Below are 72,089 nucleotides of genomic sequence, written 5' to 3' on the forward strand. Positions count from 1 at the left end.
AAAGGATCGCACCCAGTGATTCGGGGGAGGGATTCTGATAGCATTGAGTAAATATTGGTTTTTAGTTGGTAATTTTTTTATGACAATAAGGGCGGAGACGAGCAGGACGTTGAGTTGATATTAATTGAATCGCCCTGTCCATTTCAATGCAGTACCGCTTAGGTTTCTTGAAAAATTCAAAAATTCTGAGCGGCACTACATTTGCGCCCGTCACCTTAAGACATAAGATGTCAAGTATCATTTGCCCAGTAATTTCACTAGCTATGGCGCCCTTCAGACCGAAACACAATAACACATTACTGCTTCACGGCAGAAATAGACGCCATTGTTAATATGTGGTCAATGTACTATGATCACATTCCTATGCATTTATTTAAAAACAGTGTTGAGTTAAATTTTATCTATATCTATGTACAGATAATGTTATCAACACTTTTAAACCATTAATTCAAATATAGTTGACATATCGCAGAAAAAGCACAAGGCAAATATTGTGAATAAATACTTACCACAGTACGACTTTACTGTCGGTAATGGCAAAAAAATTCGTCAGCAAATTTAAGATTAATAATCTTGCCAATAATTAAAAGTATTATTATTATTCAATATTATTATTGCTCTGCTTCTTACTATTTCAAACAAAACCAATCTTTTTACTATATTAAAAATACTATGATTACATAAAATTAAAACTAGGCTGATCCGATGACCGTCCAGTAGCCCTATGGTGTCGCGAGAACTGACTTTGTACATTATCAGCGCCAAATTTACTTCTTTCTTACTCTTTACATTTATTCGTAATAAATTTGTAATTTATATAAAAAAAATTACAAGGGTTATATAAAAATATTGCTGCTATTCAACCACACTATAATTTAGTTTATATTCGACTAACAAGCTTGTTTATTATTAGAATAATATGTTAACGATTGGTAATACTGATTTTGGATGATGATAACTTTGCCCTCATTCGGATTAAAATTAAAAAAAAAACTGATTCGCAAGCAAAAACTGTATAAAATTAATATTTAGGAACATCATTAACAACATATTAGTTTGAGGTCAACATTTTTATAATGTGTTATTCAAGAGAACTTAAATCAATTAAAATATTTGCATATGATTATGTTTTTCCAGCGTAATCAAGTAGCGGAACATTTTACTATGGGTGAAACGGTAATCACCATTTTAAATTCCTTCGCCCCCAAAAACATATTAACAAAAATTAACGTCTACATTGTCATTTAGCTTTTATGGCGCCCAATGGCCCATGAAATTCGTTTGGGTCGTTGCACCTCAATTTGCAGTAAAGTTTCGGCTTATTAATTTATCCTTTTCCGTTATTGTCGTAAAGAGATCAGAGGATCCCGGCGGGATAATAAGCGGCTGGACCTATTTGGCAGATGCGTAAATTTATTTGTTGCCTTTCGAATATTGGAATAGGATGCGCAGTGCAGCATCTAAGTGTGATCGCACTGCGTCGAGGGGGTCGGCGCCGACTACTTGGCAATGTTTTCGGTCAACGTACTCCATGTCTGTAAAAGCCTCCTAAAGCTGGAGCCAAAGCAATTTTCGCAAGATTCTTGCCAGTATCCTTTATGTACATGATTTTACGACATGGACTCGTTTTATTTCGTATATTAAATTTCTATCGCAAGATTAAATCTGATACTTGTTATAAAGTCAGTTTTTTCATCTTTGGTGAAAATTATTTCGTTCAAAGTACTTAATTCTTAAAAGTATCAAAATTTTAGAATGCATTTTAAGCCCTTTGCATAATAATTGTTTATCATCGATACTTCACTTACAGACTTTAATGTTTGCCGTCGGATTTAAGCATTCAGATGTTTTTTATTCATAAACAGGTAATTTTGTTTGCATTAGGTTTATACGATGCATTTAATGTAGATGATTTAAAATACGGTTATTGTGTCGTTAATAATAAAAACTTATTAAGTATTTTAAGGAAATAAAAAATATATTAAGTAAATATAAATTTATTATCACATTTCTTAAATAAGCATCTTAATTCAAAACATCTAAGTTCTTACATCAAAATAAATTATGTTAATCTAAGCAGACACAAAACTTTCCTAGATTCCATAAATTTGCACTAGTGTCGAAATTTATTACTAAATTGCAGTCATCTTCATGAGTAAATCCAGGAGTATCTCTTGCCAAAATTCATGTCAATCAACTCAAATCAAACAGAGAGGTCTACTTAATAGTAAATACTGATTAGCACGAGGAAAGTATTAAATTAATTTTGATCCTTTATGGTTTTAGTTGACCTTCTCTAACACCCATTTCCCGGAGTATTGTGTTTCTAGCCTCTTAACTTTAGGGCGGAATCCGTTTTCGTCAGCGGTGTAGTCAACCCTGTACATAAAACCATCAGGACCAATGTATTCGTAGAATCCCTTCGAAGCGATTCCTTCGTCGATTGAGTTCGGATTCTTCAAGACTGCGTTTTCCTTGGCGCGAATCTTGTTTTCAGTTTCGAAACTGTAAAGAGAAGTAAAATTTTCTTATAGTTGCTTAACTTCAAATTTAATTCTACTAACATCAGCTTTAGATAATATTTGGGCATCTACTCATTACAGAACTAGTTTCGCCTATTGATCTACTCAATGCTCATATTTCATACTTAATATCTCTATAATGGCAAATATATCAATATTTATTAAGATGTTAGCGTTTTTCGATCAAACACCAAATAAAACAACTTATGTTTGGCGCTTAAAGAATAACGCATAATAAATGATACCTCAAACTGGTTTCGCTATTAACATATATGATATTCGGCATTTCACATGATAACCTGAATAAAGATAATAATAGCGAACTTATTATAATTAAAAGCAAGAGTAATCTGTAAATTAGATATTTTTAATTTCTCATAGTGAAAACCCAAATAAATTTACATATTTTTGGGCGCTGATCGATTTCAGATTATAAACTAATGTACATATAATATTCATGATCTATAACTTGATAACAATAAATGATCGATGATTATTTAAATGTCAATAAGAGTGTCGCTAATGAATTTAAATGATTTTGAACTCTGACACGTATGGCATTATCATTGAACAGAATTTGAAGACGAACATAATGTAAGCGCCGAATAATGCGCTCGGTCAAGGCCGTTGCTATGGAAGACTTTATATTATTATTTTGTTTTGTTTTTTATCTCTATTGAAAACATAATAAGTTTCCAAATGGAGGCTTTGGTTCATTCACCTTAAATAGGAACTTTAATAAACTATAAATATATATCATTGTAATTACTTTCCAAAACATTCATAGTTAATGATGTTTAATGATATAGAAGGTTGATTAATTGCGCAATATTCTGCTGACACAGTTAATTAAGCGTTTATTCACTCATAAGAAATTCCGTTTAGATAAATCCATGAAATCAAATACAATTCATATGTAATTCTCAAAACCTTTAGAGATAAGCCCAATATGACATTGACTTTAAAATCGAATTAATTCTTGACTTTTCTGAATGCCAGCGGTATTTGAACTATGTGACCGATTTGTGACATTTTTTATTAGAAGCTACAAGGATGTTAAAACTCAATCCAGTTTCAGTAATTAAGAATAATTTAAAGTGGCGTCCATCAATATGCGGAAACAGAGTTATGGGTCTGGTATAAATATGATTTTTATTCATGTTTGGTCTGATTAAGTATTTTAAAATTCTAATGTGATGGCTACAGCGTCATATTAAAGTAAATTAAATTATAATAATGATTTGAATGCTATTGAGAAGGAGAGTAAAAAAGCTTTCATATATTGAAGTTGTTAATAAAATCCTCATAGCAAGCACTTTCCTGACACTTCAAGAGGTTGCAGTCAATATTTGATACATTTACCTTAATTTTTTACCTTAATTTGTATTATAAAGAGGAGATTGATGTTAGAAAGAACTTTATGCACTCATTCCATTTATTGTTGGCACAAATATATTCATTATGCAATTACAACTAGCATTCGTGTAATATATATTGTTTATATTATAGTTATATAGTTTGGCGTAACGTGGAAGGACGTTCGTTGAATAGCTCACTGTAGAGGAATGCCAGACAACTAGATGGTGGGGATGATATCTGGGTTTGTGGCGTGTTGTGCGAAGGTTTTGTCGGCAGGAATCAGGTCAAACAGGTCTCAAATCAGATAAAGACTCAAATACTATCGTCAACTTTCGCATGGGTAGTTCTTATATATCCTCATGTCATATGGTACCTATATCCAAGGGCATGAACACATCACACACTAGTGTGGGTACCACAACGGCGCCTCTTACTGCCGGGAAGTAGTAATATGTAAGCATTACTATGTTTCGGTCTAAAGGGCGTCGTAGCTAGTGAAATTACTGGGCAAATGAGACAACATCTTATGTCTCAAGGTGACGAGCACAACTGTAGTGCCACTCAGAATTTTTGGGTTTTCAAAAATCCTGATCGGCACAGCATTGTAATGGGCAGGGCGAATCAATAACCATCAACTGAACGTCCTGCTCGTCTTGTCTCTTATTGTCATAAAAAACGTCATAAAATACTTACGCGAAGTCGTATTTGTCCTCTTTGTAATTGTGTTTCTGCTTAATGATTTTGATTCCATTGTTCCTGTAGTAACCGTCTCTGTAGTATGGGTTTGCATCTTGTGGTGGTGTAAGAACCAGTCTGTAGGTATCTTGGGTTGCTTCACTTACATATGGGTCATATTTATGTGAGTACGGCCCGTAACCGCCGTCATATGGATTATCTATGTGGATGTATGGGTTTGGTATGTGAACATATTTTCCCTCGTTTGTAGGTATGTATCTGAAACAATACAATTTCTTATTTTATTTCAACTTCTCCTTACTTATTTTAATATGCTTTATTTATAGAATTTGATGTATATGAGTTTAAATATTTGAGAAATATGCCATGAAAACATTTATGCATATAAGAATATTTTCGAAAATGAAAAATTGAAAATACAACATATTTTCTTATTTGATGAATAACTTACATGGAATAATAAGCAATTATGTATTTAAATTTAATTATCATTTATGCAAATACAACAATTTTTTGTCATTTAATGAAACTGAATCTATATTTTTATAATTTTAATAAATCATAATTAAATTAAAATTTACTTTGCTCTATTTGGATAAGTGCCTTATAATTTTACAGCCCAAAGCTTTTTGTCTAAAGTTTTGACTACTCAACTTAGTCAAGATTACTTAGTATTAACTTGAATTCTTAATTATTTGAAATATTCAAAGTCTTATGTAGAGCATGCCATCAGTGAAAAATAGAGAAAATTGTTTTCACATTGAATCCTCAAAATATATTGAATGAGTTAAATAAAGACTTCTGATACTCCTAAGATATAAAAATTAAGTGTAATAGCAAAATACTGTTTATTCAAGATCTTATTTATACTTTTTTTTTTAGTTTATTGGCCAGTTTAGAATAAATACGTAAATAACCTTACGGGTTCACTTTGAAATTAATTTTAATTATCATTTTTTTTTTCAAAACCTATTCTTTTTTCAGGATGTATATTTTAAAGCGTTTTTTGATTTTCGTGGTATTTATGTACATTTCTTGCAGCTCTTTGAGTAGTTCGTAATGTAATTATATTATAAAGTACTTGCAATAAACTCAATATTAATTCCTTGGTTGTATCACATACAGCACACTAACATTTAAAGGCAACTTCCAACGTTAGAATGTAATAGTTATTGCAAATATTATGGCTTGACATTTACTTACTTGCCAGGATTTCCATATTTATAAGGGTTCCATCTGCCGTCTTCTAAAGGTGATGCAAGGGCTGCCACGCAGAAAGAAACTATGCACTGGAAAACATTTAATACAAAATTAGTACTTTATATAAATACAACAATTCAATGAGTGATAAATAAGTTTGCGTTAAAGTTATTATTAAATAAAAAAATTGTGATGAATAATCTATTAAAATTTTGAATTTATTATTTTGAATTATGTTTATATTTTTGTTTTTTTTTTTATTCAATAAATAAATTCTTACCACTAAGGTTATCATCCTGTGGGCACTATATTTCTGTTAATCACAAAACGTAATGCTGAACACTGGCACTCCAATAAGGACCACAATGCAGGAACACGGAACCGATGTTCACTCTTTCGAGAATTTCAAATGTTTGTGTTGATTTCGAAATCGACGCTTCGCTTTTATACATTTGCAACATCAACTCATATCTTCTGCGGCAACTTGAACACACTCAGCCGCGTACGTCATACGAACACACACACAAGCAAACGGCCTACGTATTTTTTATCACACATACCATTCTATTACTGTATCGGGGCATCCGTGATGCGGTTCAATACTTACTTAATCCCTTCACCACGACCGCCTTTATTTCCTCGAATAAATTGTGTTTTCCCAAATATTGGTTATTGTCGGAATTAGAATAACTAGAGATTAACATTATTTAATATTATGAATATCGACTTTGCGGTTTACTTTTAAGAATCCGTCGTTTATGAAGTGATTTGAAAAATATAATTTTCATTTTTACGGATTGGCCTCCATACATATTTATTATATAATAGTTAATTGTGAAAATTTATTATTGGTCTACAATGTTGTAATGTTTGTTTGTTATTTTATATGTTTTTAACAGTGCTATATGTCTTCCAAATAAAAAAATAATAATTCGTGGCTTTGTTCATGTTTGGTATACAGCAATTTATTAGTTAGTAGCAAGTATACAGTTTTTCAACAATAAACCTCTGGTATCGCTGGGCTGGGCTTTTCATGGGCTGGTCATTTCTATTACTTTCCATCAGTGAAGTCCGTTTGCCCCATTTGATTATCATCAGCCGGAAAACGTCCAAGACGTCCATAATGGATGTTCTGGACAAAGCCTTCCATAAAGATCTCCACGACGATCGTTCCTGCAACCAACGTATTCCGGTGATCTTCTTGTGGGGGGCCTACCAACAATGCGTCTTCCGTTACGTGGTTGCCTTTCGAAGACTTTTATGCTCCACTGGCCATCTGCCCGTCGACTTTACATCTCCTAGGGATCTCCTCATTTCTGACGCGATCCCGCAGGGAAACTCTGAGCATAGCCCTCTCTGTTGCCCTCTGGGCGACCATGAGCTTTCTCAGTCTTGCTGCGTTAACTTAAAAAACAAAAACAATCATTTGCTGAAGTACAAATGAATCAGAGAAGCTCATATTGTCCCTGAGTCTACTCTTGTATATGTGTTGCATCAAATAGTGGGAGGTTCCTTTGCACAGGATGCCGTCTAGATTACGGGTACCACAACGGCGCCTATTTCTGCCGTGAATCAGTAATGTGTAAGCATTACTGTGTTTCGGTCTGAAGGGCGCCGTAGCTAGCGAAATTACTGGGCAAATGAGACTTAACATCTTATGTCTCAAGGTGACGAGCGCAGTTGTAGTGCCGCTCAGAATTTTTGGGGTTTTTCAAAGAATCTTAAGCGGCACTGCATTGTAATGAGCAGGACGCATCAATTACCATCAAATGACCGTCCTGCTCGTCTCGTTATTTAAAAAATTTCATAAAAAAAAATCAAATTCGAATATTTTTACTCACAATAGGATATGATATTACTTATTGGTAGTTAAATCTACCACCCATGCGAAAAAGTATGCCTGACCTGAGAAGAATGGGTACATCAGACTCAGCGGCCTTTTTTTTTTTAAATATCATTACAATGTAATATCATACAATAAAATTTATTATTTTTAAACCTCGAAGGCGGTCGCTCCATTCCCAATCTATGTTGTCAACAAGAAAGTCATTTATGAATATGTTTATTTAGTAACCGTAGCGCACAAATACCCGGTAATAATCCTGGTAGGTATTTACAAAATGACAATGTTGCTTTTTTCCGAGTCATCGATGTATATGCTATGTACCTTCATTTTAATGTTATTGTTATTTCAAACCAATATAAATTGATTTACGCAAACACTGGTACCCATAACACAAGTTAGATCTTATCATGGGTATCATAGTTTCAATTCAACACTGTATTTTATTTAAGATAAGTTAATTTTTAAAACGTAGTTGATATAATATATTTAAGTGTTGTGAACGTCTATTTTTGTGAAATAAAGTTCATTATTATTAGTATTATTATCTATGTATGTGAAAATGAATATTTTTTTTGTTATCTTGCACCCATTGACTTTTCCTAGAATGGGTAAGCAATTTGTGTAAGTGTGTCAATATAATATTTAAAAAAATTGTGATGGAAAAGTGACATCTTGTTGATCCGATCGTTAGCCGGAATTTAAACATAAAAACTCCTTCATTATGTGCCATAGGCGTAGTAAGGCTTTTTGGAGTTGTCATGACGAAGTATAATACCAGTGGGAGGCTCCTTTGCACAGGATGTAGGCTAGATTATAGGTACAACGGTGCCTATTTCTGCCGTGAAGCAGTAATGTGTAAGCTTTATTGTATTTTGGTCTGAAGGACGCCGTACCTAGTGAAATTACTGGGCAAATGAGACTTAACATGGCACCTTATGACTCAAGGTGCAAGCGCAATTGTGGTGCCGCTCCGATTTTTTTGTGTTTTTCAAGAATCCTGAGCGGTACTTCACTGTAAAGGGCAGGGCGTTTCAATTACTATCAGCTAAACAACCTACTCGTCTCGTACCTTATTGTCATAAAAAAAACTTCACGCTATATTTTAATTATATTATAAATAAATATAATAATAATTTTAGCGTACGGGTCCTCTGCTGTTAAGTGATCACCGCCGCCCACAATCTCTTGTAACAACAGAGGAATCACAGGAGCATTGCCGGCCTTTAAGGAATGCGTATGCGCTTTTTTTGAAGGTACCCATGTCGTATCGTCGCGGAAACACCGCATAAGGAAGCTCATTCCACAGCTTTGTAGTACGTGGAAGAAAGCTCCTTGAAAACCGCACAAAACCAAATTATTTAATATAAAGTCATTAATTGTTTGTTATTTGCCACACGTCATTCATTTACATTTGACAGGCTTACAGCCTACTTGTCTATTGATCGTTACCAATAAAATTAATTTTATATTTATAACAATGAACGAACATAGTTTCCACTAACAATGACACGGTTCAACATATAAAAGCTTATGATTGATTGATATTTCATTACCTAAGGTGATAAATTATCGCTGATAAATAATAATCACGTTGTTAATCTGTCATACAATGTTAAAACCTCTGTGTTAACGTAAAATCAAATTTTCACAAAGGGTTTATAATATAAATAGTATTTGATACATAAATATTCGTGCGTGTGTTTGTCACTGAACTCCTCCTAAACGACTGGACCGATTTTAATGAAGTTTTCTGTGTGTCTTCAGTTTAAGTATATTCACAATTGAACTACTTTCTAAGAGACTGGTCCGATTTTGATGAATTTAAGACGTGTGTTCAGGACACCGGCTGTTCGGTCCGCTAGTAAAATATAAAAATAAAGATATTTTGATGAAAGTAATGTTATGTTTTTTACTTAAAAAAATACTTTCATAAATATTTAAAATGTTAAAATACAAATTATAAGTTAGTAAAAATACCGTTGTGGTTCCCATCATGTGCAAAGGAGCCTCCCACTGGCACAATACTAAAATAGTAAATGGTTCACCATAAAAGAAGAATTTTAGCGATTCCAACTACGGTAGAATCGCACTTTCTTCGCACTCCCTTATTTAATTCGAGATGAATTTACTCGAGCGTTACATAGCCGAACGTAACAGGTCATTCTATACTCACAAAATAAAATATGACCACCTAAAGAAGCTTTCATTTCAAAGCACTGTTAACAGTGTCTGTGACAGTAAAATAGTAGACAAAATATAACAGAATTCTTAGCTTCATCTGATGAATCATTAAGTTGTATTAAATCTCGCTATATCTCCAGTAGAAACACTTAACCTTTAAGGTCACGATATTGTATATTGTACACCACGATCTTGTATTTTTATCATCTTGACGTTTTGCCGGAAAGTACAGCTGTTTATAATGCATTGTGTCAATTGTTAGAGAAAAATTGCCTATTTGACCTCATTAGCTACAGCTGAATAGAACTCATTTATTATAATTTGAAATCGATGAAAGGCTTCGATGATTTGTTTAGTAAATGTTTTGTTACTGAATTTAAAGCTAAGAAGGAGTTAACGTGTTTATTGAATAAACTGTTGCATTCATTTAGAACAGACTCATGTGAGATAGTAAAAATTTAAAATTGAACTCTGTACACTCAGATTTTTTTATGGAAAAAGGAAGACAAACGAGCGTACGGGTCACCTGGTGTTTAGTGATCACCGCCGCCCACATTCTCTTGCAACACCAGACGAATCTCAGTAGCGTTTACGGCCTTTAAGTAAGTAGGTGTACGCGCTTTTTTTGAAGGTACCCATGTCGTATCATCCCGGAAACGGATTAAGGATTGGTCTCCATTGCGCTCCAACTAGATACCGCACTACATACGAACAATAGCTTTTTGTTACTGCAACTATTAGAAGCTTGTGTGCGTGGCATTTTGACACTCAATGGCATCTATCAAATTTTGTTACATATATACGCTTTGTGTTATTTTACATTGAAATTAATAACATACAAAATACTTACTGATGATATGTGATCCCAGTGTCTTTCTTATTTCTTGTAGTATTTTTCAAAGTTCTACTACACAACGCAACATTTTAGTTTCAATTATTTAATATAGCAAATTTTAACAGAACATAGGGCACGTCAACGTCACACATTGTTCGAGACTGGCTCGGGAACGCCCACTTGGGCGTAGTACCTATTAGTTGCCGTACTACTATCTATTTGGAGCGCAGCGGAGACCAATCCTTAATCTAATTCTGAACATAAAGATGTTCAGAGTTCATTTATACTCAGACAAATTCTCGAAGACGAAAAGCATGTCATTAAACCATCACTAAGATATTTTAGAACTTCAGAAATTTACAGTAAAGTTTACAGTAAGAAAACTACAGTAGTATCACATGTACCCTTATAAAATAATATATAACTACATAAATGTAGAAAAAATATATGTTTATATAAGGTTAATAAAACTTTATTATTTCTAAAACATTAGAGCGTGTCCATTGAATTTAAAATCAATTGACTGTCACCTAGTGCTAGCATGAGATGTGATTAATTACCGTTTATTTTAATTATCATATAAATCTGACAGATAATAATAGTTTTTTCTTATTTTAGCTACGAATGTAGCACGACCTTGTAAACTTTTATATTATTGATAACTGTTATTAGTAAGAGATACAAAATAAATAGTTTTGGGTTTACCCGTGAAAGAAGTTATTTGCACATTCTTTTTGCGAGGCTTTTAGCATTTATAAACTTTTGCTATTATTGATTCGTGACCTAGAGAAATACATAGCTATTCTTTTGATTAGTAGGTGTAGGTGAGTTTGAGACGTGAGATTATTAATTGAACCTTACATCGTGTGCTACATTGTTGAGCTTACAGTGATTTTTTTGCTTACTATCGGAAGTACAGTTAAAAATGATTATGTAAGATTGTCTATATTGTTGTTTAAAGCCATTGCTGTAGCTTATGTTCTAGTGTGAATTGCATTCACATACGTCATACCATTGTACAAAATGTACTTTATAACGCTTTGGTAAGAAAATCATATTTTTTATGTCAGAAATTTTATCTTTTTTTATTTATGTACTGCCATATTCCACACGCTGGTACATGTTACAATGTCGGCGTATACAGTACTAATATTGTAGTATTTATTTATAATATGATAAGCATTTGATCGCGTGCCATGCAGAGCTGCTCGAATCGTCGGGGACCCAGTGCTCTTTGAATGGCTCCATCACCTGACGTTGCGTAGAGACGTCGCTTCAATGTGCTTCTATCGCATATATCACGGGAAGTATTCCGCAGAGGTGGTTCACCTGATTCTTGCCGCCGAATTAAGCCTTCGCACAACACGCCACAAATTACGATATCATCCCCACCATTTGGATGTGTGGCATTCTTTCTCTGCAGGTTTCAAGAAACTTTCTTCCACAGACGTCAAAGCTGTGGAATGAGCTTCCTTGTTTCAGGGACGATACGACATGGATACCATCAGAAAACGTGTACACCTTCCTTAAAGGCTGGCAACGCTCCTGTGAATCCTCCTGTGTTGCAAAAGACTCTTTCGTCCTCCTCTTCCAATCTAAAAACACAAATGTGTCACGAAGAAGAGTAAGCTATGCTTCCAGTGAAAATAGAATGTATACAAACCATGAAGTTCAGAAGTTAATCTGCAAAGTAAATAATAACGGAACTTATGCAGAGGAGTAAAAATAATTTATAGCAGATTTAAATCTTATTCTCACCTGCCAGCAGGTTGCGATAAGTTATTCTACTTCCGTGGTTTTTCATATTTTGAAAGATAGCTTGGCGACGCTGTAATAGTTTGTAATATTTCTTTTTTATTTTTATAACTTCACGTAAAAATACAGACATACAAATAGTGTATGTACGCACGCACGACGTTATTCTTCTTTGGCGTAAAACGCTAAGGATACAAAAAAAAATATTAGAAGGATAATTCAATTGATGTTCTGTTCTTCTAGGAGGCCTACACCTTAGAGGTTGAGAACGGCTAAAGAAGAAGAAGAAAGAAGAAGGTATTTCTTATTGATCTAAAATTCATCAGATCATGAATTTTGAGTATTCGAGTAAAAAAGTCATATAACATAATTTGCCCAGTAGGTACTCCAAATGGAATGGCCATTTAAGATTTAGTTGTGTGGAGTCACCAACTTAACAAAGTATGTCCCATTTCTTTTAACAAGATACAGAAAAAGTATCATTATTAATATTATAATTGCTAGTTGAAGTTTGTTTTATACTTGGTGTAGTGTATTGACATCTAGTCTGAACTGAGTATGTGTTAACTATCATATTCACTGTCATGACATCGACAGTGACATTAACCGTGTGACGTTGAGTGCTACATAACGAATGCACAGTAGAGAACAGCGGAAGGCAGTTCTACTCGGCTAACGGTTGCGTGCGGACGTCCCCGGGTGTAGTGCTATATGGTAAAGATAAGTAGTTACCTTTGAACGCCTATTTTCAATCGATCATCATGAAAATAATTTTGTATTCGTGTCGCCTGGGACCGATAAAATTATATAGATATATAAAGAAAGAGTCAAAGTATTAGGCTTAAACTGAGCGCTTATGAATCATAATAAAAAATATTCAAGTAATTTGAATTACTAACTCTACTATATGTCCGTAAATAGTAGAGCTCATTAAAAGAACATACAACAAAATATATTTTATCCCAAAATTTTAACATCATCCTGCGAGATCGCGTTTTAACCAAATTACATGTTCTAATCTACGGTTAACAATTAAAACAATCGACCAAAAGCAAAGAAGTTATTATATTTACGAAACAATAAAGTATAATAAGTGTTAGGTTAGATTATCTGACTTCATACCTATAGGTCAATAAAAGCATAGTTTATTTCATCGTTTTGTGGAGTATTGTGGAGGCGCCAAAAGTATTGTGCTATATACTTTATAGCCATTCTCAATATGGCCGACTCAGTTTAAAGGTCCGAACCCGTTATTTCGTTTAGTTGATTGCAAATCGCTTTGGGTAATTCGCAGGGCGTAATAAATATGATGGTTATGATAAAATCAGCGTTTTCGTTTAACTTCCTGGAGTTATACATACATACATACATAGCCGGTATGTAAATGAAAATTTATGTGTCATCAACGGTATGAGGGTGTATCTAAGCTGTTATTCTGCTAAAAATTAACTGGGAAATAATATCAGGGTAATTGATAGTAGAAAAATTTGGATACATTCGACACATAAAATGGAGTAGTACTTCGATCCTTGGGTCTGATGATTTCAGTCTCAGTAAGAACCATTTGATCGCGTACAACGCAGAGCTGTTCGAATTGTCGGGGGTCCTGTGCACACTCTATGAACGGCTAGAGCACTTGGCGTTGCGTAGAGACGAGGCGTCTTTGTGTGTCTTCTACCGCATAATGATGTTGATTCCTGCCACCGAACTCCATCTTTACAAGACGCGCAGAAAAACTGGACATCATCTCCACCATGTGTTTGTGTGGATTTCATCTACAGTGCAGTTTTAAAACTATGGAATGAGCTTTCTTGCAAGGTTTTCCCAAGACTATACGACATGGGTAACCTCAACCTCAAACACACGTTTACTTTTATAAACCTTCCGTTTAGGCTCCTATGATTCCTCTGGTATTTCAGGAGAATGTGGGTGATCACTTAACATCACGTGACCCGTATGCTCATTTGCCTCCTCTCGTATTAAAATGTAATATTAGGGAAAAAAAGTTTTTTTTTTTAGATAATATTCATTTCATATCAAAATAATTACCGTTATTATTTGTACATTGCCCCCATCTAACAGGATGATCAATTATGCCTTTACGATAGATCTGTGGTGATCTAGATTCGACAAACTGTGTTAAAGCATTTTGTACTGCCTCCATTTTCTAAGTAAACTTTTTATCACGAATAAAATTTTCCAAATCGTGAAAAAAAAATTGTCCATTGAAGCAAGGTCTGGCGAATACGAAGGTTTCTAATTGCAGTTCCTGTACAGTTAAAACGGTTTCTCGTGCTGTATGAGGTCTCGCGTTATAATGGAGCAATAATGGTGTAGATCGGTTCATGAGTTGGGGCTGTTTGCTATCATTGTTCGGAGTTCGGCACAGTAAACATCTGCCGTTATTGCTTGACCAGATCGGAGGACATCTTAAGCCATGAAGGTTTAATGTCAATTTGAAGTACCTATTACAATAAAACGGCAAATTCATACCTTAACCCTTATTTACTATTGAAAATATGGAAAAAAACCTTAAATCCTTATATGAATTCAGAGGGCTAATACAGATTGCATCCGACTGTCTGCAAATTGCAAATAGATCATTCAATGTTTTTGCATGATGTGATTGAGTTATTGAATTTAAATGGTTGATTAATATAATCTATAACAGCTATGAATAATTTGTCTTGATCAATAATTAATTTTAAATATTCTTTAAATAATTATATGTATTTTTTCGAGGTTTTGTAATTTTTTTACGATTGTACATGAGAGTTTTGATTCAAATTCAAAAATTTATTAAAAATGGAATATGATATCACTTATTGGAAGTCAAAAACTACCACCCATTCGAAAAAGTATGCCTCAGACCTGAGAAGAACGCACGCAAGAAACACACAGGCTTTTCTTTTCACACAATATATGGTTTCAATATAATGTCTTACAGTAAAACTAAATATTGAATTGCCTGAGGGCAGTGGCTTCATTTCCAATCTGTGGTATCATTCAGAAAGTCATTTATTATAACATAAATATATGAGTATATATACCACACAAACGTTTGTTAGCAATTCTTTTGAATTTCGTAATACAGTTTTGAACATTTTCTTGAAGTTCTTAACAAAACTAACATAAGACTATTTTATGTTATCTATATCAGCCATAATACTCAAGGTATTTCGATTGCGAACTGTAACAGATAAACAGGCATCTTAAGATTAATAAAAGCATTCCTTTGAATCATTAACCCTAAATTTTATTTTAATAATGACAACAAGAAATACTATTCTGCGCCACCAAATATTTATGCTACACATAATTAATGCGATGAATTATAATAATGTCCGGTTAGATTATACATATGAATTTCCATTGAAATTAATTTGTCACAAAATATATGTGGAATTTCATAGAAAATTCCACTCGGATTGCGATGCTGTATGACGCAGTGGTATGCGCTGGCGCCGACTGTCCGCCCCGAGTAATAAACAATATATGTTACTGTTTTATAAAATGCTGGTGAAGGTAATTATGCGATGAATCCTGCATTATAATATCATCTACATTATATGCGCTGATAGTAGATTATGAGACCTATACATATTAGTAGATCCGGTCTTAGGTATGTCATACCTTTAAGTTTATTATTAGCCTCGAGAGGGTTATTTTTAATTCTCTCTAAGGGGTTTATTTCACCGGGACATGTCGTTGGCGCAACCAGTCGCCGCTACCAACAAAATGAATACAGCTCTTTAATAGAGAGTTACTTACCTGGTCGCTAATACTGGTGGCTCGGAAGACGAAATGAAACGGCGAATTGCTTTTACCAGATCTGCAATCCAAAAGTTGACGAGGTTATGGCGCGACAGGAATATCACCAAAGCAACTAAAGTCCAGTTAGTGAGATCTCTAGTGTTTCTCATACTACTAAATGGTGCCGAAATATAGACAGTCAAAGAACAAGAGAGACAAAGGATTGATGCACTAGAAATGTGGTGTTGGAGACGAATGCTACGAGTATCTTGGACACAACGCTGCAGAAACGTCTCGATACTTGAACAACTCAAGGTGAAAGAAAGGCTTTCATCTATAGTCAGAGCGCGTATCCTCAGATACTTCGGACATATCACGCGACGTGGAGAGCATGCCATAGAGAGACTTGTTGTTCAGGGAAGTCAGTAGGTCAACAGGACGCTTATGCGCTGGACAGACCAGATCAAAGCCCTAACCAACACTCCCCTCAACACATGTGTCAGAGAAGCAACAGCCAGGGATAACTGGCTTAGAATCGTTCGTCATTCGACGTGACCACGACTGCTCTGTTAAGAGTAGTCCAACGAAGAAGAAGAAGAAACTTACCTGGGGTCCGTTTGGTTTCGCGACCAGCTCTGATGTCTGTATGGTGTCTAGTTTGGTAGTGTACGGACACCTTGGTGGCGCGACTGATTGCGCCACCATGGTGTCTCGGTGAAATATAGCCCTTAATGATCAATAATATTCTTTTATTGCACAGCATTTTGTCTCATAATGTATAAGAAATCTAAACTATTTCATAAAAAGTAATAAAGAATTAACTGTATAAATATATATTATCGTATATTGGATGCATCAAGCTTTCGAGCTTGAAATCACTGTTTGTGTAAGGATGCTTTGAGAATATGATGGTCGTGATTACTGTTACTAATTGTATTCATTGCATCATACAATTACATTGATTTATTAACTATAACAGGTCGACCTGGCACCACAAGCAGCACCCATTCACGAGTTAACGCATGATTAATAATCAAAGATCGGGACATCATAGATTACATTTTATCACGCCAGATGGAGTATTTTTCTTGTTTATAGTGTCCAAGCGGATGACGTCACGGGAAGCAGCTAGTGTGATGTAATAATCTGATCAAAATAACAAAACATGAATAAAACAGTTCGACCTCTGCATAAAATTGGACGATTCAATTTGGGTATACAATATCGCTTACTCATTTCTTTGGAACGAGCCTTGAAAGCTAAGTTTATACTGTAAGTGAATATATTTTCCTACATACTTACTAATACACATTTCATTACTAACCATTATTAAAAAAACATCCTATATAAATTATGTGACCATATTTTTTACTTTGTCGTAGGCTTTCACCAGTGGGAGGCTCATTTGCACAGGATGCTGGCTAGATTATGGGTACCACAACGGCGCCTATTTCTGCCGTGAAGCAGTAGTGTGTAAGCATTATTGTGTGTCGGTCTGAAGGGCGCCGTAGCTAGTAAAATTACTGGGCAAATAAGACTTAACCTCTTATGTCTCAAAGTGACGATCACAGCTGTTTCTGCCGCTCAGAATGTTTGGATCTCTTAAGAATCCTGAACGGCACTGCATTGTTATAGGCAGGGCGTATCAATTACCATCAGCTGATTCTGCTCGTTTTTTCCCTTGTTTTCATTAACAAAAAAAAGCTTGATAAAATACAACATTCCCTCTCGTCAAATTCTCCATGTTATAAAGTCACTGTATAAATTAAGATATTGCTGTTATCATTGGGCCAATGTTTCAATTGAGTGCCATAATATTCCGAATATATTTACGATAACCGTGCTGGCTCCGAAGCTTTGCTTCATAAACATTCTTATCACTTCATGTTATTGTCAAATTATAATAATACTCCGAAATAACAATCTTCATATTTTCCTGTAAAATTTAAACTCAATTGAAGAACCACAATATAAGTGGAATTAGCAGTGACAAATACTATTGATGTAAACAAATGTAATTTAGCTGTAAATTTCATAGCTCAAATGTTAACTTTGTGTTTTTAACGACACAAGGAATGATACAATAATTCAGGGATTATAGATCAACAATATTTTGAAATGAATATTATAATATTTTGAGTGTATGATAACGAACGAATAGATAGTATCATATTGTACTACGCTTATATTTGGTGTTAAATTGACACACTTTTATTATGACTTAATAGTCATTGTTATTGGCATATAGTGCCGTTTATCACATAACTCAAAATCAGACGAATACACACCTCTTTTTGCAAGTAATTCAATTTTTTTTTATGGAATAGGAGGACAAACGAGCGTACGGGTCACCTGTTGTTAAGTGATCACCACCGCCCACAATCTCTTGCAACACCAGAGAAATCACAGGAGCGTTGCCGGCCTTTAAGGAAGGTGTATGCGCTTTTTTTGGAGGTACCCATGTCGTATCGTCCCGGAAACACCGCACAAGGAAGTTCATTCCACAGCTTTGTGGTACGTGGAAGAAAGCTCCTTGAAAACCGCACTGTGGGGGACCGCCATACATCCAGATGGTGAGGATGATATCCTAACTTTTGGCGTGTCGTGCGAAGGTGGAATTTGGCGGCAGGAATCAGGTTAAACAGCTCTTCGGAACACTCCCCGTAATAAATGCGGTAGAAGACACGCAATGAAGCGACTTCTCTACGCAACGCCAAGTGATCCAGCCGTTCACAGAGCACTGGGTCCCCCACAATTCGAGCTGCTCTACGTTGCACGCGGTCAAATGGATCGAGCTGATACTGGGGTGCGCCAGACCAGAGATAACAGCAATACTCCATGTGTGGCCGCACCTGCGCTTTGTATAGCGCTAGTATGTGGGCCGGCTTGAAGTATTGCGGTGCTCTATTAATGACGCCCAGTTTCTTTGAAGCCAATTTGGCTTTGCCCTCCAGATGACCACGAAATTAGCAATCGCTCGAGATTTAAAACATATTCTACAATGCGGCGTGGTTTTTTACTATTAGCAATCCAAATACTGTTTATCCATCTCTCTCACAAAATGCACTCTGTTAAAATCGTCTGCCATCCATCCGCAAATATATCACAAGCAGATTGGCTTCGTTAAGAGTATTGAGCGCAGAGAGAGACCTCGGTATGGATGAGTTGATGCGAGCCACAGTATGACGCACCGGACTCGCGAATAAACTAGGTATGCCTGCGTCTCGAACAATAATTGTAATAATTATCATGTTCGTCTTATGAAAAAGTTTTATACATTATAAACATGGATATGAACTTAGAATCAACTATTTTTCTTTAATCTCTTACCCCCTTATTCATAATGGTCCGCTAACTTTAAACAGCCGCTTAGGAGTGTTTTTTCTCATTCTGACTTAGGTCAATAGAAGAAGACAGAGTCAGAATTAGCAATGCTTTAAGTTAGCAGACTATTATGAATAAGGGGGTTAATATCTATTCAAGTATAATAATAATCGTTTTATCACACCGTGGTTTTTTCTTAGCGAGGTTTAGTTTGAAACTTATTTCTACGGTTATATTTGTCATTTTATCTTAGTTGCAATTATGAACATTAAGTTTTACCTTGCGTTACCAGGCAATGCATGAGTCTTGACAAAACCCTGTACGACCGCCTACGATAAGTAATAAATGACATCTCAAGTCTTTAACAGCCACCCCAATATGGATTAAACGTCATAAAATCCGCCAACGGTCATCTACTTACTGCATACTTTTCTTGAAATATATTTACAAAGTACTAAAATTAAAATAACCGCGGTTTAATCCTTCGTAAAAGCATTCACATTGGCATATACATATCAGAAGTACTCCAGCGAATGATTACTCAAGCAAATTTTAGCAAAATTTTTATTGAAATGACTAACAATCAAGTTTTTATCAAATATAAGCGAGATGAATAAGAATCCGGAAAACATTTAACGGAATGTTTCAAACGACAATGTCTTAGTAATTTTTCTTATTGACCCACAAATAATTTATACGATAAGCTCTTTTATGGAAGTTATAAATATACACTGTTCTGCAGCATTGCTCCGCTTGGCTTTATTTACGCGGTCGTGTCCTCAAATCCATAAATTGTTATATACACGACGTGGGTTGATTTTTTATAACAAAAAAATAACGTCTTTATAAGAGATGCCTTTGAAACGTATAGATAGAGCTCGGTTTTTTTTATGTGAATAAGGGGCGAGACGAGCAGGACGTTCAGCTGATGGTAATTGATACGTCCTGCCCATTACAATTCAGTGCCACTTAGGATTCCTAAAAAAACCCAAGAATTCTGAGCGGCACTACAACTGCGCTCGTCACCTTGAGACATAGGATGTTAAGTCTATTTGCCCAGTAATTTCACTAGCTACGACGCCCTTCTGACCGAAACACATTACTGCTTCACGGCAGAAATAGGCGCCGTTGTGGTACCCATAATCTAGCCGGCATCCTGTGCAAAGGTGCCTCCCACTGATTACATAATCTCTTTTTGAGACTTTAGCACTTCGCTATAAAATATAGCTTTTATAACACTTTCCTTCCGAAGCGTCAATAAAACGTATGGGGATATCTGAATGTGTAAAATTTATAACGAATACACTTTAATGATTCATATAATTTATGACAGGGATAAAAATTAAGTGTTAATAACCTAATGATCATCATGTTAGAAATGAATAAGGAATTTGAATAATTGGGTCTTTGTTCGTAGGTAAATGACTAATTTGACGTTTGTCCTCAAGAATTAAATAACTTTTTATGCATAAATAAAGAATGATTCAGACAAGATGTTTAAAAATTAAACATTCTAACTGTTGCCTCTCAATTTTATATTCTTGATAATGTGTTGTATGTACATAGGAACATGAGCGAACTTTCTAGAAACTGCGATAATTATAATGACGTCACCACCAGAAGCAAATATAAACTTGTTAGGCCTACTATGCGGTTGAATCGAGTTGTAAGTCTTTGTATGACAAAGAAAATGTGCTACAAAACTCAAAAGTGACAAAAAACGTTTATGCCTTAAAGTTTACTACATCTGCAATGACTTTCTGAATGATAAAATAGATTGCGAATAGAACGCCCGGACTATTCAAAAAAATAAATCGGTCCTGCGCTGCCCTGTGGGGGGCCACCAACACTACGTCTTATAGGTGGTAATCGCTATTCAAGGACTTTACTACCCCAACGGCCATCTATCCTTCGAGCTGTGTGCCCTGCCCAGTGCCACTTAAGTTTCGGAATCATTTGGGCTATGTCGTTGGTAACTGAGATACAGCAAGATAGAAAAGGACAGCAAATCTATTGTTACTGTAACCGATTTTAGCTTGTAAACGTCATGATACTACATGAGTTTGTGAAGGGGCTTTGACAAAAGGAGAAAAACTAATAAGGAACTCTCAGCCCATCTTTTAAATCATATAACTACTAAGCCTACTTAATATTATAAAACAGGATGAGCCAGAAAGGGGTGCGAATTTATTAATCGCACTATTCCTGACCACAGCACAGGAGAGAGGCTCAGGTAGTGGGGATTAGTAGCTTAGTTCTAAAAAAATTAGTCGCAATGAAGCGTTTCCACGGTGAACAGCGAGTGTTCTGTGTAAAGGAATATTACAAAAAAGACGATACATGCGCTATTACTTGGGCTCTATTTCGTTCAAAGGTTACATGATCTTAATAAATGTAAATGTATGATCAGGTCGTGGATCCAAAACTTTGAGTCTACGGTTCGACACTGAATCAGAAATCTGCAGAGCGCCCAAAGTACACACGAACGGAAGAATCAGTTAGCGAAGTTGCGACATCCCGGACTATCATCTTGAAAGAGATCAGCTGAGCTCATATTAAAAACAAGCTTCCGGCGTATTTTGTATGTAAAAGTAGTATGTAAAATGTCTGAAAATGCATGAATATAAACTGCAATCAGTGCAGAAATTGAAACCAAATCGGAGGTTGTAAACGAATTTTTTTGGAGATCAGCTGATTTCCCGTCGAGGGTATATTCCGTGGCCTCCCCGGAGCTTAGATCTCACGCCACAGGATTTCTTTCTATGGGAGCACCTCAATAGTCGAATTTACTCCAATAAACCAACCACGATAAACCACCTCAAGAACAACATTCGCGAAATGTCCGATATCCCCCGAGCATTGTGACCGCGAGTTTTCACAAATTAGAGGTCTAGATTCGCAGAGTTGTTTCAGAGAAATTGTTTTTGTATTTGCACAAAAATGTATAATCACTCCCAAAGATAATAAGAGAGGTATTGTCAAATAGGAATTTCTCACATACTTAGAAAATATACCTTAGTCAAACTGCTTATATTCATTAGATATTATGGTCCCTACCTTTACAACTAAATAAAATTTCAAAAATTAAAAATCTTAATCATAGATCATGCAAAACCACAATTGATAAATATCTGAAGTCATTGGACTACAATGAGACCGAAAATTTACTGAAAAATCTTATTTGACCAGTAGGCACAAAGGCATTTCTTACCCTCGGGTATATAAATACAAATTCACCATACACACATAACAGTCATAACGTAAATATAATATAACACTTGATCGATTTTGAACACAATCAAGGACTTAGTTTGTATAAGTTTGCTAATTTCAAGTACACGCACCTAAGTATCGCTGATCTAAGGACGATGAATACTATCCTTTCGTGATACAGTTTTAACTAGTACGAAACGATAGGGTTAAGCAGTTTAATGACAGCCACTAAGTTACTTATAATAATGAAAGTTAACTTTGAATAATAATTAGTTATATTGTGTTTAGTTAATTGTATAGATTAAGAAGCTGTATAATGGTTGTTTTTATATTTTAATAAAGATTATAAAAAAAAGACGAATATTTTCAATAAAAAAATGCACATGTTTATGGAAATAAAAACTTTAGCTTTGAAAAAAAAGAGTGTGTACGTTTAGATGGTTCACATCTTAGTGAAGTTATTTTTAATAAATAAATTTCCCATTTGTCTACTTCAAATATATAAGAAATTATCTTACTATCGATAATTAAACAACTTATAGTTTTTTTCGATACTTTTTTAAAATTCGCATGTCATTATGGCCCAACCTGTACAATACAATTTTAGGTCTTTGTAAAAAAAGCTTTAAGATGTCACCTATCAAGGCCCAAGGGTACATCATTGTAAAAATGGCATTAAAAACATTAAAATGTATCAAAATTGAATCAATTATAATATTATGATAAACACTTAACTGATCGTAAAATCGAGTAACATGATAGTGTAACCGTTATAACAGCCTTAAGTGGCTCATAATAGATTCAAACAAAACTTTTACTACTAACATAAAATTATTTACTTGCCCACAAGTTTCTATTATCGCCTGGAAGAAGAAATTTTTCTAGAACTTTCTACATCAAGCATTGTTTTTGATTAAATACAAAAACTTTTATTGGAAAATATTGCAAGTCACATTTATAAATCTGTTACAATAAAAGGGTAGATAATAAATTGTTTTTTTTTTTTTTATAAAAATAAGGGAAGAGACGAACCGGACGTTCAGCTTGTAGTAATTGATACGCCCTGCCCAATACAATACAGTGCCGCTCACGATTATTGAAACACCCAAAAATTCTGAGCAGCACTACAACTGTTCTCATCACCTTCTGACATAAGTCACGCAACTTGGATCGATAATCTAGTTCCTTCCAAGCCACTTCAGTTGATGCTGAGTCTACTGCTTCGAACGCCTAAGACAGCAGTCTCACTGAGTCTTACATCTTTGACCTGCTTGGTGTGGATAAACTTGGCGCGTGGGCCCAGAGGCGTGGAGAATATACAAAGTACTATCTGCGTCTCAATAGGCCTACTGGAAAACCAAGCGTGGACAGCTTTTTGGGTCAATGGATCAGTCTAACTAACCAACGTGGAATTAATGCTTCCAATATCCTTTTTACATTTTCCCGTAATGATAATGTTTACTTAATGTAACACCTTAAGTAATGTGACTGTAGTTATATATATTGTAAACAATATGTTATGTTTTTAAAGTGATAAACCTCACTTCTAGGATTAATACACAAATAAAATTTGAAAAACAAAATTTTATGAACGATGCGGGGCTTGAACCTCCGGCGTTCCATGCCGGTGCTCTAACCAACTGAGCTAACCGTTCGAGTACCGCCTCGTCACAAAATTCTGTTTGCTTTGTTCAACTCTCAGGTTGTGGCTTCATCTACAGGATCTACTTTACAGTTGATAACCTGCTCAACCCCAATATTTGCATATTAGGAAATTGACTTGAGATGTCGCTCTTGTAAAATCTAAATAATATGTTATGCTTTTAAAGTGATAACCCTCACTTCTAGGATTAATACACAAATAAAATTTGAAAAACAAAGCCACAACCTGAGAGTTGAACAAAGCAAACAGAATTTTGTAACGAGGCGGTACTCGAACGGTTTGCTCAGGTGGTTAGAGCCTAGGTCGTGGGTTCGAGCCTTGTTTTTCAAATTTTATTTGTTTTGTTTTTCAAATTTTATTTGTGTATATATATTGTTTTGTTTTTAACCGACTTCGAAAAGGAGGAGGTTCTCAATTCGACCGGTATTTGTTTGGCTTGATGACAGAAGGTTTGAAGTCAGTGCCAAGCCAAATGTAATCGCAGTTACCTATACTCGCCACGCGTGAGCGGGATACCTTCATCTAGAACCAAACAACCCAAGCGGACAAGCACCGACTTAAAGCTCTGTTCAAACTGAGGCGAATAACGCGCGGGACGCGGGATGGAAGTCGTTCGCGCAGATTGTGTCAGCTAACTTGTATGGACGTGTTCAAATTGACGCAAGTAGTCGCTGACTGAAGCGAAACAAGAGCGGGACGCCCGGCTAGATTGTTTGATCTCACAATGCATGATGCTTCTCCACTGAAGAACTAAAAATGACTCGCGGGAAGTCTCAAAAGACGCTAAGCTAGCAAGCGAATTGCGCTAAAATGAGTCCCGCTTCCCGCGCGTTAAACGCCTCAGTCTGAACAGAGCTTAAACCCTTTCAATAGGTAGCACACACAAATAACAGTATTTTATTTTCAAATTAAAATTCTTGTAGTAAAAAAATTGTAAGAAAAAAAAACACTAATTAAACAGTGTTGAATGTATACAGCTCTAACATAAAACTCTGGACTAACGAAACATTTCCGTTTTAATTGCGATTATATAATTTAGTGTTCATAGTCTCAATAAATTATTCACCAACTCTGTATCAGATAACACTCGTTATCTCAATATGGATCGTTATAATTTTCAATTCTGTTTAATAAAGTTAAGGCGAAGGCGCCTTGGTTTTGCATAAGCCACCAATAAAACAATAAACAAATTACTCGAAGCAAAATATTTCGGTTACAAGAATCTCAGGAAATATTTCTCTCTTAATCAGCCTTGAGTCAGGCATTTTCTGTTGAAAAAATTAACTTTTAAAACTGTGTTACTCATGACCCAACTTAACTGAATCATCCCTAGAGATAATGTTCATAATTTACCATTAAAATTGTATGATCGTATAAAAGGTATACAAATATTAATAAAAAAATATTAAATATCATAAGTCAATTAAAAGTTTGAAGTTTTTTGATATCTTTACCTTGAAGCGCTTGTTACTTTAAAAAAAATCAAGATTATTTGGAGTTCAAAAGAACAGTGATAACAACTGCCTTGCGCATAACAAACACCACACGACACAAGTGATAACTTCAACTAGAAGATTAATAATAAAAATTAAAAAAAGTATCTCGTAGTTATGCTGTAAAAGGTTAAAATTAAAATTATCAATTCGTGCAAGTTGCTTAAGTATTGTTTGCTCTGACTAGTGACTGATTGCACACCCTAGGGGACTCGAGCAGACTGCCCGAAGAGCCGAGCGTGACAGATCATTCTCATTCACAAGCCAAAATAAAGTGCTCAAACTTTTTACTATAAAGAGGGTCAATCCTCCAGCCCGACTGTGGTGTTGATAGCTGAAAACAATTTTTTTAAATAATTTCGAGCTCGAAAGAGTAATTAATAAATTTGTTATGTTTTTAAAGTGATAACCCTCACTCCTGGGATTAATTACACAAGTAAAACTGAAAACAAAATTTTATGAACGATGCGGGATTCGAACCCGAGATTTTATGAACGATACGTCACTCGAATGGTTGGCTCAGTTAGAAAGAGCGCTCGCACGGAACGAGGGAGGTCGCGGATTCAAGTCCCGCATCGTCCATAAAATTTTGTTTTCAGTTTTATTTGTGTAACTATCAGTCTCTTTATTTCCGTGCTGTTTATTAGAATGTCAATTTAACTGCTCTCTAGATTATAAAAGATACTTTAAAATACTAAAACAGAAACGATCTAACAGCTCCATAAGCGTAACTAATATTGATTTGTCATTAGCTAGTGGTATTATATCATTTGATTGATGTCTACGAGTAGATCGATTTTTTCCTGCAATTCACAAATTCCTCAATAAACTTTACAGTTTGAATGACCAGTTAATCTCGTTTCATCAATCTTGTGAACATAATACATAACATTTTTTTTGCTTTATTATCCCATAAACAACAGAAGAATTTTGTAATTTTTATTTGGGAACTAGAAAGCAGGTTAGGCCAAATGTCACGACTAATGGTGCAAAATTATTCAAAAATGCTGTTTTCGCATGTTTTGTTTCGATTTTTATAGCCTTATTTAAGGTCCATGAATTGTTTAAAACTTTCTCATCTGACCATTCTAAAATAATTTATGATTCCATTGGCAGTAGGTCTTAGGTATTTTTTGGTATTGTATATTTTTTTATAGATCGCTAGAACTATTTTATTTATTTAAATGTCAAATGTTTTATCTGTAGATAATATAAAATTAAAGTGAATATACACCTATTTCTATAGATTTTTATGGAAGAGAACAAACAAGCATACATAGGGGTCACCTAGTGTCTGTCTAATGAGGAAACATCATCTACTTATTACCCAAGTATTATATATAAAAATCAGCTTTTATACTATGGCATAAGTAAAATTATAATTTCATGAGCATTAAGGGTGTCTGGAAGGGGTTGCCACGATGTTAAGTGTCTGGGAATGAATAACGTGATTTTAAATAATATTCTGAAGGTAATACTGAAAAATCGCACTTTATTATTTGATGTATTTAGATCGATATTTTACACACCTTTAGTACCGTTTACCTGATAAAGCCACTGTAACCCAAACTCGAGGGTTGAACCGAGGGCTCTGTGGTGAGAGTCAACAGTTCTACCTATTTTGCTATTGACACTTTATAAAAGGTGTTTTTTTTTTCCAAAAAGGCTAGAACGATTTTTGCAGGACTGGATACTTCCAGAGACCTCATGCTATACCTTAACTTAGTTCTATTTTTGGTGTTATTTAGGATTCACGTTATTGACACCTGTACAAAGTTGGATTCAATTGTGAGATTGCCATCTAAACAAAATGTCAGTAAAGTTGCCAACAGACTATCTTCAAGACGTGCTATATGAGCGGCCTGTTTCCACTTCAACTTTTCACTATACTTATCACTATTACTTATCATCTTAGATCTTATTTAATGTATTTAATTTTCTTTATTGTTATTTATTTTCTGTACTTTTTTAATGTTAAATATACTACTTTTCATTAATTGCTGACATGTATTTATTTATTTATCCTTGAGAATATGAGTAATGTAATTGTCCTTGTGTGTAAGTATTAACAATGATCGATTGATTGGTTTAGGTGTGAATGTTTTAATGGAACAGGAGCCGCCGCCCACATTCTCATGCAACACCAAAGGAATCACAAGAAGGTGTACGCAATATTTTTGGAGCTACCCATGTCGTATCGCCCGGAAACACGCACAAAGAAACTCATTCCCCAGCTTTGTAATACGTAGAAGAAATTTCTTTGAAAACCACACTCTGGACGAACGCCGCACATTAGGTGAAACAGCTCTTTGGAACACTCTCCGTGATAAATGTGCTAGAACACGCATAATGAAGCAACATCTCTACGCAACGCCAAGTGATCTAGCGTTACGAACAAACAATAAAAAAACACATACACCAATTTTTTTTCATAATTGAACTTTACCCGGAAGTGTTATAGTTATGAAAAAGTAAACAGAAAATAGTTGATATATGACGGAATAGTTTTTGAAGTTTGTTTGAATATCAGTTGCATTGTTATAAAACAAAGAATGATGAAACGGCACGAGAATGCGACCTTGGGAAAGTCCTTACTCGATATAATATTAGCGCGGCGTTGCGCCCACAAACCATGACATTTATTGCCTTTTTATTATTTACAAATCATCGCTAGATTGTTTTTTTACTAAAGTTTTTGACTGTGTTTAATAAATACTTTTCTATCCGCAAATATGACAGTTTCATCCAAATCTTTTTAGGCTACTAGTACCTAGGTCTCGTCGAACGCTACGACCCTTCATGTTGTTTGTCCAACTAAATTATGTTTCTAGACCATCTCTGTATGGTCTATGGATATTGTCTTTAGGAGAGCATTCTTTTTGAAATTCTGTTGAAAGTTAATATTATACTCCTAGATGCTGGCTCTTTTGGATCTCTGAGGTTTTAAGATCGTACTTAATAGATCATTTTTAAGAAGGCCTGTCTATTGTCAAAGCGAACATGTTCAAAAAGCTTAGAACTTACTTGCGTACTTAGACTTAGACTATTTGATTAAAGTTTATTTGACTATAACTTCGAAAAAAAAGCGACATCTCCTCGTAACGATAACGTATCAAGATATTATCACAACCAAGAAACCCCGATAAACCCCGCAGCTTCAAAAGTAAATTGCAATCATAAATAACTCTTAATAATTTGTCAAATAATAAGCTGATATCGAAGATTCTATAGAAATGATGAGTTTAATATGAATTTATCCCGTTTATTTGTCCGACAAGCAAGGTCGCTGGTTAAAAAGACTTGTTTACTGAGTATCTCTCTTCCTGTATCGCTACGTAAGCACTCAATGCTAAATTGTTCCCAGTAACTAACAATTGACGACCTCATTGCTAGTTTATTTATATTATTCATCTGCTAATTGGTTTATTCACTGATCGTTTCAGTTATTTCGCGGTTAAGTATAGGATTAACACTATTTTATGAATTCGTTGAATGAGTGGTCAATTGTATCACTTGCAAGCAAAATTCGTCGATATTTTTTTCCTGGTAGGCATATTATACAAAAAAATCTTTCGTTTTTATGGCAACAGATGATGATTTTAATATTATTCTGATGATATTGTTTAATTTAAAGTTTCAAGTTTTCTTGCTTCAAGTATAAGAATTTACAAGTTAAGCGTTAAGTCAATGGTTCACAGCATTTGGAAAACTCTGGATTTCCGCAAAATAACGCTTAATTCAATAATTAATTTTTATTGCATGTATAAAAAGTCAAAGTCAAAAAAAGCAATTTTGTGGTTTTACGAAACCTCGATACAAGTGAAACTTTTTTCACGAAATAACACAGGTTTTAATATCAGCATAGAAAAAGAAACAAATTTATATATTATGCTTTACATTGTCATAAAATAAAAAAACCTTTATCAAGTGTGTGGGGTTCGAACCTACTCTTCCACCCGAACGCAATTGCATCCAATATGCGAACTATAGGCGCCGCCCGACCGTCACGCGACATGCAATACACAGACGAAAAAGTTTGAGATGAAGTTTCACTTTAATAAACTTTATTCAATTAGTCTTTTAAACTACGCGCTTTTTGAATCGACACTATAAATATATCTTTAAAATGTCTGAATCTACCATTTGAATATCAACGGCCACTAATTTCAATCAAATACAGTATTTTACAATGACTGTAATATACATAACAAATTATTTTGTAAGGTGCTGCATCCAATATATGAATCGTCTTTTGATAATAACTAACAAAAATTTCATAAAAAGTCTTTGTAATAAAGAATAAACTGTATAAATATGAATTATCTTATAATGGTTGCATCAACCTTTAGAACTTGAATCCATTGTTTGTATAAGAATGATTTGTGGACATGATGATTGAATAACTGTCATAATTAGTAATCGCATTCATTTTTCAAAATTTCAACAGTAAACAACGCTTTTCCGGAAGGAAAAATTTCTTGACAGTTGGATAGACGGTAAAAATGCGATACCGGAGGTACAAATCTAAAAAACTGCGTGCTTATTAAGCGTAATCTATGAACATTTTTATATTGCAGTATAATAATGCTTTTAGGATGTTCTTGGGATTACCACGTTTTTGTAGTGCATCTCATATGTTTGCCTTATACAGAATAGATGATTTTTATGCTATTCTGAGGAATAAGATTTTTTCAATAAGGGATAGAATGAAAATAGTATATTAAGAGTCTTAAATAATGTACATAATAATTTTATTCATAGAAAATGGAATATTATTGTTAAATCTAAAAAAAATCCTTGTAATATTACTAATCCTAGAATAAGTTAATACTAACAAAATAAAAAACTTATACTTATTATTATTATTAATGTTGTTAGCTTATTATGACCAACAATGATAACACAACTGTGCTGGCGATCGATTCAATTTTTTTTTATAATCAACGTTGTTTACATTTATATTATATATTATAATCCTCTTGCAAGGTCTTCTGGTAACCCGTTAATTTTAATCTCTAAACAACCATAAAAGTTTCATCTGAACAACAACATAAAAGGTATTTATTTAAACTAAACAAATCTTATAACTATATTTACAATACCATTATTATATTTAATTAAAACTATTGTTACGGGGAAGTGTACCAAGACTACTGGCAGCATTTCCGCATTGGATAGCTAGTCTGATCAGTTGACTGAAATAGCTGCCAGCGCTTGGGTTCCAAGTAGCTTAGTACTTTGTACATTCTCTGCGCTTCTGGCCAATTGTCTCGACACCAAAAGGCGCAAAGATGTAAGACTTAATGAAATTGACATATTATACTTCAAAACTATAATTTTATAGTTGGAAGCTTTTCAATCAAGGTTAATTACCTCTTAATAAATTACGATATAATATTTTTTTACATTCATTACATATTTACATAATAACAATAAATCTTTTAGAACGATTCGTTTTTATTGTCATTTTATTATGTTGTTCTACAATGCCGGAAAATCATTTGAATGCGCGTCAGAAATGGTTCAATTTACTCGTTTTTTAACTAATTTTATATTGTAACTAGCTTTGCCGGCGACGTCATCCGCGTTGAATAGTTACTATGGGCAGTTTTTATGTTGTAGGATACTTTTCAAATAATACACATACAAACTGCTCTTTCCGCTTCTGGCAGCGTTCTTCTATAATACAGCGCATATCCCTTGTCAGTGTGGTCATCTTTAATCTCCTGTCATCTCCTTTCATCCCCATGTAGGTCAAAGTTTCAAAAATGTTCGAACAAATTATTATAAATTATATCATAACAAATGCCTAAATACAAAGTTTCATGGTTTTATCTTCGATAATGATGAATTTCCACACAAAGTGCCATCCCCGTGCCACAAAAATCGTCACCTTTTTGCTCTTAATAGTGATTTTCATTATTATAACACTGGAAATAAGGGATTGCTTGTAACTAATTCTTATAGGCTTCATAAGATACATAATAGCTTTAAGGGTAAATGTATACACTTTTATAATAAAGTCCCAGCCATTATCTATAAATAAATTTAAATGTTTTATTAAAAAAATGGCTCTGTCGTAAATCCTACTTCTCCACAGCTGAATATCTAAGTGATAGGACAGCCTGAGACTAGATTATGATTATTTTATAGCCGTAGCAATGAAAGTACAATATTGTATATTTTTTATTAAAAAGGGCGCATAAAAAGAATGCTGGGAGAGTTTCTTGCGCCACTTTCTTCTCTCAGAGCGCCATTTGTTTCCGAAGCGGTAGTAGTATCTAGTATATTAGAAATGACATCAAAAATAATTCTAAATGAATCAATTTTGAGAAAATAAATGCCTTTTATGCCTTCATTTTTTTTGCTATAAAGGTAGCCTATGTCCTATTTCAAGCTTTAGTCTATCTCTACACTAAATTTCATACAAATCGGTCACGCCGTTTTGGAGGAGTTTGGTAACAAACACAGAGACTCGAGAATTTTAGTGACATAGTGAGTGACATTGTGTGTTGTTTTGAATTTTGTATTCTTTTCTTAAGGCGACACTTAATGCCAGCGACCTTGAGCGATATGAGTTCACGGCTGCCGGCCCGCCATCTATGTAACAAAGCCATTATTTTCAAATTCTTTCGTGGAAAACAGTTTATATGCTTACAATCCTCGTTGTTCACTACTAATCTGAATAAATTAAATTACACAAAAAAGTACAAGCTATAAGAATAACTTTTCTGAGAGAAGTTCCAAAAAATTGCGTCACGCCATGCCAAAAAACATGTTTAACTACAAAGAAAAGTGGTAGTTCAAAAAGAATCGCCAGTGTTAACTATAACCAACAAGCATAAGCAACCAACAAATAAGACTTAAGGATATGTGTAACAGGATTAAGTAGTGTTCATAGCTCGAAATGCTATACTTTCACCACAAAACTTTTCTTAAAACACCATGTTTGCTTGTTTTCTGCTTACTCTTCGCCTTAAAGGTTGATGAGCTCACAAATATCTGTGTTAATACAAAATTACTAAATGCGTCTGGTCGCCCTTACACCCGGTTCCTCGCCCGCTATAAATAGCAATGTATTTACGGCTTTTGAATTCATATTATATACGTTTATTCGTCGCTTTATAAGGTCATTAACGCACTTGTAATTCCTCTGGTCTTACAAGAGAGTATAGGCCTGTTATCATATACCATCAAGTGAGTTTCAGAGACTCGTGCATGGTACTCACAACTTACTATCATTTACAAATGGACGTAGTTCCTGAAAAACATTCCAAGTCACAAATATCATATTTTAAGGAATTCGTGTTTAAAGTTTAATAAATATAAGAGTATTTCATACATGTGGGTTGGACTACTAAGTCATGATGCTATTTAAAGAGTGACAGTAAAAATTGCCTATCAAGAGATTATTGAGAAGCAACATTTAAGATGTTAATTTCTTTGAATTTTGCTCTCAATGATTCCTTAAGGCCTAGGTTATAAATAGCGCGAATAGCATTTTTCTGCAGCGCAAAATATATTGTATCTTCTATCTAAAGCAGGTCTACGGTAAGACCTATACACGCATAAAGGTGCGAAGTTTATTTGAAATACAAAGCAGGGTACTCTTGTATATCTTCTGTTCCTTCTGGAAGCTACCAATTTCAGTGTTTAATTTTTACTATCACGTGTTATTACTTGATATTTTTTATAAAAGTGAATGGCCAGAATTGAAATAAACACATCTTCTTTCTTCACATCTTCTTTTTTTTTCTCTCTCGGTTTTCTTATTTTTTTACTAATATGTCTGAGGGTTAGTTAAGTACAGGCTACTGCCGGACGGATTTACAGACGATGGGACGGAAAACAGACTTACCCTTTAAGTAGGGAGCCCAAAAAACGGTTTAAACATTTAATTTATTAATGATTTATGGAGTATCACATAATCTTTGCAGTCAGTCAGATTAATAAAATACTTAAAGTTATTCCAAAGAAACATTGTGAAATTTCAGTAAAAATACTTCGTAATATGCTTCTAGCATAATTCTAAAACCAGTTTTTAGAATAGAATAGAATAGAAACACTTTATTAGCAATAAAAACACGCACGTTTAATTTACAATATAAATCTTAAAATAATAAATTAAATTAAATACAACAAAAAATATTAAAATATAATCAAAAAATTGATTCCTTGCTAAAAGGAGCTGACTTTTGTTATTTGATAAATAATAAGTAGTTAGATAACAATTTAAAACATCATGAACCTTACTTAAATAATTTTTACTACCCATCAAAATGATTTCACAATGCGTCACCCAATAAAATGCATTCATTGAAGTGCTTAAAATCAGGAAAACACCAAAAAAATCCCGTGAAGTAGAACGTATGTACGATTTGGCGCCATCTTCATGACCGCAAAGCAGAACTGACCGCAGGCAGAACCAAAAACTGGAAACCGCAAGAATGTTTGGAATGTTCCGGCTATAAAAATTAGTCTGGTCGCTCGTGAAGGTGTTTCAAGTGGCGTCATGCCCCGGCGCCGCGACAAATTATTGCGAACAGTTTCGATGACCTGTTTGTTCCTGAAAGTAAAAAACAAGTTGACGGTGCTTTAAAAATTATATTTGTTATTATTGAGAAGGTTATAAACACTTAGCTATACAATGGGATAAATGAACATGAAGAAATAAAGTTTTACTTACACGTCATAAATATATTACCAAGACATTTTAAATTATAATTCATATAAAATTCTTCTTTTAATCGATTGCAATGAGATAAAGGTACGTAAATAACTCTATATACGTTTTAGGAACGTATATATTATTGAATACATTGTTATCTTGTACTTAAATGAAGTACTTTGTATTATTTTCTGGGTTGTCTGGAAGAGATCGCTTCAAGGGATAAGACCGCCTATTGCGTACCTATGCCTGTAATTAGAATTATTAAGATTAAGATCTTTTTTTAAATAAATTTTTATTTTTAAGTATGTATGGTATGCAATAAAGTGTCTATCTATCTATCTACTTTGATATAAATAATAAAATAAATTTCTTCTATCTCAGGCGCTAAATGGCATAAAAGGCATTTATTTTACTCAAAATTTAGACCTTCAATATAAAATAATAATGCTAAGCTAAAATACTTGAATTACGTACTAAAATAAGTTTGTTTGTGGCTAGTTTGTCCTATGAAAAGTTGCAGTAGATATTTGAATTATTTTTTTAAAATTTTATCATTTACCAACCAACCAAAATTAATAATAAAGAAAATAAATAAGTTTTAAGATATTATAAAAGTTTCGTGTCACGTTGTTTGTCCGCGATGAACTCCTAAACTACTGAACCGATTTAAATCAATATTGCACACTGTATGCACTTTGATCCTTTTATTGATTTTTAGTTTGTATCGTGACCCTTGTTTTTCAAATTTTATTTCAGTATGAATATATCGACGTAGAGATCGACGAGATGACCGTTGGGGTCATTATCGGAAGACATATTCATAGATGTATAAGCTATGTGTGGAATAAATTAATCTGTCACTTAGGTTTTACTCGTCACAATTAAATTTTGCTAACAACTAAGACATATTAATACATGTACATGTTTACACTTTTATAATAAAGTCCCAGCCACTGTTCAGGCATTATCTAAAAATAATTTTAAATGTTTTATTAAAAAATGCCTCTGTCATAAATCCTACTAATCCGCAGCTATATCTAAGTGATCAGACAGCCTGGTACTAGATTATGATTATTTTATAGCAATAGCAATGACAGTACAATATTGTATATTTTTATTAAAAAGAGCGCAAAAAAAGAATTCTGGGAGAGTTTTTTGCGTCGCTTTTTCTCTCTTAGAGCGCCATTTGTTTCCGAAGCGGTAGTAGTATCTATTAGATATATATTAGAAATGATATCAAAAAGAACTCTAAAGGAATCAATTTTGAGAAAATAAATGCCTTTTATGCCATTTTGTATAAGCTATGTTTCGAATAAATTAATCTGTCACTTAGGTTTTACTCGTCTCAATTAAGTTGTGCTAACAACTAAGACATATTAAAACATATTTAAGCGATGTGTTGAGTAAATGAATCTGTCACTTAGCTTTTACTCGGCACAGTTAAATTTTGCTAAAAACTAAGACATATTTATGCCTGTATAACCTACGTGTCGAATAAATTAATCTGTCACTTAGGTTTTACTCTGCACAATTAAGTTTTGTTTACAACTAAGACATTATAATACATATTGTAGCTATGTGTTGAATAAATTAATCTGTGACTTACGTTTTTCTCATCACAATTTAGTGTTGCTAACAACTAAGACATATTAATACATGTATAAGCTCTGTATCGAATAAACTAATCTATCACTTAGGCTTTACCGCTCGTATACTTACACAGCACTTAACTGCTTTCCCATCTTTGACACAAAAACCGTACATAACTCTAAAGTAACAGACGCAATAAATGTTCAACTTCGATTCGATGACAGCAATTGAAAGAAGCTCATTACAAGAACGGTTTCATAACGGTTTGTTCGATTATCTGATATTCGACAATGTTTAAGGTAAACTGACATTAAATAACGGTGCTTAGATAGTGAACCACCCTTCGGTTCATCGATTCAACTAATCAGCTTTATCATGCAACTAATATAATTGACCGATTTGTCTCACTGGTTAGGCTTTGTACTTCGTAATTTGTATAATGCATATTATCATTTGCTACAATTGATAACTATTATTATTAATTGTAGTTTCATTGTTGGGGTAGAATGTGATGGATAAACTGTTAATTTCCACGATTATGTCTCTATTAAGTTATTCATGCGTTTTCTGAATTGTGTATATTATTTAACAGTTCAGACGGAATATCGAACAATGTTTCATAAATTTAGACGTTGTGTTTGAAATTAGAATTATTTGTATTTGCATTCAGAAACTTCCTTAAAAAATGTCGTTGTAATGTATACTATGGCCTTAAGCTCGTCCGTTGGATGTTATCGAATTAAATGGTGCGATTGGAAGTAAGAATTCAAAAGAAATTAAATTATTAAAACTTTCGTGAATCATTATTAAATTATCTGTTAATACAGCGTCCCACCTACCACGACGTTACCGCGAATCTACCACATTCACCCTGATGAAGGACCTCCGAATGGTCTGAAACTAGTCGGTACCGACACCGACAAAAACGTGAGTAAAGCCGTATTAATAGATAAATCAAAAGAAATTCTTTAAAATTTAATATATTTTGTACCTACATCAAATGAAATTTATTTTTTACGTCTCTTTCATTAATTGGTTATAAGTTCATCAAGGTAAACTTTGTGTTGGTAGACCCCCAAAGTTGGACGGATGATCTGGTCAAGATCGCCGAAATTGGTTGGATGAGGGCAGCGCAGGACCAATCGTCGTCCCGGCGATCTTTGGGGGAGGCCTTTTTCCAGCAGTGGACATCTTCCAGCTGAAATGATGATGAATAATGAATTTCATTCTTTGAATATATTTTAGGTTCTATAGTATTTTAAACATAGGATTAGAACTAAGGTTCTACAGTTATCTTCAACCAAAATAAGGTATTAAGAGGATTTTATATTTTACGTTGTATGCTTTACACTGTCAATTTTATGTGTCTATTAGGTCGGTAAATTGGGGGTTCGATTTTTTTTAATACACCTAAATAATTTGTTATGTTTTTCAAAGTGATAACCCTCACTTCTGGGGGTCATACACAAATAAAATTTGAAAACAAAATTTTATGAATGATGCGGGCCTCAAACCCACGACCTCTGGCGTTCCGTGCCAGTGCTTAGTCAATTTCCTAATATAAAAATATTGGGGTTGGGCAGGTTATCAACTGTAAAGTAGATCCTGAAGACGAAGCCATAACCTGAGAGTTAACCAAGATAAAAGATTTTATGACGATACGTCTCTCGAACGGTAAGCTCAGTTGGCAGACTCAGTTTTTTTTTAAATTTTTTTGTGTACACCTAAATAATAATAATAGAGGGTAGAAAAACATATTAATGAAATTTACTATAAGCTCTTACATTTCAATACCTCCTTACCTTAAATAAATCTGATGATACTAGTTATTTAATACATTACGTTTATAATACTAAAGGCGAAAGCAGAAAAAGCTGTTCAAATATTAATATTAGTACATAGTGTGTATGCCGCCTTATGCGTTAAAAGCCTTTCTGAAAGCCTCTTGTCTTCCCTTTGTCTTGCCCATCCAGAGTCCGGACCAATTGTTTTCAGATATTACGTCTTGGGGTAAGTTGTTGCATTGTCACTATAACAACTGCCTCTCTTGGCCTCAAACATACTACATGCGTGCCTGATATCTAACTTTATAGTTATTCTTTTAATATTTAATCTATTATTTGGGAAATCTTTTTATTATATACGCAATGTAACGCTCTGGTAAAGTTGAATTGAGCCATCTCCTTCGTCAATCAGTCAGAGCATCACCAGTCTAATTTACACAATTATTACAAGTCTTACATAAAGGATTGGCCTCCCCTGCGCTCCAACTAGATACCGCAGACGTAGTCGCAAGCTGCGGCAGCTAATAATACGCCCTAGTGGGCGTACTCGGGCCAGTCTTGAACAATGTGTGACGTTGACGTGTGAACTTTGCAAATAATTGAAATAAAATAATGCTGGGTTGCGTAGTAAAACTTTGTAAAAATAATACTACAAGAAATAAGAAAGACACTGGGATCACATCATCAGTAAGTACTTTATATTTTACTTGCCGTTCCCGCCCCCTTCGCTGGGCGAATATTAAAAGGTAATAAATTAATTAAGGAATTTTGGAATTCGAAAAATAAAAGCTTAAATACTCTAGTGTGTAGCCATAAACTACCTAGGATAAATTTCGCATCGAATGGTGATAGTTTCATGTCGATACGATCAGTAGTTTAGGCATGAGTGAGCCTCAAACAATGACCATTTTCTTTATATATATACTTATAAATAAGAGATTAATTTCAATGTAAGATAACGCGAAGCGTATGTTACATACTATGAAAGATGCCATTGAGTGTCAAGATGCCACGACACAAGCATCTAATAGTTGCCGTAATAAAAAAGCTATTGTTCTTAGGTAGTGCGGTATCTAGTTGGAGCGCAGCGGAGACCAATCTTTAATCTAAGTTCGTATTATAAACCGTTATATTGATAGTTATTTATTTTATAATTATTATATTATAAAGATATCTAGCTAAGAAATTTAATTTATTAAATTGTATGTTATCATTTGATATCTTCCAAGCTAAATATTATATTTATAAAAAATATTGTAAGGCTTAATTTCTATAGGCCGATCGTTTATTTTCACTAAGAGCCCCCGCCGCCCGCACCTGTCTCAGTCCCCTTTGTCGTCATAACCCCGCGCCCCTGTACACCGCAGGCGAGGACTCAGATAAACGGTGAGCCTATAATTGGTAGTTTTGCTATAGGTTGTATGTATATTATTACATTAAACTGCATAAGTAACTGACGAAACGTCATTTGTAAGTGATATTATCGGCCCAACAGTAAAATAACTATAAAGTGCTTAACTTAAAATTATTTGATTTCTAAACACTACTAGTTCCAAGTTGGGATTAAGTTGAAATATCAAGAAAATATTAAAGAGCTGCTTTTATAGCGTTCTAATGTCTATTCAGATTATTATTTTGTATCCCAAGGATTTAATATATCTATAGTCCATCCATTTTTAGCTGCATTAAATCCATTAAATAACATTAAAATATGTAGAGATCAGTTCTCTACATATAGAGTTGAACTCTACATAATATTTAAATATTATTTTCTATATTTCAGCGCGGATGTATTAGTTTTTTTTAACTTTACAGTGTTGTAAAGTTGGTGTCAAGATGATCATGCATTGGGGACACACTACATAAACATCGAAAAATTGTGTTATATTCGGTCCTTGATAATAGGAACGTTTTAAAATTTTAACTTTAGAGTATATATAAATCATGACATTTGTTTTATTTGGAAATAAGGATCAATATTCTTCTCAAGTACTAACCATTATCTTAACTCAGCATATTATCGTGGCCTGCAGAAAAATCTATTTTTGTTTATAATAAAAATAATAAGTCCTCTTAAATACTTTTTGCAAGAATGACCCCTAGTGTTTGACCCATTCTTAGCCTATCATTAACAGTTCCGTTACACTTATATCCAATCTACGTTATTATCTTTAATAAATATTTAAATAAGAACACATTACTCATTTCTCTTCGAAAACAGATTAGTCATGATAATATTATTAATGATTCCTAACTGACATGAAATTAGCAGAGTGACTTTGTTGGATGTTTCTAGAAAATTCGTTAATGTGCGTATGCCTTAACATTATTATTAAATAAAAAATAAAAATGTCATTAATTCATCCTTAAAACAAAAATGGCTTACATATTTATAAGTTTTATACATGCATTTTAATATTTTTTTTTTTGATATTATAGAAACATAATAAATTAAGAAATGAATATTAATAATTTTATTATATTAAATTAATTGAGTAGTGTAGTTAATAGGTAATATTGATTAGTTAATATTAAAATATAATAATGTTATGATGTTATTATAATGTTATAATCCCAAAATATAAATAAGTTAATTAGAATTTCAGTTTATCTTTTATTTTTTATTTTTATAGCATCTGTCAACTAGTAAAGGCCTCCTCCACATTTTCCAAGTCTTTCTGGCTAGAGCCGTATTTTTTTCTTATGCTACTAATGTCTTAGCATTATCAAGAATAACAATTATTGAGATGCAACATTTTTAATATTTAAAATATATTATATTATTATATATATATTCTTAAAATATTTCTCTAAAAGATTCTTCAGGACCTAGTTTACAAATAGATAAAGCAGTCGTCTTCTGCAGCACAAAGATGGTATTAATATCGGCGGCACCATCCTATAGCAATATACCATAGGACATAATACTATGGAATAACTAAAGTAAAATATTCGCACCGTATCTATGTCACTTTATTGTCTAATCTTTCTAACCGAGTGTGCTGCAGAACTAAGTCTATCAGTCAATCCTTCAATATGAGGGCCCAATTGCTATTTTGAATCGAGAGTTATAGTAAATATAGCAGATACCACCGGTTATACCATCTCTCTGCTTAACAAAACACCCACATCTATATTTAAGTTCATCGTTCATCATAACATTGTGCACACATTTCAAGCCTTCCAAAATCTTATATTTAAAGTATTACCCTAGAAATCGGGATATAAACGAATTGCATGTCAGCGAAGAGTATTTATACTAATTTTCACCAGTGGGAAGCTCCTTTGCACAGGATGCCAGCTAGATTATGGGTACCACAACGGCGCCTATTTCTGCCGTGAAGCAGTAATGTGTAAATATTATTGTGTTTCGGTCTGAAGGGTGCCGTAGCTAGTGAAATTACTGGGCAAATGAGACTTAACATCTTGCGTCTCAAGGACACGAGCGCAATTGTAGTGCCGCTCATATTTTTTGGGTTTTTCGAGAATCCTGATAAGCCAATAATTCCATATAAGCAAATACAAACTCCTGATATCAATTTTGTTTCTGCAAAAGTTTTATGCCGCTCTTAATATCATTTATTTAACTGCAGATCATGTAACACGAGACATAAGGTCGTTGTTTTTAATCGACCTTGCTCGGTCGCCGACCAGGCGCGACCTACGACATTTTGGCCAACGGAACACGTACCTGGTAAACTGGTCAATACAATTATTCTTCGCTGTCATTATTCTGCAAATGTGTTTGGACATTTTTGTCTGGACTATTGGCATGAGTTCTATTAATTTTTTTAACGGGAAACATTTAGATGATTTTAAATTTAATTGAAAATAAGAACTTGTAATATCATTCTGTTTTGAAAAGAGCAACCTTAGAGTTTCTTGCTCGTCCTTCTCTAAGGAAAGCCATCCGAACGAGCTGTAAGAAAAGAAAATGTCATATTTTAAGTGTTATGCAATTACCTACGAAATAAAATATTTAAGATTTTATTTGATTTTATTTAAGACTCTACTCTGCTTCTCAAAATTCACCTCACCTGAAATTTTGATAAAAATTTTATCAATAAGAAATAATTCCAAACTTAACTAATATATTTAAAGAACACGTTGTATTAGATCGTACGATAATATCGAATGCATTCAGTTTTTTTTTAAGCATATTTAGGCTGGGTTTCATCATATTAGCTGTTATATAGCATTTTCTTTCATTAACGCGAGTGTTACACATTTAAATAAAACACTTTTTAAAGGATTAAAATGGGTGTAATTGTAACTTCGTTTTAACATTCGATTTTTGCGTAACAGTTACATTTTTATTATTATTTTAGTTAACCCGACGTTTCAAGACCTTTCCAGATCTAGTTTTCAGGTTCTTTTCTACTTTTTCACAGTTTACAGTTCCCCTGAAAACGAGACCAGGAAAAGTTTTGACAAGTTAACTACAATAATAATAAAAATGTAACTTCTACGCAAAAATCGAATGTAAAAACAAAGTTACAATTACACCCATTTTAATCCTTTATAAAGTGTTTTATTAGCTGTTAACGTTAAGGCTGAAGTCAAATTTAACGTTAACAGTAACGCCTTTAATATAGACAGCGGAATGTGTTGCACAATCGTAATGCTTGGCATAGTTAACGTTAACGTTAAACAGTGAAATATCAAGACTTTATCGAATATTTATTATGAAACTTATGACAGGTAGCTATTTAATATTAACAATAGCTTTAACCAGTGAATATCGGACGGTTACGGTTAACAGTTAAAGTTATGTCGTCATCTAAAAATAGTCAACTCATTTTTTGCTTAACCGGTCCTTTAACATGTTTGTTATTGCTAAAGTTAGTTGGTGCAACCCAATCTACGGCATTGCATAGTAGTTAATATTTTATTGGAATATCTTTAACGCTAAAAGGTTTAGGCATGAGAATAGAAGGAATGATATTCCATCAGTAGAAGTCTTCTCTTCACATGATATCGGTTAGATTGTTACCACAGGTACACGCCTTTTGTGCCGTGAAATAGTAACGTGTAAGTGTTTTTGTGTTTCGGTGTGAAAGACGCCGTAGCTAGTGAAATAACTGGGTTAATCTTTATAAACAAATTATTCTGTTAAATATTTAAAGTATCAAAATTTACAATGTATTTCATTTTGATTCAAAATTATATTCCAGGGAAAATATCATTCGATTGATTTCTCGAGTTACCTTCGGAAGTGCAAAGTTAAATCGTACCATATTCACCCCAACTAGCGCTACATTGCCAAACGTGACAAAATCTGCCTCATTCAGTAACCACCAAAATACATTTAAATGTCAATTTTTTTATGGTAGACGAGGCCACATGATCGCAAGGGTCACCTGATATTAAGTAATCACCGCCGCCCACATTCTCTTGCAACACCAGAGGAATTACAGGAGCGTCAATTATGCTATTGTAACTACTAAATCAGAAATCACTGTAGTCATACAGTGCTTGTAACTTCTCGAGCATAAATAAGCTCAAATTAAATCAAATCAAAAATATTTTATTTCGTAGGTAAATTGCATCACTTGAAATATGTAATTTTTTCATACAGCTCGTTTGGAAGGCAGATTTCCTTAGAGAAGAACGAGCAAGAAACTCTAAGGTTGCTCTATTCAAAACAGAATGGTATTACAGGTTCTTTTTTAATTTCAATTAAACTTACAAATCATTTCAACTACAATACATGCAAAGAGATGCAACAAAAATACTCAAACGTCAAATACTAAATGCTTTGCAAGAGAATGTAAAAAGAATGTATATTAATAGGTAAAAACATAGTTATAGTACAATACAGTAGATGTATCAATCCACAGATACCGTTAAAAAAATAACGCGAGCATTTTATTATTTATAAAAAATACATTATAACACACAATGACTGTTAGTATATACGTACTATATACGTATTATATGTACTATAGCCACATAGACATATTTCGATGTAATAAGTACGATTTTGTATCTTTAGGCACCAATTTTGTTTAAGTATCAGTGAATTTATTGGCTCTTTAAACTTTTCTATTTGCTGACCCGGCAAACGTTGTTTTGCCATATAAAGTATAATTCACGCGATAGTTTTATAAGTAATAAAATATTGTCTATATTATAGCCTGTACATCATTTTGTTCTATTGTCAATATTTTTGCAGCGCACGCAAAAATAGGTTTTCGATTTGACACCTTGTGTTACAAAATAGTAATTTTATTACGGATCCCTAATTTTGAAAAAGTAAAACATAGCCTATAGCCTTCCTCGATAAATGGACTACCCAACACTGAAAGAATCATTCAAATCGGACCAGTAGTACCAGAGATTAGCGCGTTCAAACAAACAAACACTGCAGCTTTATAATATTAGTATAGATAAGTCTTTAAACTTCACTGTGTAATAAGCATCGTTAGGAACTATTTTGGCTAGTGTAATATTTATCGATTATCATACCTTTATGTAATATAAATAGCTGTAAGTTTATTTATACAAATAAATAAAAAATCACTTTAATTTAAAAAAAGATAAGAAAATGGATATGACCCGCTCCACGTCGCCGCCACAAGTTTATATGTAAGATAATTTAATTACTTTATATCATTATTATTTAATTAGATAATTGAGTTTAATATTTAGTAGCTTAGAGCAAATCTTAAAATAAAATTATTTTAACGTGTAACGATAATAAAATAACAAAGTGATTATTCTAAGCTAAATAATATAAAAAATAAATATAGTCAAAAAAATCCACACAAATGTATCAAATATTGATAGAAATATCTTAAATTCAAATATAATTTATTATCAAAACTGGAGCAAAACATTTACATTTTTATGTGTTTACGTAGGTGTCACCCTAATATTTAATCGACATTCCGCAGATATTTTTTTCAACTTAATGTATTTGTTTACATTCGCGTTCTTAGATTTTTGACCAAAAATATCAAATCTTTGTTGCGCAATTGAATGATATTAAACAAGTCTTGCACAAAAACTACGCATTACGGTTTTTTGGCCGTGAATAGTTAATAATACAAATAGTTTTTCTAATAAGACATTTAGTTCACATAGAGAAAAAGTTTAAAAAAAAATTACGAACACGGTAGATAATAGTTTATATTAGATTTTTAACCAGTTATTAATTCTTACTTTTATATTTGTAATTTCACACTACATGTCACATTATAATTAGTGTAGTTTCTAGAATTAAGATTAAAGTTACTTAATTTGTTCTTATTTAAAATGATGAATGTACCAGATTAGAATTACCAACCTATAATTAGTATGTAAGTTAAAATAAATTGTATATATTGAGTTATTGTTGGTATATCTAAAAAAAATAAAAATAAAGACATAACACTCATTGTAGTATAGCTTAGTGGTTAATGACCCTGCTTATTGAGCTATAGGTCCCGGCTTCGAATCGCAGTAGCTGCAAACATTTATATGAAGATGAATGTTTGTTTATTAGTCATGGATGTTTATATGTTTTTTTATTATATTATTCTATTATTTATTTATATTAAATATATCGTTATTTTGTGCCCCTCGTACAGGCTGTGCCTAGCTTGTTTCAAGATAATTTGCTTAGATCATTTATACGTCTAGATAGACTGTGACAGCTATAAAACGTACAAAAAATGAGGTTGACAGTTAAGCTCTATTTTGAGTTGGTAATGCACATATATACACACTAACATAAAATGAGACATACAAATTGCGAAGTGCAAGACGTAGCTTGTCACGCACACTAAATAATCCTGGCTTGTTTTCGTAGGTTGTCTGGAACAAAGAGGCTCTATCTAGGCGTATAAATTATCTAAAATAATTTGTGTAAGAGTGTGTCAATATTACATTTTAAGTTCGATTTGATCACTCGTCGAATCCTACTCGGATAGGCAGCGTTCGGGAAGCTCCGTAAAATCTTTTCGTCCCAAATACCACAGTGTCTGAAGACAAAGGTCTTCAACCGGTGTGTGTTGCCAGTGACTTACGGTACCGACTCTGGGATAGTCGCTAACTATGGGCCTGATGAAAAAGCTCAGAGTTGCTCAGAGGGCAATGGAGGGGGCTCTGTTCGAACCAAAATCACCAATATAGCCCAAATGATTGCAAAACTGAAGTAGCAGTGGGCTGGGCACATACTTCGATGGACAGATGGCCGTTGGGGCAGTAAAGTTCTCGAATGGCGACCACGTACTGAAAGACGCAGTATTGGTAGCCCCTTAATATGGAACGACAATCTGGTCAAGATTGTCGAAATACGTTGGATTTTTTTTTTGGATGGGGGCAGTGCAGGACCGATCGTCGTGGAAACCTTTGGGGAGGCCTTTGTCTAGCAGTTGACGTCTTCCGGCTGATGATGATGGTGATGATTTGGTCGAGGATCAAATTACGCTACGCCTTAAGTTGCTTTAATTCACTGCTATTCAGATTATACTGTGACTGATAAGTAGAAACTTTACAAAGTGATCACCTCCTCGTTACTTTACATAAAAAAGGTTCCTGGAATTGACGTTTGCTACAGAATTAAATTATTACTATGACTGTTCCAAAAGCTTCCTCTACTTAGGTACAGACTAACAATGTTTTATTTCATTCCTTGACAAAAATTACTTAAACTTTGGTTTAAAATCAGTGCCTTCATTTGAGACCATACCGTTAATCTTCTAATGTTATAGGTAACTAAAAGGATTAGACCAACATGCTGAGTTGGGACCGTTTTGATACCTGCAGTATATATTATTTTTTGTTTAAATTATGTTTTTTTTCAAAAGTTTTAGTATTTTGTATGTATGTGTAGGAACCTACTATACGTTTCATATAAAAATATTTTATTTTTTTTTATTTCTTCTTTCATTAGTCTCGAAATTTCGTAATGATGATATTTGATGGTGCAGCTCTGAGCGAACATTAATTGTACGATTAATTAATTTAAATACTTAATTTACGTTATCCATTGATAAGTAAGACGTCAGATTATGATTTTATATTATGTAAAACATATGATGGTAGACATTCATAATATGAGATTCGATCAAGGAAGCCCTGATTTAAATGTATCGAGTTTTGAATTTAATTTGAATAAAAAACGCAAATATTTTAGTGTAATTAATACATAATTCAATTTAATTCTGTATTAGCACAGTCTAAATGAGAGCGTAGATCTTGTTTGTTTAGTAAATTAACATGAATGTCAATAACACAGTGGCGCCTGTCTGTTCCAAAATTACGTTTACGATATTAAGGAATTGGAGCAAAAATGTTTATTTATAATTTTACTAGTTTTTGTTTTGAGTAAGTGTTAGACGTGTCTGACTCTTGAATAACGATAAAAGGTTAAATTCTCAAAATTGATTCCTTCTGAATTCTTTTTGATGTCATTTCTAATATACATTTCTAGACACCACTATGTCCTGTCATTGATATTTCTATAAAAAAATCCTAATCATAATCTAGTCCCAGTCTGTCGGATAACTTAGATATTCAGCTGTGGAGCCATTTTTTAATAAAACATTTAAATTTGTTGACAGAAAATGCCTGAACAGTGGCTGGGACTTTATTATAAAAGTGTATACATTTACCCTTAAAGCTATTATGTGTCTTATAGCGGTAGCGGCTTCAATTCCCTTGGGAAAATTCAATGACCATGCATTTTCCATGTATGTAGTTATTTGACATTTCTAGACGATGTTTGTATAGACATTGGTCAACATCAACATCCCGAACATGTCAGCAAAATCAACATAAATTCAAAACAATCTAAACACTAGCAACAGGATTCATATTTTCTGAATTCATTTCCATAGGTTCTGAGGTTCTAGTATCGAAAAATCTATCGGTCAGTGCTTCTTCTTGACTATTAGTTTCCTAATGTATCAAATCAAATCAAATCAAAATCACTTTATTCATGTAGGTCCCCTGAAAGACACTTATGAATGTCAAAAAAAAAATCTCACATTGAATCTACTTCTACTTCGTAAAGGGTTGAGCTAATGAAAAGAAGTAGCAAGAAACTCATTGCCACTCTTTTAAATCATGATTTACATTTTCATCGTTTTACAAGTCATTTCAGTTACCTACAATATAATATAACATGTAAAGCAATGCAACAACATACTCGAACGTGAAATAGTTAATGCCTTACACAAGAAAGTCAAAAAAGTAAATGAAAATTAATACAAAACAAAGGTTATTGAGTACAATAGCTGCATCATCCATACACACCCTAAATAAACAACGGTATTCTGTCAGCATTTTATATGCAATTATATATATATATATATATATATATATATATATATATATATATATATATATATATATAAAAAAATTTAATGAATTTTAAGAATCTGAAGCCGAGCCTGCCGGAGGCTACAAGAGGAGACAATATGATTCTGCCACCACAAGCAGCGCCCGTTCACGAGCATGACGCATGAGCCAGCCATAGCCTCCCCAAACCATATTTTAGGGAAGGGGACGACCCGTCCCATGTCGCCGCCACAAGCAATGACATTTAAGCGAGCATGACGAAGTATGTTTCGAGAACTCAACTAAACAACAAAAAAAGAATATTTATCTACATAATATCATGCAATACTCACCAAATACATCTACTTATAATTTGACAATGCATTATGATATTATGAGTTTGGCTAACTAATATCTCTTATTCTGAGAATATCTTAAGGAGCTTAGTTATTTTGTAATAATAAGGAAAGAAAAAAGGATACTCATAAGAATCGGTATAAAATAAAATAGCGTATGAAGATCCATTTTGCTTGGACCATCCCAATAAAAAGTAATTATAGTCATAAAAGTTTTACTGAGAATTGTACTGCATCGGATTTTGCTCGTAATTTCATGGGTTTTACTAAAATCATGACCATCAATATAATTTATGTTTATTTTTTATGTAGACATCATTACAATAAGTTCAAAATCTTGCTCTTACTCATAAATTTACTAGCATAGCATAAAAAAGGAATTTATTTTCTCAGAATTGATTTCGTTGGACTTCTTTTTGATGTCTGCAATGCCACTGCTTCAAAAACAAATGGCACTTTGACAGAGATGAAACTGGACAAACTCTCTCAGGATTATTTTTCACTCGTTCGATAACTACAATTATTATACAAAATAGTACTTCAGTCATTGCTATAATATAATCATAATCGAGTCCCAGACCATTTGATGGTTTAGATATTATGCTGCAATCAATCAAATCAAGTAAGATTTACAGCAGAACTTTTATGTAACATTCTGAACATTACAAATTACATGCCACAAGTTAGGATATCATCCCCACCATCTGGATGTGTGGCGGTCCTCCACAGTGCGGTTTTCAAGGAGCTTTCTCCCTCGTACTACACAGCTGTGGAATGAGCTTCCTTTTGCGGTGTTTCCGGGACGATACGACATGGGTACCTTCAAAAAAAGCGCGTACACCTTCCTTAAAGGCCGGCAACACTCTTGTGATTCCTCTGGTGTTGCAAGAGAATGTGGGCGGCGGTGATCACTTAACACCAGGTGACAAAAAAAAGTCTGTAAGTTGGCTAAGTTCTAAAAGTGTAATAGAGTTACAAATATTTACTTTAACAGAAATAACATTTAAATACATCAAATAATATTGTAAACAGCGACAAAACATTCATCAAAGAAGCTTACCGGTTTATCTTAATCAATTAGAAACTTGAAGCCTCTCCCAAAGTTTCCGAGGAGTTTATGCTGTGAACCGTCACTACCTTAGTTACAAGTTTGCATAGTTATTCACATCGATTCATAAGATATAAATTGGTAAGCAACTCTGTAACATCAAGTCTGTAACATACACGTGAACATAATATTATTATCTGATTTTAAAATGTATATAACGTAGAAGATAAAGTTATTTTGGTGTTATTGGAACGAAGTTCCTTACGGCAGGCTTGGAGGAGATAGGGATTTTGCTGCGGGACCGAACTGAAAAAAATGTGATAGTAAAACCGTAAGAAAAAGTCCGTGGAATAAAACCGTTAAATGGGACGTGTGCAGGCGCAACAGTCGTTTCTATTTCTATGTAATTTTATGTTGTCAAACAAAAATAAAGAGACATATTTTGTTATTTTAATTGATAATTTGGATTACGTTTTTTTTATTTTACCTAATTTATTATTTCCTAAAATACTAAATTTCCTAAATACTTTCGTGTAGTTAAATAAAAATTAATCTGCAAAATTTTAGAGAAAAATCAAGAAAACCTACATAAAATTGAACACGATTTTTTTTTACAAATTGTGTCGATTCTACATTAGCCGAAGGAACTTCATTCCTACCTGGTTCCCACGACACCACATCTTTTTATTAATATTATACAAACGACATAGGGTATCTACGGAGATGTCGAAGAAAAGTATTGAAGACCTTGATTTATACTCAATATTTGATGTAAAAATTACAGCCACTGATTCTGAGGTAGGTACCATTTTTTATATTATCATTTTCAATTAATTTTATCCTATCGCTTTATTACTATTTCTAATATCTATGTTTTATTATTATTTGGAGTGGGTGGCTAATAATTTAGTCCCTACTGGTGTTAGTAACATTGCTTACAGGACAGACAAAGTTTATCACATGAGCAATGGTAGAACGTAGCAACAACGTTGCATAGTCATCTTACACATGATGCCAATTTTGGTGTCGGTAAGCAATCTATAAATTATTCTTGCAAGACCAGAGAAATCACACCAGCATTGCAGGCTTTTAAATTCATCCACACGTTTCAGAACTCTTAACCTTTTTCCAAATATGTATCCAAATGTTTCAATATACAAATGAGAAGCTCCTTTACCATAGATGAATACTGTCGTTTATTGTACAAAAACAAAATCAAAATTAATATAAAATAATAATCAAATCCTAATATGGCTCATTCTAACGTTATAATTTCTTGTTACTAATTCTTCGCCAAAAAATGAAAAAAATTCAGCCGTTGTACTAATCGGAAGAGTGCCTGAAAATTGATCAAAATTTCTCTACTAACTGGTCAAAAATTGTGCTGCAAATGAAATTGTATTTGTTTTCTTATGACTTAATTTAAATTTAAAATTTCCTGTGTTATTGAATGAAGTATCAGCATTTTAATAAGAAATAATTTTACTTCGAATTACTCCATATGGCTTTAAATTAGGTCTTTAATCAGTCATGAATTTATGGATTTATGCAATGCTTCCTTGGAACAATTAGTAACTGCTCGTTTTAGAGATTTGTTAAGCGATATGTCGCTTAGAGCAAGCGATTGTTTCTAAAATAACAATAACTTGAAAACCAAGAATTTCAGATCTGAGGTAGACTGTAGGCGAGGCTTCACCCTGCCTCTTCTTACAAAGCCTGGAACTTTCATTTCCAGCCAAGTTTGAGTAGTGTGTGTCTTTTGACCAAGTGATAGAGTCTTGCTGGAAATTCATTGGCACATTTTTAAAATGCGTATTGCTAAGTGGTTTTGTTATGCTTTGGCTGATATTCTAACTCTATTTTACAAAAATGTAGCTTTGTGACTCTTTGATAAGACACCCTTCATCAAACTATGACTTATACATGATGATGACCACGATGCTATTATTCTGACCCCTTGTGAAGCTGGTATGCAATATATCAATGTAACGTATTGATCTACCAAGAGTCCTGAAATTGACAGAAGCTTTTGTGTATAGCATTTATGAAAATTCTTAAATGGCGGGAAATTATAAAGATTTCTTGAAAAGGTAAGTGAGAATTTATAAATTGTTACAATAATGGAAACTAAATTATTTATAACATTGGACAATTGATTGGAATACGAACATGTAATCTTCCCGAGGGGTAGCCAGACATAATCCTACATTTTACAAAATCCTGTCATACTTGTATGGCTTCTTCCAATCGCATCACACCCTTTCATGCAAGATTTTTTAATCTTCGTACTTTTGGCGCAGAATATAACATCCTTGATCTGATTAAGGAATCTACGCCGGACTTGAAACTGGTTATAAATTTAATTAATTTAGTAATTACTCGTTTAAGGCAGTTTGAATATAGTTTGGCGTATAAACGTTATATTATTCATCTCTCAAAGCTAGCTAGAAGATACTCTACTAAAAAAGAAGTGGTCGCCTTTTAACGACTGTTAAAAATTTTTCCGCATTCTTTTCCATGTAAACTTACACTATGTCAATCTCTCAATAATGGTTAACTAAATCCCCGGGAAAGTCTGTTTCCATTACAGATTATGACTTATAGATCATTTCAAGCTGTGATCTATAAATCACTCAGTCTTCATGAACTGCTTTTATTAAATTAGTAATACTCGCCAATATTTATCAACATGTAGCTGAAACCACTCGGCTTCACGTTTCACTGCAAACAGCAGATAAGCACGTACCGTGGCCGCAGCGAGCCGTGCTCCACGAAATAAATGTGTGATTTATGAATTTAGTGTAAAATAATAACTCTGCAATCGAATATCAACTGTATGCTGTATGAAAAAAGGGACATGTTGGTGTCATTTCAATGGTACTTCACACATACCAAACTTGTGAACTTAAAAACAATTTCCGGGTGCATCGTGAAACTTTTATTAGTTGAAGGTTGATATGTCTGAGTGTTATATTAAAAGTGCACAAAACAATAGACATATTATTTAAAATTATACTTAATAAATTATTGTTGTTCATATACACGTTATTTAACTAAATTGTGTGGTAACTGGTTATTGGTTGAATGTTTGTATTGAAAACAGCTTTTCGGCCATAGACTGAGGGCTATATATTCACCAGGACACAACGGTGGCGCACCCAGTCGCGCCACATCTGGCGCTGGCATCTATTTCGGTCAACGGATCAGCCTAGCTATCCAACGCGGAAATGCTGCCAGTATTCTTGGTACACTTCCCCGTAATGATAGTTTAAATTAAATGTTATCATAGTTTTGTAAATATAGTTATAAGATTTGTTTTATTTGAATAAGTATAAGTACAATTTTCAATTTCATCATACAAATGTTGGCTACTCCCGGGATTTGAATCCAGTACACACTATTAGCATATTTTAGGTCGTAATGAGGTCGTCAAATTAAATCAACTCAAACAAACTCATAGTATTTATAAACAATGCATTTCATAATATAATAACTTAATGTTGACCTTTCAAGGTGATCAAGAATCAATGTAACTTGTAATCGCGGGATTAATAAAATTGCAATAAATATAATAAGCGTCTTGGCCAATCCTACGATTGTATCTGATCTGTCTACGGAGCCACATATCCCGATCTCAATTGATGTTGATCAAATTCATTATGCATGACGCATTTGTCTCCACGTCTAGGTGTGGACATTTGTGGTTTAATGCAATGGATACTAAATGCTTCAGTGATCATTAATTTTGTACCTCTTTTGTGTCTCACGAAATAAGAAGCTCTAGACATGATATAAGTGCTAATTCCTTGCAGTTCGCCCGTCCCCTATATAAAGGATTTAAAGCAACTACATCCTAAAAGTGGGGGCTTGCAATTAGGCCATGATTCTGCATTGCTTCATTCATTCATCCGAATTCATTTCTGCATCTTCTTCTATGATTAAATAAATAACTATTGACACAATTTTATGCAAATTATCTTGCCCCAAATTACAATAAGACAACGATATATTTAAAACAGTATACTTACTTAAACAAACATAAATACTAATAAACTTAAATACTACTAAACAAACACCCACATCCATCATAATTTAAATGTTTGCACCTACCGGGATTCGAACCCGGGAGAGGCAGAGTCACTAACCACTGGGCTATACGGGTCGTCATTCGTCGTAGGTCGTGTATACGGTCGTTCTTCTATGGTTGTATATTGGATTACATTGCTGGCTAAAAAGTTTACAATAAACTTTGAAAAGTTTGTTTTGCAACTACAGAAATTTGTTGCTGAAATGTTCGGTTCAACAGTTCAGTTATAGGGAGCTATACGGAACCTATATATTAGGTTCAGTATATAAATAACCTACATAAATACCCAAAACACATAACATTGCAACGCATGCTTGCAACGCTCCGGATATTGAGGGATTTGAGCAAAATGGCGGCAATACAAATAAATATCGAATATCACAGTGAAAAATGATAGCCATTTAAAAAAAAAACAGCAACAGTCAAAAATAATTATCGGTGAAAATTAATGTTTTGACTTGTGTTTTGCCACGTTTTTTTACTCACGCGACAATGTGACTTCTGGTAGGTACGTTCTTACTTTTCTATTTGTACATTTCTATGTTGTAGGTTTTAAGATGTGAATCTCAGTTATGTGGCAGAGCAAGGAATAAACATGCTTATTCCGATTGTCACGCTCTCACTTCTGACACTACCAACTGGGAAGAAACTGCAATGAATCTTTATGCCGTTTGGTGTCGAGACACTTGGCCCGCGCCCAGAGTAGTGGAGAATGTACAAAGTGCTATACGCACCTCAATAGGGCTCCTGAAACCCAAGCACTGGCAGCTATTTCGGTCAACGGATTAGCCTATACAACGCGGAAATGCTAACAGTATTCTTAGTAGGTATACTTCTCCGTAACGATAGTTTTAATTTAATGTAATGTTAGTATCGTAAATATAGTTATAAGATTTGTTTTGAATTAATGAATGTATAACATAAATAAATTGAATACCTTAAAAACTACCACCAAAAGAACTATACCGTGAATCGCCAGCTTTTAATTAGATTAGCGCTGGCACATAAATCTGAATTAGTTTGGTGATTATTTAGATGATTTATTTACTCGTAAGTTTATGGTTAATGTTATGTTCAAATCATGCTTCTTAATATAATGGACTAGCTGTTCGTTCCGTACAATAAAAAACTAGAGTGAAATTTTCTAACAGCTGACATTATTGTCTTGACAGACTTGATCTACACGCTCAGCGAACTTAACACGAATGATTTTGCCAATAAACTCCAAAGGGTCACAGTTGTCAATTACAAAGGCCCATCAATTCAGGCTTTTGTGCATTGCCTGTATTAAAATGTAACTGTACCTACTACAGTAAGTATTAAGTCTATTTTCGTGCCTTGTTTCCCAAACATTTTAAAAAGCATTATTATACCGAACCATTAAGGTGTTCCATAAAACAAATTTAACCATTATATTATAAGATCCACATTTTTAGCCAAGTCTCTTCTATTAATGATCAAATAAATGCGTTTTCATGGCGTAGATATTAACTTCTTTTAAAGAAATAGTTCAATAATGAAACTCACCTTCTTAATCATTTTAAACAGATTAAGTCGCGGCTGTAATCGCGTGTCAGTAGTAAATACAAATTTTAAGTAAGATTGTATTAGACTTGCAGAAACAGTCCTAACAGTAATATGGCTTTAATTTGCAGGTTGATTTTTTGAGAAAAGCGTTGATTTCCAAGTCGGAAACTACGAGACTTAAAGAAAAGTCGTGAAAGGAATCATGCCCTCGATTTATAAGAAACCAATAACTGCATATTTATATTTTTTAAATTTCTTGAACTTTTGACGGAAATTGCCCCGACTGATTTTTCAATAAAATGACATCCTGCATCATTGATCCAATGGACTCTGTTGCTGATAAGGATCAAACTTTGCAAAATTATGTATAATTAAAAATAGTTTCGTATAAATCGAGGGCATGACTCCTTTCACGACTTTCATCTAAGTCTCGTAGTTTCCAACTTGGCCATCTCCGCCCTTCACAAAAAACCACCCTGTATGTTAAAAATTGTGCTTTTAGCCTCAGATTATTATTTTTTATTTTAAGATTATTATTATTATTACTTTGACAGCTGTGAAAACGTCGAAAAAAAAGAGGTTGACAGTTAATCTCTATTTTGAGCAATGCACGCACACTAACACAAATTGACATACAAATTGCGACTGTAAGACGTAGCTTGTTACGCACACTAAAGTAATAAACCTGGCCTGTTTACATCGGTTGCCTAACTCTAGCAGCAAAAGGCTTTAACTAGACGTCTAAATTATCTAACATTTCACGTATTTGACCATTTATTGCCGTGATGAAATTTACTATCCTCACATTTAAAACACCAATAGTAAACGAAACTATGGCCGTTTTCAATAACGTATCTCAAGTTACGGATACATTGCTGTCACCGTTTAATGACTAGAACTTTTCTATCCAAAGTTATGTCCAATATAGTTATAGTACAATGCAATAGTTATAGTCGATAGGTTATTGAAATGTAAGTAAATGTTAAACAAATCTATTGTCTACCTCAAATAAATTAAACTAAGGATAGATAGGTAATTGAAAACGGCCGTTAAGCGTTGCGTTACAGTAAATATAGTCCTACTAATACTTATATTTAATAATTACTTCCCTTTCTTGGCGTGCGTCTGTGCAGAATGGGATGTCGCTATGCCAACTTAATGGCTGACAGGCTTGCCCTGCATCTTTCAGTATGACAACTCGATGATAATTGAATTTTATTGAGATAAAACCTTTAGTTTCAAATGCAACGGGAAATTACTAGTTAATTATAAATTGAACTGCATACACATATTGCACCTATTAGAACCTTGTATTTGATCTGACGTTAAGTCCTTGTACATTTCACATATTACCATAATCTGCAGTTGCAAAATAATTCCAAAGTGACTAAAATAAAACACAGAACAATTAATTTCTTGTTTTATATGGAATGTGGTCATATAAACCCGTAACATTTTGCATAAACAACACATTACAGAAGAGATATACACACCCAACAGGAAGACAGAGTTGCATCATAGTTAGCTATAATTATTGTTTACACTGCAATTAATGTGATTTATACTTTATTGTAAACTCTTTATAAGTAATCGTGGTATTTTTTATGTGTGAATTCTGTCTTAGTGGTTCTTCTACTATTAAAAGTAATAGTGAATGTTTTCAAAGAGAATTTGGACCTTTCACAGTACTTCATTTAGCAGGTGAGGACAATAGCATTCAAGGAAATCTTTGAATGTATTGTCAAATATTGGATTGAATTTATTCACTATATTTGCTATTGTAAGTGATTTCCAACACTTTTGTGATCAAATATACAAATTTAATACTTTTTGGACTGGATTTTTAGAGTGTTATCGGCCTCTTGGGAAACGCCTCAGCGCTTTGACCACTTAGTAACAATATTTCAGTGCTTAAATTGTTTTTATTACCTATTTATTCTCTAGTACGATGGTATTGTTGTTCTTTGTATTTAAAAATTTAGATGCATGCTTTATCAAATGACCAAAAAAATCTGAACTGAAAGTTAGGAAATTCTGAATTAACGAGTAAAACGGGCTCGATAAGTACCTACATTTTGAAGTTGAGGGAAAAATTAGCAAATCTATACTAATATTATAAGGAGGAAAGATTTGATTGGTTATTTGCATTTTGTTTTATGACAATAAGGGACGAGACGAGCAGGACGTTCAGCTGATGGTAATTAATACGCCCTGCCCATTACAAGACAGCACTGCTCAGGATTACAGGACAGAAACCCATAATCTCTGAACGGCACTACAATTGCGCTCATCACCTTAAGACATAAAATGTTAAGTCTTATTTGCCAAGCAATTTCACTAGCTTCACACTGAAACACAATAATGCTATAAATAATAAATAAATACAAATTGAATAGGCTTCGAAACTACTGAATCCATTTGAAAAATTATTTCACTGTTGGGTAGCTACACTATCCCCGGTCACATAGGTTATATTATACTTTCAAAAAAATAGACCACCTTAATTTAGACTCCAATAATGTAACCCAAGGTGTAAATGAATTACCCAAAATATTCTTTACATTGTGTCCGCTGGAAAAACTAATGATGATAAAATAAAATGATGTAGTACGACTTTGCACAAAACATCATTATTTACAAAAATTGTCTTAACAGCATATGTCTTAAGTGTTCTTTTATTTTAAAAATTTAATTGAATTGTCGCTACTAGGTACTCAGTGCTGTGTGTCCGCGGACGAAGTTAATTTATTTAATTTATTATCGATTAACCCAAACACAAATGCTCTTGTAAAGTGTAGTACGTAACACAAATAAAGCTTCAACTTCTGAAACACTTCAAAGCATATTTAAATATTAATTAAGTTTTGTTGGAGGGTAATTTGTCTTGAAGATAATTAAGTAAGTCTCCGACAGATAGCAATGTAAATAAACTACAGAACATAGTGAGTATATTATATTACTACTTTAAGGCCCTGTTCAAAAGTTTTAAACACTACAGCCATTATAAAATACTCTATTTGATTGAAAAGATTGACCGTTATGTACTTCTCACGAGCTCAACTTTTTCCGAACATAATATAGTAAATTCAGCAATTTAAAAGAAATTCCAACCAAATTCCACCTTCACACGCCACGCCACAAGTTAGGATATCATCCCCATCATCTGGATGTGTGGCGGTCCTCCACAATGCGGTTTTCAAGGAGCTTTCTTCCTCGTACTACAAAGCTGTGGAATGAGCTTCCTTGTGCGGTGTTTCCGAGACGATACGACATGGGTACCTTCAAAAAAAGAGCGTACACCTTCCTTAAAGGTCGGCAACGCTCTTGTGATTCCTCTGGTGATGCAAGAGAATGTGGGTGGCGGTGATCACTTAACACCAGGTGACCCGTACGCTCGTTTGTCCTGCTATTCCATAAAAAAAAATATTTATAGTGACTATTCAATAGCGCTTAGTTTAAGACTAATTGAATAAAGTTTATTTGACTATGAATTTAGTTTAAATATAATATAATTGCTTGCATAATACCCCTACTTTTTACAGTGTATGCAAACTGATACATCTACTACACCTGTTAACTAATAAGTTACTTTTTATGATTAATCACTTCTTTTCCTTTTTTTAACTAACACCAAGTATTTCAAATCGTTAGCATAATTTTAGTACATCACTTTAGATAGCTAGCTGAGCTAGACACATTGTATAAACTATAATGTAAAATGTTGAAGCCTGAAACTACTATGACATTCATAATATGTGTAATTTATCCTAATGCCATTGCGATAAAATATTTTTAAATAATATAACTACTTCTGTTCAGACTTATAAACGAGCCGAAGCAAATGCAAAATATTGTATTTTTCTCAGACTTAAAATAATAAAACTTAAAGCAAGTTAAACTAAACTCTTAAGTACTTCTAAGATCTGCAATTTTGACTTAAAGATTCTTATCAGTAAATTGATTTACGATTATGTTTATAAAGCTGGCTTCGTTTATGTCCTAAAAAGGATTCTTTCAAACCAACAACAAATATAAATTCGCAAAGATATGACATCGCTTTTTAATAGGACTTAAAAAATCCTTAAACATCAATATCGCCTTCTCTTTGCGATTATTTTTGTTTGCGCTGGTAAATTCTGTAGTAGTGATTCCTACAAATCAGACCTCATTATTCATTTATTTCATACAGTATTTTGTTTATATATGAGATATTAATATTCTCACGCATTTTCCCTTCGGAGTAAGCAGAGACAACATAAAGCCACTTCTATCTTCACATACAACACGCGCTTCCTCTACATTGATTACTTTTTTCATAAATGCTCGACGGTCAGATGCTTTCGGACCTTCCCCAATTTGGTCGATTTTTATAAAAAAAAAAACATTTTTCCTGTACCTAACAAAATAACAGGGAAACGAAGAACAAATTACAAATTTTTATATTTGGGTAGCATTTTTACAAAATACTATGGTAAAAGAGACTGGCGGTTAATAATGTCTTATTATTTAGTTACTAGTTAGTACTTCAGTAACTAAGGATAGTTAACGTTATTGTAATAGAGCGTAATGACCTTATCACACTCGTTTCATAATACACTGTAATTAAGCAATTCGGTCTTATATAGAAGAAAAATAAATTATCATTTTATAAATTATATATATGTCATTTATTTTAACCTTAAGGGCCGGCAACGCTCTTGTGATTCCTCTGGTGTTGCAAGAGAATGTAGGCGGCGGTGATCACTTAACACCAGGTGACCCGTACGCTCGTTTGTCCTCCTATTCCATAAAAAAAAATAACCTTAAGGTAAACATTTTAATGCTCTTTTCTTCATACAAAATAAAATACTGTTTAAATTCAAAACATTCTAAAGTTAAAGTCATGTGGTACAATTGAAATATTATCTCCGTGTTATTAATTGAATAAACCAAACAATGGTATACGCGACATTTGGTGTTCACCTTTTGACATTTTATGCCTAATTTAATTATTTACGGTTCCTTTGTCTCAGACCTAAAGTGATTCAGTGATGGCAATTAGATTTAAAAATGTTAGAGTTTACTTATACTTTTCCTACTAATATTATAAATGTGAAAGTTTGTATGTCTGGATGTATGTTTGAACTTCTTTAACGCAAACACCACTGAATGGATTTTGATGAAACTTTGCAATAATATAGCTTACACACCAGAATAACATATAGGCTATCTTTATATATATAATTCTTCTGTGAGTGTGTATGTCACTGAACTCCTCCTAGACGGCTGGACCGATTTTATTGAAACTTTCTGTGTGTCTTCAGGTGGATTCGAGAATGGTTTAGATTCACAATTGAACTACCTCCTGAACGGCTGGACCGATTTTGATGAGATTTTTGAGTGTTCCAGTGAATTTGAGATTGATGTGTGTCTTCGGGTGGATTCAAGAATGGTTTACATTCACAATTGAACTACCTCCAAAACGGGTAGACCGATTTTGATGATATTTTTGTGTGTTCCAGTGTATTTGAGATTGGTGTGTGTCTTCAGGTGGATTCGAGAATGGTTTAGATTCCCAATTAAACTACCTCCTAAACGGCTGGACCGATTTTGATGACTTTTTGTTTGTTTCAGTGAATTTGAGATAGGTTTAGATTCTCAATTACGTCCATATAATATAATTCTCCTGCTGATGTGTATGTTAGTGAACTCCTCCTAACGGCTGGACAGATTTTTCAAATTTAAGACGTGTGTACAGGACAACGTCCGTTGGGTCCACTAGTAATTTATAAAAATATTGTGTGAATTATCTATACATTTAAATAAAATTGGAGTCTGTTTGTAATATTGAAATAACCGTTTTTTAATATATGTATATTATGAATACATATACGGTACATACACCAAAATAACATTTTTTACAATTTTTGTCTGTCTAATCCGGCTTTGTTCCGGCTAATCGGGCAACTTTTGGCAGGTAGCTGATGTAATAAGGAGTAACTTAGACTACGTTTATTTTATCAAAATAAAGCAATGTCCAAGAAACGGTCTAACTCTAAAAATAATTAATATGGCAAAACAACGTTTGCCAGGTCAGCTAGTATGTTTATAAAATAAATTTTCAAGGTTCCGTAACCAAAGGCTAACCAGTAGGAATCCGGTTACTAGTCTGTGCTGTCCGTCCATCTGTCTGTCAGCGGGTAGAATCTCATAAGTCATAATAGTTAGACATTTGAAATTTTGATGGAGTATGTATTTTTGTTGGATGAATTCATCAAAATAAAGAACACGTCACTCTGTCACCCAGCTGTCAGAAATTCAGGTGTCACTACACTACGCTCTGTCAATATATTCCCGCTAAAAATCCCGCCGTGTCTGTCTTCGTCTCTGTAGTAATTTAAATAAAACAAGTACGTATTGAGTCTTTTCAAGTATTTTTATATATTTAATCCTTTAATTTGTTATATAAGAGGAGGAAAAACGAGCGTCAATCTGGTGTTATCGTCAATGCCGCCCGCATTCTATTGCAACACCAGAGGAATTACAGGCCTTCCGGCCTTTTTTTAACAATTGCCGCTATAACAACAAAAATGATAAATGATAGTTCCAAACATTTAGACCCTTTTGGCGACTGTTGAGTTACCCCATATTATGATACCATACCTAATTATAGATTCTACGTAAGCATGGTAAGCCGTTAAAGCCGCTTTTTCCGATCTCCTTATTGAAAAAACAAACTTATTAAGACGTTTGCATAATGGCGACTCAGTGATAATGAAACAATTTTAAGTAATAGCAGAATATCTTAGATTATTTATGAGTCTAAATGAACAGTGACAGCTGTGAAAACATCGAAGAAAATTGATGCTGACAGGAATCCTCTATTTTGAGCAATGCACGCACACTACTTACGCAGAGTGACATACAACATGTAAAAGACGAGAAGAACTTATAACTCCATCTGTGGTGAAGTAGATATTTGTAAAGATTATTTACCTGCTTTTAAAAAAAATATTACGAGATTGTTAGGCGCCAAAATATGATTAATATTCTTCTTCTTCATTTTTTTTTCTTCTTTTCAAATTCGTATCTTGATTTTATAATTTTTGCTTTATTTTATATAATTGTTTTCTTGGTGTCACGGAAGCAAAGACTGTGCATGTTAGCACCTTAATTTGTTGTACATTCAACTCATTATTTGTTAATATTTGATATATTTTAAGCGTATTAGAATGTAACAACTGCTGGTTGTCCTATAAATAAATAAATAAAAGACGTAGCTTGTCATGCACAATGAAGTAATAAACCTGGCCTGTTTTCATAATTGTCTAGCTAAAAGATTCTTTATCTAGATGTACAAATTAATTATCTAAGAAACATATAATAAACAATTTTTTTTATAGAACGAAGTAGCTGTTCGAATGATTCCATTTTGATATTTTTCGGTGATAAGGTAATAATACATTTAATTAATTTATGTGACTTTAGACCTTTGATGGTACACATCGCGTACCGCGGGGACAAACGTAATATGGATATATATATATATATATATATATATATCGAGGATCGTAATATGGACACGACCGTTCCATATGGCACAGTGATGAAATCCACTTCACCTCAATCGATTTCTCGCCTTATTTATTTTGTTGTAATTGCTTTTTTACATTGAAATCATAATGTAATAAAAGTCCGCTAAATTCTGTACAAATAAGAACAATGACAATGGGATGTTGGCATGCAAAAGTTAACGGAAACAGGGTGTGGGAACTTCAGTCTGTATCGGCCACCACTTTTATGATTCCTCTTGATTTACAGGAGAGTATGGGTAGTCATGGATTCTTATGTGAGGTAAATGCGTACATGTTCCTATTTTATTAAAAACTTAACAATTATGTGTGATATAAGAGTAGGGTGTCTTTTTTTGTGTCTTCTACATGTAAATCGTGTTAAACCCATTTCCAAGTACATCAAACTTATACTTATATCCGTGTCAGAAATTATAGTTGCGTTCAAAGAGACTAAAAGATTTTTGCTTTGTTTTATTTTACTATGTGTTATTATTATTATTTTGTATGTATGTTCTTATTTTTAAGTTTAGTTTAGTAGTAGTTAATATAGTAATAATTTAATTCAGGCGAAGTGTCGCCCTTGAGGTCATGTGTCACGTGGGGTCCACAGAAAGTTGGAACACATTCTGAGTGGCTCTTTTTTTAAACACCACACTCACATACATTTTAATATTTTTAAATTGCTTTATGGTTTTATTTGTATGTAGCATTAAATAAAAGTTTTTCTTTCTTTCTTTCAAATGGATTTTCTTACATAAATGGCGCACTTTCAGCCCAGCTGGAGGCTCCTGTACACAGGATGTCGGCTAGATTATGGGTACCACAACGGCGCCTATTTCTGCCATGATGCAGTAATGTGTAAACCTAACTGCGTTTCGGTCTGAAGGACGCCGTAGTTAGTAAAATTACTGGCCAAATGAAAGTATTGATTAACATCTTATGTCTTAAGGTGACGAGCGCAATTGTAGTGCCGCTCAGAATTTTTGTGTTTTTCAAGAATTCTGGGCGGCACTGAATTGTAATGGGCTGGGCGTATCAATTGAACCATCAGCTTGACGTCTTGATCGTCTCGTCCCTTATTTTCATTAAAAAAAACTTTCAGTCCAGCAATACGAGTCTTTTTCCAAGTAGGTGTAGTTTAAGGAACATTTGTCAAAGATAAAGCAGTCTCACAGAATTGTGTGCCAAAATCGAGATTTAAATGTTACATGTCATGTAAGACTACTGTAAGCTATGTATAGGATAGTAATTCCTAAATAATTAATATCGTGTAAGCACAAGTTGGAACTATCTCCGAGGCGTGAACCCGCGGCATCTGACACATCCAATTAACACCGCATCCGGCAGTAGAGTGACGCAGCTATTCACCAGGGAGGCATTCACGACGTATACTACCAAGCTTCTACAAAATATTACATTTACGCGTTGGACAAGATTTTAGCTATTTCGTATCAAATTTAGACGTGAAAAATACAAGAATAGACTAGATATTATAATTAATTAGATAGGATTTAAAGTGTAGATTTTAAAACTTTATCTCTTCTTGTACAAACAAGACTATTTACAAGATAACCGATTTAAAACAAATATTGTTGAATATGGTCATTAAAGTAAAAACAATCATTTGCGAACCAACTTCCATAAAGAACTGTGACTTATAGTTGTAATAATTAACAGCGGCTGTGATTTCCCGAAGACCATACAGCTGAAGAGCTCTTTTTCTTCTTCAGCCCATATTCTTTTGCAACACCAGAGGCAGGAATCATTTGAAACAGCCTTTCGCAACACTCCCCGTGATAAATATGATAGAAGACACACAACGAAGAGACGTCTCTACGCAACGGCAGGTGATCGAGTCGTTCACAGAGTACTGGATCCCGACAATTCGAGCAGCTCTGTGTTTGTCGAGGTCAAGTGGATCGGGCTGATACTGGGGTGCGCCAGACCAGAGATGACAGCAATACTCCATATGTCGTTGGACCTGCGCTTTGTAGAGCGCTTGAATGTGGGCTGGCTTGAAGTATTGCCATTTTTTATTTATGCTTCTTCACCATACTTTTTTGGCCTCCTCCCAGCTTTGTGATCCTTGGGTTGAAATTTAGAGTTCAACAGGCTGAAATTGGAAGTTCGCTAGTTAGTTAGGCATAACTCTTTTGGAAATTTCAAATTCAAATATCTTTATTCAAAATAGGATTCAAAATCACTCATTGAACCTCAAAAACTAACACCCATTCAAAATAGACTGCCTCAGACCTGAGAAGAACAGGGCGCAAAAGACAATCTATTGGAACCCATATATACATATATAGATACAAAGTACCATATGGAATTCCCTTCAACAGTAACGGTCTGATTTGAATTTAGTTGCTTTTTTACCTTTTTTTATACCCCAAAATTTTTTAATTCTTGATTTTTTCTTTTTACTTTATATGGCAATACAACGTTTGCTGTGTCAGCTAGTAATTGATAAAAGTTTATTTTACGTTAATCATAGAAAATAGGAAATAAAAAATGAAAAATAAATATAAACAATTTCTGTATCTTAAATTCGTACACAATATATGTTAATTTTGTATCTATCAGCACTTATTTGTAATTATTAAAAACACTTAATATTTTTTCATAGATATAAAGTACTTTTTTTTAAATACTGGAATAAATATATGTTATATGGGTGCTTCTGTTATGTTTATTATGTCCTATGGTAAATTGTTATGGGACAGTGCAGCTGATATTAATACTATTTATGTGCTGCAGAAGAGGGCTATTCGAGCTATTTATAATCTACGTCCTAACTAGTCATTAAGAGATTTTTTTTTAAATAAATAAAAATTTGAAATTTAAGAAATAAAAATAATATTACTTCTACTTACTTTGTTTTTCTATTTTACACTAATTCACTATAATAACTCAAATGATTTTGTTCGTTTTAGTGTTGTTACTATATCCATTTCGTTAAAAATATAAGTCCACAAATATAACTGAAAATAAAATTTTATGCCTTCATACACATCCTTATGTGGGAGTCGAACCCGCGACCGCGATGCCTCTGCGAGCGCTCTGTCCAACTAAGCCAACCGTTCGAGTGATGTATCGTTTATAAAATCTTGTATGCTTTGTTCAATCTCAAGCCAATTTCCTAATATGCAAATATTGGGGTTGAGCAGGTTATCAACTGTAAAGTAGATCTTGTAGAGGAAGCCACAACCTGAGCGTTTAACAAAGCAAACAACATTTTATCAACGATACGTCACTCGAACGGTTGGCTCAGTTGGAATTAGCGCTCGTACGGAACGCGAGAGTTAGCGGGTTCGAGTCCCGCATCATTCATAATATTTTGTTCTCAGTTTTATTTGTGTAATTAATTGCAGAAGTGAGGGTTATCATTTTAAAACACAGCAAATTGTTTAAAAATGTAAGTGTAATAAATATAATATTATTGTTGAGAGATAAATCCAACTCTGTTGGGCAGCCAATGTTGACAATCTCTTGAAGTGAAGATTTCTTCAAAGGTTTCCGTTGTAGTTCATAAACACATTACAATTAATATCTAGCTTATATCATAAAAGGAAGTGTCATGCTCTGTTATCAAATAATTATGTCACGCCCTTTGAAGTCCTTGTTCACTGTAATGAACGTGAGAACTGATTCAACCCTTATAAAGAGCGAAGGATTATTTTCGTCTGACCCTGGGAGCCCAAAGCACTTTAACGAACAAATCTTTATATATATATTACTTGTGTGCGTGTGCATGTCACTGAACTCCTCCTAGACCGATTTTGATGAAATTTTTTGTGTGAGTTCAAGGGGATTCGAGGATTGTTTAGATTCACAATTGAACTACCTCCTAAGCGGCTGGACCGAAATTGATGATTTTTTTGTGTGTTCCAGTGAATTTGAGATTGGTGTGTATCTTCAGGTCGATTTGAGATTGGTTTGGATTCACAATTGAACTACGTCCTAAGCGGTTGGACCGAAATTGATGATTTTTTTGTGTGTTCCAGTGAATTTGAGATTGGTGTGTGTCTTCAGGTGGATTTGAGAATGGTTTAGATGAACAATTGAACTACCTCCTAAACGGCTGGACCAATTTTGATGATTTTTTTGTGTGTTCCAGTGAATTTTAGATTGGTTTAGATTTCAATTCCGTCAATATAATATAATTATCCTGTTCATGTGTATGTTATTGAACTCCTCTTAACGGCTGGATCGATTTTTCAAATTTAAGACGTGTGCACAGGACGACGTCTGTCGGGTCCACTAGTAACTTTATAAATAACATATTAGAAATAAGCTCCACTGATAATAGAAAAACCGATACACAAATAAAATTTTCTTCAAAAAGTGAATTATTTTTGCTTGCTGATGCATTTTTTTGTCTTGGTAAATTGGCCTATTTAATGTTTTTTTATGGAATAAGAAGACTATGGGGAATACTAACGAGACAACTCAAGTTATATAATGTAATATATTGTTAAAGTATTGTCAACAAGTCAGAAATGATGACTTTTTTTTACACGCTTTTTATTAGCTTCAACTGTATGTATGTTTGTTTGCAACCGACTTATTTGGTCGCGATTCTGACCCAATTTAACGGCCACATTACATTCAACCTTCGTAGATTTATCTAGGGCCGATGACAATACATTTATTTGATAAAATTATTCCATTTCATTACATAATTTTAATCTATTGCTTAACAAAGGAATTGATGTTAACTTTAAATTTCTATTTATTTTTCAGTTCGGTTGCCTATAAAAGCGTGTTTTTAGTTTTATTTAATGAAAATAAGGGACAAGACGAGCAGGAAGTTCAGCTGATGGTAATTGATACGCCCTGCCTATTACAATGCAGTGCAGCTCAGGATTCGTAAAACCCCCAAAAATTCTGAGCGGCACTACAACTGCGCTCGTCACCTTGAGACAAGATGTTAAGTCTCATTTGCCCAGTAATTTCACTAGCTACGGCGCCCTTCAGACCGAAACACAGTAATGCTTACACATTACTGCTTCACGGCAGAAATAGGCGCCGTTGTGGTACCCATAATCTAGCCGGCATCCTGTGGAAAGGAGCCTCCCACTGGTGGTTTTAGTTCCTTTAACTACTATTTCTTCATACAAAATTATTACAATATGTAAAGTTATGATAGATCGTGTATTTTTTTTATGGAATAGGAGGACAAACGAGCGTACGGGTCACCTGTTGTTAAGTGATCACCGCCGCCCACAATCTCTTGCAACACCAGAGGAATCACAGGAGCGTTGCCGGCCTTAACGGAAGGTGTACGCGTTTTTTTTTAAGGTACCCATGTTGTATAGTCCCGGAAACACAGCACAAGGAATTTAATTCCACAGCTTTGTGATACGTGGAAGAAAGCTCCTTGAAAACCGCACTGTGGAGGACCACCACACATCCAGATGGTGAGGATGATATTCTAACTTGTGGCATGTCGTGCGAAGGTGGAATTCGAACTTCGGAATACTCCCGTGATAAATGCGCTAGAAGACACACAATGAAGCGACTTCTCTACGCAACGCCAAGTAATCCAGCCGTTCACAGAGCAGTGGGTCCCCCACAATTCGAGCTGCTCTACGATGCACGCGGTCAAATGGATCGAGCTGATACTGGGGTGCACCAGACCAGAGATGACAGCAATACTCCGTGTGTGGCCGGACCTGCGCTTTGTAGAGCGCTGAGAGAATCTGGGCCGGCTCGAAGTATTACCGTGGTCTATTAATGACGCCCAGTTTCTTTGAAGCCAATTTTGTTGGTTGCATGTATATTAATATGTAAAGATACTATGTTGTGAACCACATATTTGTTCTCATGAAATTAAAACCTTACACAACCTTCGAACATAATTTATGACCTTTTGTTAGAATTGTAAAAATGTTATTTAGGATTTTGTGTTCAGAACGATTCCACGACCGATATGCAAATGGTTTAAATGCCGCATTGTCAATGTGTTACATTGTATAATGCAATCCGGGATCCAAGTTAACCGCAAATAATACCTTTATTCTGAACATTCATTTCACTAGAAGTATCGTATTAAACAGGCCTAAATAGCCTGTGGTTACATTCTGCTTAATTTATGTTTTATCAATTGTTTAGGCAAACAGCATTTAGCTGTTGTATTTAGATATTGTATCGAGTCAGTATTGGATATTGTATCTAAGAGGCCTTTAAAAAAATTTTATTTGAATAAAAAATACTACTTAAGTTATAAAAATTCTGTGGAATAGACTTATTAACCTTATAATTAACTCTTTCGTCTATCGCTTTTTAAAGCCCCAGGATTAAATTTTTAAAATATATATAAATTTTTATTGTTCCTAAATAATTATATCCCCAATAAACTTTACTTTAATATAATAAATACCATGCCCGGGATTAATTTGAAAGTAAAATATAATATTTGTATATAGTTAAAAAAATTTACTTTTATTACGACACCATCATGTCATCGAGATAAGTAACAGCATAAACATTTGACGCTAAGTAGTAAGCAGTATTAACAAATTTTTAACCTAATTATTACATTTATACGTTTTTCAGTAGAAATAGAAATAGACAAGGAACGTACAGCAATAAAAATTTCCATTGTTATTTTTTTTTCATTTATTTTTCAAAACAAAACATACAATAAAATTTCTACATCCAACTACCACGAACATCCCTAAAGGGTTTATCTGGGTAAGTTGTCTCTCGCGTTGTTATGGTTACATTACTATAAATATTTAAATAATAGTATGTTTATATTTGCATTAGTCTTCACATAAATATAATTGTTTTCCAAATCTGTTTTTTTTTGTAAGCCTGTATATTTTATATTCATTTTTGTAGATTATCTGGAAAATCGTTTTAAAAATTAGGTATAATATTACTCAGCATTCTTGTGCCCTAGATGTTTTTGGCTTTGGAATGCAAAATCTCTTGGATTTCATTAAGTTTCTTAAATTACTGGGACTTTGATACTCTATTAAAAATCATGGTTAAAGTCATATAAGGCATTTTAACATTTTCAACTGAATTTTAAAAATTTCATTGATATGATTTTAATTAGTTCTGTGACAACTATTCAGGCTATATTTAATAATAGAATCTGCTAGAGCTGTTGTAAATTAATCTCATAGAAGTGTGTGGCTTAAATTAATTCATTTATAATTAATTTCTGCCTTAAATTAATAAATCTAATATAATATTTGTTGAAATTTAGGATGCAAAAACTAGTATGAATTTAAAGTTAGAAATTTAAAAGGACTCCAAATTAGAAAAAAGTATATAGATGACACGAGTTATGTAACAAATTAGACGAGCGCCGATTATATTATGTCACATTAGTTTTATGTAGGTGACTTGTTTTTAGATAAGGTTTTGTGATAGATCCGTGTTAGGTCAAAGCTGGGTTGATTGGACCACTACTTGGGGAATTTCATAACGTTTTTTTTTCGTTTTAGTTTTAGTACCTATAGATTGTCAATTTAGTAAATGCTTGTTTAATATTTAGCTATTTTATAGAATAAAATGGTTTTGATCATCTGATGGCAATTGGGTGAATGTTTTGTGTTGAAATACCAATATAATTAAGAAATGAGAATTTAGGTGTTTGCCATATCGAACCGGAATCACCGAAGAATGAAGTTAATAAAAATATGTATTTGATTAAATTATTTTTCCCAGTAGTTTTCTAAAAAGTATCTATGTACGATTAGCTAGATGACTCAATACAGTTAAGTATATTTATTATAAGTTTTTTTAAAGAGGAGTCATTGAATTTGAACTGAGCGTGCGTAAATTTACAAGTCTTTATTAATTTATGTTACGTCTGTGAATTAAAGCTATCCAAGAAAAGAAAGCTATCCAAGACAATTAGTAACAAAAACTTTTACTGGAACTGATGGTTATCTACTTAATCGCCATAGATTCACTGAGTTAAATTGAAGCTCAACAGTAGTAAAGGTGAATCAGCAACACTTCATGGAAGTTGAAAAACGCTGGGTTGGTCCAAGTTTAAAGGACTTGATTATGATGAATTTCGATGTTTCACAATTTGCAATTACTTGAGCAAAAGTGGCATGAATTATGCTATGTCTGGAGTTGCAGCAAAAATTAGAAAAATGTTCATTCATTTAATTTCAAACAGGCCTCAATGTACATGATACATGAAAGACACTACATTTCCTAACGTGGCCGTCAATGGTCAAAGAGTGTATTGTTACATTAGGTTAATTTTAAATGAAGAGAATTATCTCTTTATATATCAAAAAGTAGATGATTTTATTGGCAGGCGATTTCCGATAAACGTTTCCAGTGATTCCATGATTAACGCCATCCAACAAAATCGTCAATTGTACGGAAATACTTCAAACACAAATGTAATATGACAATGCGAGTTAATATGATCGTGCAATCTGTTGACACATGGTATGGATTCGTAACATTCACTACAACTTTTTAACAAAGTTTGGGAACAAACTTACAAAAATCATATTTGGTTTAGCGATAGAATAGCTGATAGAAAACGTTGATGTCAACGACTTGAATGTTCAGATTGAATGTTAGCTGGCAATCTAAGCGTTAACAGGTGTACTGATTCCGTTACTAACCAACTAACCAAATGATGTGTTTAACTTTTTTTTTTAAATTATATAATATTAAGTTTATTTTCTTAATAATTAGATCAACCGTTTTTGGGAAACATAACCCAGCCACGCCTTTTTTATGACATATGGCTTGAGATGAAGAAATTTATCAACAACGTCATCAAAGCCAAAAAGGCAAAGGCATGGATTCCAAACAACATGCCATTTAACTTTAAACGGTTACAACTTCCAAAATTTATGTTTTTTATATGACCAATTATTATAATATGTCCAATGTCAAAATAACAACATTATTAATTTACGCGCCAGAAAAAAAAACTATAAATTTATATGAAAAATCAATACACTAAACCATATGTTATAGACACAATATATATTTATATACAGATACAATATAATAAAATTTTTGTGAGAACAAGTGACGAGACGTGGGAGATGTCTACCTGATATGCCTTGCCTGATAAAATTCAGTGCCCTCAGGGTTCTTGAAGAACATAAAAATTCAGCGGCATCGGCATTTCACTCGTCACTTTGAGATATAAGTATAGTAATGTAACTAGCTATGGTGCCCTTCAAACCATAACATAATTTTACATAACTGCTTGACCTTGCATCCTGTGCAAAGAAGCTATCTACTGGTAATTAAACAACAACGGAAATAATTTTCATTTTATTATAAATTATTCCACTACGAATTTAATATTGAGTCATCGGCTGTTGGGTCAACTAGTTAAAACAAATAAAAAAAATTTACTCCTAAA

The 72,089-nt window shown here is 33.6% G+C and overlaps 1 protein-coding gene across 1 annotated transcript; it reads right to left on the reverse strand.

Annotated features, from left to right (window-relative positions):
• Positions 1-1,981: 1,981 nt before the first annotated feature.
• LOC126969607 (larval cuticle protein LCP-22-like) lies at positions 1,982-6,226 on the reverse strand. Its single transcript, XM_050815153.1, has 4 exons — positions 6,058-6,226; positions 5,781-5,866; positions 4,575-4,835; positions 1,982-2,505 (listed from the first exon to the last, which is right to left on the reverse strand). The coding sequence occupies exons 1-4, from the start codon at positions 6,070-6,072 to the stop codon at positions 2,283-2,285; spliced, it is 585 nt and encodes a 194-aa protein (XP_050671110.1). The 5' UTR covers positions 6,073-6,226; the 3' UTR covers positions 1,982-2,282.
• Positions 6,227-72,089: the final 65,863 nt, after the last annotated feature.

The sequence above is a fragment of the Leptidea sinapis genome, chromosome 18 (genome assembly GCF_905404315.1).
Source record: "Leptidea sinapis chromosome 18, ilLepSina1.1, whole genome shotgun sequence".
Classification (NCBI taxonomy): domain Eukaryota; kingdom Metazoa; phylum Arthropoda; class Insecta; order Lepidoptera; family Pieridae; genus Leptidea; species Leptidea sinapis.

Coding starts and splice junctions, on each gene's coding strand:
- LOC126969607 (XM_050815153.1), bottom strand. Junction 4,836..5,780: donor AAATATGGAAATCCTGGCAA/GTAAGTAAATGT, acceptor GTATTGTTTCAG/ATACATACCTACAAACGAGG. Junction 2,506..4,574: donor GAGGACAAATACGACTTCGC/GTAAGTATTTTA, acceptor TTCTCTTTACAG/TTTCGAAACTGAAAACAAGA.